Genomic DNA, 72,089 nt, shown 5'->3' with positions numbered 1-72,089 from the left:
AATAGTTAAAGTAGTAATTAAAATAAGAGATTTATATAGCTTATATCTCTTAGTTTAATTAAGTTAATATTTAGAATAATATACTATATAGATTTATAAGCGCTTAAATAGATATTTAATAAAAATTATATAAGATAATTAATTATAATATCTATAGTAATCTTTATAATTAAATATATTATAAGCTTATTTAAATATCTCTTACTCTATAGAAGATAAAATATCGAGATATTATTTATTCTCGTTATTAATATAATAGATAAGATCTTCTCTTAGTATAAATAAAATTCTAGAAATACGCTTTATAGACTCTGTTTAGATAGTATAAGTTATTATTAAAGTAATAATAATATTCTCTATTAAAGGCTTTAGTATTTATAGAAGTCTTTTCTAATAAGAATTCTTAATATATTTTTAATTTAATCGCTATTTAAAATCGTCTAATATTTCTATAAGAATAGTATAGTAGACTATTATTAATTCGATAGGCGTAATACTTAAGGGCTTCGACTAGTATTTTATACTCTTATATAATATATTAAGTATTTTCTTAAATTTTATAAATTACGTAATAAAAGTCTATAGTAGACGCGATAATACGTTAAGTATAGTATTAAATTTATCTATCTTATAGCGGAGCTTAAGATTAAATATCGAAAGATATTAGAATATACGAATTAGGCGGAGGTTGAGTTTATTAATACTAATAATATTAAATATAATTTACTTAGAAATAAAAATTATAGTTAAATAGTTAATATAAACTATTATAGATAACTTTAAACTAAATTTAATTAAATATATTTTTTTTTTTTACGATTTATATTATATTAATAACTTCTAACTTTATAAGCTAGTAGTTATACTTAATTATATTTAAATATTAACTTAAAAATATAATTAATTAAATATTTATATACGCTATTTTATTTTAAACTTTTAGAAATTTAATCTTATTTATAATAATATATTATTATAGTAAATCTAAAGCTTTTAAAAGCGTTTAGATTTATAAATAAGAGCTTTATAAAGTTATAATATATTAGAAAAGAGAGATTAGTAAAAGCTTATTAAAGCTTATAAAAGATTTTTACTTTTACTTTAATAGAGATATAGAATAATACTTTAATAGTAGATTATTTACGTAATAAACTCTTAGTATTAACTTCTAAGCTTTTAATAAGAATAATTTTTTATTTTTATAGCGGATTAGTAAGTTATATATAATAAGAAATCGAAGAATAAAGCTATCTCGTAAATTTAAGAAAGATTTCGAGATCGCGTAGTATTTCTAAAAATCGTAGATTAATAATTATATAAATCTTCTTTTAAGATATAAATATATTTAGTTTATTAACTCGTTAGTTTAGTAGAGTAATTAATAAATAATTAATAAATAATTTAATAGATAATAAGCTTACTCGCTTATTATAAAAGAGCTTAAAGATCTAATAAAGATAATTAAGATATTTTTATAACGTATATAAGAAGATAATAATATTATTTACGAATACTTTTATAAAGACTTTAAATAATTATAATATAGTATTCGTTTATCTTTAGATATATAATAGAAATTTCTTATACTTTATTAAGACGATAGTAGATTCTTACTATCTTCGATAATTAACTATTATAAACTTATAGCGATTATTACACGCTATAAGAAATTAATAAAATTAATTTATAACGTTTATAATTAATAGATACGCGTATTCTAGTAATAATATTATAATTTCTAACTATAGCGATAGTAAATAAGAATCTATTTTTATTATCTTATTAAGCTCGCGTATATCTATTATAATATATCTCTTATAATCGTTAAAAGTATTCTTTTAAACTATAAAAATTAAGTAGTTATATAATATAGATTATATAGATTATATTATTTTTCTTTAGTTATATAACTTATTAAACGTAATATTAATAACTTTCTTATTTTTTTATCTTATTAAGTATATCTTAATAAATTTAAATATTATATTAGACTTTAAGAGAATAAATATTTATTTCTTCTCTAATATATTTATCGTTTAATCTTAATCGATAAAAAGATTTTAGTATTTATTAAGTAAATAAATTAAAAGTTTCGCTACTTTAAACTTTCTATAGATTATTACTTCGTTTAATATAATATATTTTAAGAATAAATCGATAATAACGACTTTATTATTAAATAAAATATTTACGATAAGTTATTATAGATTAGCTTAAAGGTCGAGTACTATTATTATTATATCGCGTATTAATTTAATCTTCTAATTTCTTTATTCGATAATAATAAGATTAGTATAGTATACTTCGATAGAGAAATATTTATTTTATTTATATTTATCTAGTATATCTAGTTATATCTTATAAGAAATAACGATAAATAGATTAATATTATTTCTTATTTAAACTATTTAGAAAGATATATTTATTATATAGATATAGATTTCTTTAATATAGCTTAATAATATTAAGTATTACGATTTAAAGAATAAGTTTTTATCTATTAATAGCTCGTTAATATAAATTATTAATACTTATATCGTAGTATAAGAGAATAGAATTATTAGTATATATAAAAGAATAAGATAGAGCTAAGCTAGAAAATCTTAAATTTATATATATAGTTAATTATAAATTTAAAGTTATTACGCTCTTTAATTAAATCGACTAGATTAGCTCGCTAATTCTTTCGAGCTTTCTTATTAAAAATTTATATATAAAAATTTTATAATTTAAAGTATTTAGCTTATAATATATATAATTATTTTATAATTTCTTAAATTATAAAGCTCGCTTTACGCTTTCTAATATTATAAAAATTATAAAGTTTAATTTACTATTAATAAAGTAAAGTAGTATTTAAATATAATTATATAAAACGCGTTTAAGATTAAATAATTCTTTTATTTATTTATATAATTATTATTCTTCTATCTCTTTATTAATTCTATTAATTCTATTAATATAAATATAATTATTCTCGATATCTCTCGCGAAAATATTATTAAACGCTTTAGATATATATATCTCTTTTACTCGCCTCTTAGAGTCTCTATTAACGCCCCTAGACTACTTCTTAATAAATTTACTATTATTAATAATTAAGACTATAAGCGATTTATTATTACTTATAAACGCGTTAAAAAACTCTTAAAAAGAGCTTAAACGAATATATTCTTCTCTATAGATTTCTTTTAAATTAGCGATAATACCTTCTTACTTAATAATACTATCTTTTAAAACGCGTTTTCCTCTTTAATTTATTTTTTATTATTTTATTTTAAAGCCTCTTAACGCGTATTAGATTTTAAATATTATTAAAAAGAAGTTTTTAAATAAGAGAAAGACGCTATCGAAGACTCTCTATTATAAGATTTATTATTAGATTTCTTTAATAATAACTCTTTTAATAATCTATAATCTTTTAACTTATCTTTTAATTCTTATTTAAATTCTATTTAATCTCTAATAAGACTTACTAGCTATATCGCGTATTATTTATATATTATAAAGTTTATATAATATAATTTAAATTCTATAGATTAGATTTATAATAGCTATAATATAATATTATAAAAAGATAAAATTATCGAATAATACTACGATAGTAAAAAGATTAAAGTTAATATATTTAAAATAGATATTAATTAAGAAGTAGATAATATAGAATAAAATTATAAGAGTATTAAAATAAGTATAAATAATTCGATTAATCTTAGCGAGTATACTATTAATTAAATTCTTTATTCTTTAATATTAGAAATCTTAAATTTTATTAATAATTATAAAGAATTTCGTCGCTATAGCGTTTAATATAATAATATAATCTCTATAATCTTATAGTAGATTATTATTAATTATTTAATTACTTTATATATATATAAAATCTAGAAAGTAATTATTACTTATATATCTATTTTAGCGTTTTTAGAGAGCGAAAAATTAATTTTTAATTAAATCTATATTATAAATAATATCTAAGATTAATTTATAATACGATATAATTTTCTCTCGATCGCGTTTTTTATATTAACTTTACTAGATATAACTATTATAATTATATTAATTAGATACTTTATTATAAAATAGCTATAATTCTTAAAAGTATTAATTTCTATATTAATACTCTTAAATTAATATTTAAAAGACTAAAGATCGATTTAAATATATAAAATTATAAGTTACTTTATAAGAACTTATAATATTATAATCTATATATCTATAATTATTCTATTTTAGATAAGATTACTATCGTTTAGAAAAGTAATATTAATAACTTATTAAATATATTTAAGATTAGAGATATATTAATAAAGTTTAAAAGTAATAAGAGATTTAATATTTTATATTAATATCTAATCTATATATCTTTATACTTATTATATTCTCGATATAGCGTAAGAACTATCGCTTTCTTTTCTTTCTTTAAGAAATCTTACTAGCGTAACTTAGTATATTACTTTCTTTTCTTTCTTCGAGAACGTTTATAGCTTTAAAAGAATCGATTAATCAATTACAATCAGAATTAAGAATTACCTTTCCCTTCTTTATAAAACTTCTTTCTAAAAGTATATATATACTTCTTATATAGTATTTCTAATAATTAATAATAATATATAGCTTTTCTATATTCTTTAACTATTATTCTTATTATTTTTTATATTAGAGATACTATTTTTATATTAAAAAGAAAGAATTAATCGTAGTCCGACTATTCGCTCCGCTTATAGTAGTCCTCAACTCAAAGACGTACTAGTCTCAAAGACGCGAAAATCCATTATTCCTTCCTAATTCTATATAGATCTCGTTCTATAACTCGAATTCTAATAAATACATTTTAATATATATATACTAGCTTCTATAAACTATAATTCAGCTTTCGAATATAAGCCTTAATAATCTTATCGGCTTTTTCTTACTAAATTTCCTTAGCCCGAGTAGCTCGCTTTAGAGCCTTCTTCGTCTTTTCTATAACTATTTCTTTTATTATAATTAGAGATTTACGTATTTAATCTACTAATATTTATTCTTCTTTTAAGATAATTATCTTTAAAAATATCTTATATATCCGCTTAACTACGGCCTCTTTATAAATAGTTTTAATATCTCGCTTAGTAATTTATCTCGAGTAATTATTAATAATAGATCCTTTTATAAACTAGATTAATAGTTATCGTATATTCTTTAGAATAATAAAAGTCTAAATAGTAAGTAATTCTTTAAATTATTAATTATATTTAATAACGTTTTTAGCTTTATAAAAAGTTCTAGTAAGTATAAGAGATATAAACTTATCTAAAATTATAGCGCGAAGTATTAGATTTCTAATTTTTTTAAGTATTACTTTAGAGTTATAAAGTATAAAATTAGTTTTTTAAAAGATTAAATATATAGTACTAGGCGTAAAGATTTAGATTCTTATTTAATTAAATATTATAAGAAAATTAAGTTTATTAAAGTCGCTATTTTTAAGATATATAGCTAAATCTATAACCTTCGTATAATAATATTTAAATAATTAAAAGTATTCTATATCTAATAATTATATAATATATATAGAATATAAAAAAAGTATAAATAAGTCGATCTTTAATTGCTAGATAAATATATGAAATTCGTAGATATAATAAGATTCGAAGCCGTTTAGAATTAAGATTCTTTATTCTTTCACTTAATGATAATAAGAAAATATATTAAAATGTAGTAGCCAGTCGTATATTAGTCGGTTATTTAAATATTTAATAGATGAAACGACTAATATAGTATTCGAAGATAAGTCGTTTTTACTTCATTTATATAGAATATAAGTATCTTTTAGAATTATAAATAAAGATATACTTTAGTCTACGGCGCTAATATATTTCACGAATATAATATAATTACGATTATCTAGATCTACGAATTATAGAGACTTACTTTTATTTAAAGTAATAATATAATAAATAATTCTATAGTTAATTCGAAAGCTAGTTTTATTTATATTTCAAATATTCTAATATTATATATTCTTCTCTTTATAGCCTCGTCGAAATTTCTTATATATTACGCGTATACTCTTAATATCGTACGTATTCTTATATTTAGCACTAAGAGATTTTTACTTTCATTTATAATATTTAAAATATCGTTTTATAAATTATATAGCTTAATTTTTACCGAGTAATTTAGAGAGATAATACGAATTTAAAGCGATTTTTAAGATATACTTAGTAGTATTCTAAATATAATTTAATCGAAGTAAATACTCGATATTATTTAGACGATTAATATAGTTATATAGTAATTATTCTTAAGTCGTAATAAGATATATATAGATAAGTATTCGAGTACTCCTAGAAGCTTATCCCCGAAGTCGTCTTTATACTTATTACAATTTAAGACTATAATACTCTACGACCGCTATAGCGCTACGAAAATAATCGTCTTTATATTTATTAATAGTCTTCTAAACGAGTTTCTCTTACTTAGAATAAGATAAAGATATAATATAATAAAATAATAGTGGATTATAATATAGGATATCAAATCGCGAAAAAACGCGTCTTTAAGACTAGTACGTCTTTAAGTTGCGAACTACTATAAGCGGAGCGAATAGTCGGACTACGATTACTATAAAAGCTATTTAATTCCTTTATCTTTTTAAATAACTTTTCTTCTCTTAAAGAAAACTTATCTCTTATTTTTAATATTTTTCTTTCTTCTTAATAAATCTTTCTTTTTATATTCTCTCTATATCTTTTTATAATAAAGTATAACTATTTATAATCGATAAAGTTAAAAAATCTATTCTATTAAACTTAACGATTTTATTTATCTTTTAATTTTAAGCTTTTTTAATAAAAAATCCTAAACTCTATAAGTAAGTTCTTAATAAGAATTATTATTAAATTATTAAATCGATTATATAGATTTATAATCTATCTATTAATATTCTACGTAGTTAAGATTTATATATTTAATAAGATTAATCTTAAAGTATTAACTCGATTTCTCTTTCGAAGATTACTTAATTAGAGAAATCTCTTATCTACTCTCTTTTTTAGAATTATAATTTTAGATCTATAAGTACTCTAATAGAAGTAATTATTATCTTTATATATAAAGTTCGTTATTATATAAATAGTAATTATTTTCTTATCTAATAAGTTAAAATAACTTAACTTAAATTTAAGAATACCTCTATTCTTAAAAATTTAAGTCTTAACTCGAGAGGTTATATAGACGTCTTTTTAGAGTTATTATCTTCTTCTTTTCTTAAAATAATCTAATCTTCTCGCCTTAAAAATAGAACTTCTTTTTCTAAGCTCGATAAAAATAAAGAAAGAAGACTTACTAGTTTTTTTTATTATTACTTATAACTCTTATATAAAAACCTTAATCGCTTTATTAATCTCAGTTTTCATCTTTCTTTTTATTACTTTTAAATTTTATATTAAAAATAAATTAAACTTTAAAAAAGCTAAATATATTAAATTCTCGAGATTTTCTATATAGCTATAAACTTAATAAATAAAATTCTCTTTTTATTAAGTTAATCTATATTTAATAAGATATTAAGAAATAATAATAAAAAATATTAAAAAAAATTAAATATAGGATTTTTTAATAATAGATTTAATAAATTAACTTTTAATTAGCTAAAAGCTTTCAATTTAGAAAATATCGCTTTAAAATCTAATTCTAGCGAAAATTAGTTTTTATAAAATTAAGAGAGTTCTTAATAAATATCGTTTTTATTTATAAAAGTAGATTTAATAATATAATAAATTATATTATAAGCTATATAAATAATTTTAAAAAATTTATAATTTTTTCTAATATTATAGATTTAATAAGTTTATAAAATCTTTTAAAATCTTCTAGATAAGCTACTTTAAGAGAATCTAATAGTAATTTTTATATTTTTAATCTAGAATTCTTTTAATTAGTTCTAAAAGAATTATATAATATTAATAATATTATTTTTAATAATAAAGAAATTATATATTAAGAATTTTTTTTTTATTAATATATAGAAAATTACGCTATAATTAAAAAAGAGGATATTATATATATAAATCTCTTAATTTATTTTTAAAAAGCTATCTTATTTTAATAGCTAAATACTTTATTCTAAAATAAAAAAAATATAATAATATAACTTTAAATAGAATTAAGAAGAACGCTTATTCGACTATAAGATCGTTTTAAAATATTTATATTTTTAGCTCTAGATTAATTTATAAGATAAGTTTATATTCTTAATAATATTAATAGTAGATATAATTTCGTAAGCTATATATAGAGCGTTTTTAAATATATTATATAAATAGAAATCTCTAAAAAATACGCTTAAACTACTTAAATATAAAATTACTTAAAAATCAAATTATAAATTACTATATCGCCTTTAACTTCTTAAATTATACTTTATAAATTTATAAAGAAGCTTAATAATAGAAAAAAGCTATAGTATTATCTTAATTAGTAAAAAAAATTATAATATAAAAATATATAAAAAAAGTTTAAGATTAAGATCGAGAGAGAGATTAATATTAAGATTATAAATAACGATTTAATAAGAATAAATCTTTATCTAGAGAATAATAAGATGGATTTTAAAAAGCTTAAAAGTGACTATTTCTTTCTTCTCGCCCTTTTATAATAGATTTATAAATTTATAATATTTATTCTTATTAGCTAAGACTATTATACTTAGATTATAAGTATTAATAGTAATCAAATTTCTCTATATATCCCTTTTATACTTTTTAAACTTATACGCTTTATTAATAGAATTAAGGCGGTTAGTATCTTCTTATATATAATTACTTAAATAATAATTTCCATAGACTTCGTCTTAAGCTTAAGCTTAAACTTTAATTATAACTTTAAGAAATTAAGCTCTAAGAAACGCTCTATTAATTTTTAAGTAATTACTTATAATTATAGCTAAAAACGTCTAATTAAATTAGTTATAATATTTAAATTAAATAAATTACTAGAATTATAATAGATATTTATTTTATTTAATTAGATAATATAATAATAACTAAGGATATAATAATTAAGAATTTATAAAAATATTTATATCTTAATTCTTATAGAAAGTATACTTTTACGATCTTAAGAATAAGAGCTTTATTTCTAAAAGCTATTATAAAGACTATAATCTTATATACTTATAGAATTCTTCGATATATTATATAAATAATAATAATTATTTTTATAATATATACGAGAATAAGATTTTAAAAGATAAGAAATTCGATTATAAAGATAAGGAAGTTGATATTAGATTTATTTTAATTATTTATTATATTATTATAAGTAAGATAAAAGATTTATTAGTTTATCGAAAATATTAAAAGAAGTTTTTATCTAATAATTAGTTATATATTTATCTTAAAAAAAAATCTTATTATCGAATAGCCCTTTTAAAGAATATTAAAAAGATTTTTAAAAAGAAGAATTTTATATTTAACTTATCACTAAAGAAGTTAATAAAGATCTTTAAAAAAATACTACTAAAAAAGATATTTATTTCTAAGAAACTCGAGTTAATTAAATTTATAATACTCGTAAATTCGAATAATAAAATAATCTTTTAATTATAGTATTATCTTATTAAGCTATTTAATCTTTCTTTAAAAGCTTTTTTAAAATTAAGATATCTAAATATCGAATATCTAATAAATATAGAAAATCAAGTTTTCTTAAAGAGATTAATATTTTTATTCTCTATTAAAAAGTATATAGCTTTAATTATCTTACGTGAAATTAATTTAAATTAATATTTTACTAATAAATAAATAAATCTTTCTTTCTTTATAAAAGATAAAACTTTAAAAAAAAAGTCTATTATAATTAAGTTTACTCGAGATATATATATTATAAATAATTTTAAGATAAATCTTCTAATAGAAATAAATATATTTAATTTAGAAGAAGTAATAATCGATCTTTTATAAAAGAAAGTAATTTTTATTAAATATAAAAATATCGCTATATCGATATAAGCTACTATTAAAAATAATATAAGAATTTAATAAATTATAAGATCGAAACGATATTAAGTTATTTCTTCGAAATTCACTAGATTTATTACTATATCTTTACGAGACAAGAATTTATTTTCTAATTAAGACTTCTTTTTTAAATCGAAGATAAACGAAGTTTATATATATCTTATAAACGTAAATTTTAACTTTATCTTTATTTAAAATAATAATATTACTTCGCTTATAATACCTCGCTATTATAAGATTAACTTCGTAATTAAATACGAAGCTAAAGAAGATTACTTAATTTAAGTAAAGAATTATTCTTTAATAGTTAAGATAGCTAAAAATAAGAGACTTATACTCGAGAAATTTATTAATCTTATTATATTAAAGTTAACTATTAAGAAAATAATTATAAATCTTACTTTAAAACTCGACTATTTAATAGAATTACTATTTATAAAAAATAAAAATATATTAATATAATATAAAGTATTTTAGAAAAAAACTTTTATATCTAGAAAGATTTTAATAATATTATTAATCTTTTTAAAGCGAAGTAACTATAAATATTAATTATTATAAATTAATAATCTTTTATAGCGAAGTTAGAGAATAAGATTTATCTTCTAACTTTAAAAGATTATAAATTTATCGATAAAAAGTTTAATAAGATATATATCTAAGATAAGATAAGCTAATCTAAAAAACTAACTTCTTTTACTTTCTCTATTTTTATAATTTATAAAATAATCTATATTAGATCTAAGAAAATACTTAAATAAAAGAGAAAAATTATTATTAATATTAGAGATCTTAATAAAATTATAATTTTTAATAATTACTCTCTTTCTCTATAGAATAATATTATTATAATAATTTAAGAATATACTTTTATTAATATAATTAATTATAATAAATAATTTTATCTTTTCTTAATAAAGAAAGATTATTAGTAATAATTTACTATAATATCTTATTAAGAATTAAAGTACTTTAATATAGTAGTAATAAATTTTAAGAATTTAATATTTTATATTTAGAGAAAAATAAATAACTTTTTTTATTTATATTATTATTTTATTAGATACTATATAAATAATATTATTATCTTTTTTTAAAGCGTAAAAAATCATTTTAAACACTTAAGAACGATCTTTCGCCTCTTCGCGAAATTTAAAATTACTCTTAAATCTAAGAAATTCTATTTTAGATATTTATTAATTATACTTCTAGAATAGAAGGTAGATAGATTTAATCTTATTATTATTAAAAAAAGAATTATAACGATTAAGAAAATATAATTTTTTACTATTTTAAAAATACTCGAAATTTATATAGAAATAATAAATTAGCTATAAAGAAATATTAGATATTTTATTTAGATTTCTAAATTATTATAATATTTAAAGATAAAACTTTTAAAGTAATCTTTAATCTTAAATAATTATTTTTATAGAATTTTTTTAAAAATTATAAAAATTACTTCTATCGAAGAGAAAGTAAAGATTTTTTATATTTTATAATAAATATTAATTATAAAAATTTATTTATATTATTATAATATTAATTATTAACTTTATATTAATTTCGATAAATTTAAAAAGTATAATTTCGAAGTTATAATATATTATATAATAAATAATTCTTAAAAAAGTTCTTTTTTTAAGATAAATATTTAATCTATTATATTTTTATTTAAGCTCTTAAACGTTATAAAGTTATATTATTAATTAATAAAATTAAAAATAATTATCTTAATTTAAATTTTAAAGAAGATTTCTTATATACTAAATTAAAGAATAAGAAAGAAGATTATCATTTTTATTAATTACTCTATTACTATTAATATTATTTATTAAATTATACTTTCTTCTTTATTCTCTAATTAAATAAATTTATAATTTATATATATTTTATAATACGTCTCTTAATTTAATATAGATATATAATAAAAACTCGATAAGTAAAATATAATCTCCGACGCTTTATTTAAATTACTTTATAAATAAATAAAAAAATTCGATATCTAAAATCTAGAAATTCTTAATAAAATTCTTATATATAACTTAATACTTATAAAAATATCTAAAAAAATTTATATTAAACTTATACTTAGCTATTAAGAAAATAAAAAATAATTAAAGATTCTTAATACTCTTATTACTCGAAAGATATAGCTTCTTAAGAAATAAGAATTTATAAAATACCTTAAACTCTTAAATATATAATTTCTATTTTAAGATAAATTTATCTACTATTAAAATAAATTTAATAAAGAAAAATAATTTTATATTTTAAAGAAGATAAAATAAAAGATTTTTAAGCTTACTTATAATAATTATAATTATATTAATTTTTATAAATTATATAAAAAAATTATAGAGATTTACTATATAAGATATTTAACTCGATATTTAAAGCGTTATATTATTTATTATTTAAAATATTAACTAAATTAAATTATAAGATATATCTTATATAAAAATCTTAAATCTATTATAATTTTTACTTTAATTTTCTATATAATTACTATTAATTTTATTTTAATATTATTATTTCTAAAAAATAGATTTAACGTAATAATAACTATTATTAATAAGTTTTTTAAAAGAAATATATTTATATCGAGAAAAGATATATAAAATACTATTAAATAAGTAGAAGCCTTACTTTTTACTCTCGTTAATTAAGAAATCTCTAAAGCCATTATTTTAGATAGAGATTTAAAATTTCTTTTAAATCTTTAAAAAGCTATTTTTAAAATTTTAGAAATAGAGCTTTTTATATCTATTATTTATTACTTATAAACGAATAATTAATCTAAATAAATAAACTAGATAATAAAAATTATTTTAAAATTTTATATTTCTTATATTTCTAACGATTTTTAGAATAAATTCTTTATATACTTTAGAGATAGTCTTAATAATTCTATAAATATATCGATAAAAAAGGCTTTTAATAAGGTTATATATAATATAAAACTTAACGATAAATTCGATATAATAAATATTTTAACTTTCGCGATAATTAATACGAAATTTAGATATAATTCGAAATATAAAGCTTTAATTATAAAGAAAGAAGATAAAGCTTTTATTAAGCTCTATAGAGAATACTATCTTCTTAAATTTAAAAATATAAATTTTTTAAATTAAAGAGTTAAATCTTTTATTATTTTTAAGCGAGTTAAAAATTTAATCTATAAACTTAATCTCTTAATTATTTAAAAGATTTATTCCATTATCTTTATTATAATACTTAAGCCTACACCTAAGAGAAAAAATTCTTATTATCGACCTTATAAAAAAAAATAAGCTCCTATATTTAATTAAGAGAAGTTAATAATTAAAAATTACTATAAGATTTAAAGATTAGCGAATTAATATACTAATCGATCTCTAGATCGAGAAAATAAAGATAAAAAAGATATTATAGAATACCTAATAAAATAGAAGAATTAAAAAAAGGCCTATAATATATAATATAAGATAAAAGATTTAAAAAATATAAAGGATTTAATTTACGACTACGATTTAAAGTATAAAAAATACTTATAAAGAGAATATTAAAAGAGGAAATCTTAGAATTCTATATAAGCTAATAATATAAAAATTATTTTTTATACTATTAATATATTATTAAGCTAGATATTAAATAAAGTATAATTTTTAAATTTTATTAAACCGTTAAATTATAAATATAATTTATTTTATTAATTTATATTTTCTAATATATTATTATATAAAAACTCGAACTCGAAAATCTCGAGAATCTCAAAAATTTTAGAAATTTTAAAAGACTTTATAACTTATAATCGCGAAGTAAAATAACTTAATTAACCCTTTATTTCTTTTCTTTATCTTATTATATTTTCTTTTAATACTTTATAATCGAATATAATTCTACTTCTCGAGAAAAGATTTCTTATAATTTTAATAATTTAGAAGTTATCGCTAAAAAAGTAAAGCTCTAATAATCTTATTCGAGATTTAAAAAAGTAGAAATAGTGAATCTTAAGATCTTAAAACTAATTCTCTAAGATTAAATCGAATATATATTTAAATAATTTAAATTCTTTTAATCGAGTATTATAGATTTTTATAAAATAATTAATTATATTTAACTCGAAGTAAAAAAGATTTACTCTCGAAATAGTAGTATTACGATACTCTACTATAGTATATTCTCGACTATTCTTTTTAAATTTATCTAAATTACTTTTATAAATTTAAAAATAAACATAAATAAATAAATATATTTTACGATTAAGATCCTTATTATCTTTATTTATAGCGAGACTATTTTATATATATATTAAATCTTTATTATTAAATTTTAAATAACTTTCTTAATTTTATAACTTATTACTTAAAAATATCTCTTATTTTAAAATCTAAATTAATCTTATATTAAATTAAAAGCTTATTTAAGAATAAAGATTATTATTAAGATAAGACTATTTTTATCGAAGTAGTAATTAAAGATATTAATACTTTTTTTTATAATATAAATCTTTTAAATACTTAAATCGCTAAGATAGTAGAAACGCGAAGCTTTACTAAATTCTAGCGATATTAATATTAATCTTAAATCTTCGCGAGTAAAGATTTATATTAGAATTATATTATAAAAGACTAAATAGTAAAGATAGATATAAAAGACGATAAGAGAATTAAGTAATATTATAAAGTTATATTTAAGATCTAATAATTATATAAAGATAAAGAAAAAGAATATAATTACCCTCGAAATAAAGTTTATTATATATCTATATTCTTATTAGATTATATTCTAAAAATTAATTTTTTAATATTATTAAGATAGATATCGCTATTAATATTAAAATCTCTAATTAAAATTTATTTCTTAATCTCTATATAATTATTATTAGATATATACTTTATAAAAATTATAATTAATATATTATTAATAGAATAGATATTATTTTATCTTATTAAGACTTAGATAAAAATATATATAATAAGTAATTTTCGAAGAACTTTAGCGATTATATCGTCTTTAAATTAGACTTTAAATACTTTATATATTATTAATATAGATCTATTAAGATATTAGATAATAAATCTAAATAGAATTATTAGATAATATCTTATAATCTCTATTTATTAATTAAGTATAATACTTATATTAATATAAAGATTTACGCTAATATTAAAGTCTATAAATATATTTTTAAATATATTTATAAGAATAGTAATTAAGCTAATTTTTAAATAGAGTGTAAGAGTAATATAAATTAAAACGATATAGATCTAGATTAGATAAACGAGATTTAAGAGTATTAAGATATATAGTAAATAAAGTCTATAAAAGTCTATTAAAGAATTTTTAACTTTAAATTATATAATTATAATTCTTTTATTTAAATAATTATTTATTTATCTCTTAAATTAATATAACGTAATATTTAATAATAATAATAATTTAAATTAGATAATTAATATAATATATAAACGCAAAATTAAGTTAATAATCTTCTTTTAATTAAATTAATAACGTCGATAACGAAAATAAGTAAAAGACTTCTTTTATATCGATTTATCGAAGTAATATATTTAGAAAAAAATAAGTAAGATATATTTAAATAAAGTCTATATTAAAGGCGTAGAGATATTATTATAAGAATATATTATATTAATTTAAACGCTAGAAAGCTCTTTTATCTACGATATCTTCTTCTAAATATATTAAATTCTATATTCTTTAAAGACTTATATATAATAAATAATAATTTTTTTTTCTATTATAGTATTTATATAGTAAAAGACTTATTTTATAATAACGTTAAATAGAATTAAGTATTAAATAAAGTAGCGATTTAGTAGAGAGAATATTACTTATAGAATCTCTTTATAATAATTCTATTATAATATAAGCTTAATAATTCTCTAAATCTATAAAATAATTATAAATTAAGATATATAGATAATTTCTTCTTTATTAAATAGAAAAACTTTAAATATAATATAAATAGCTTATTACGCTAATAATAATATTAAAATATTATAACTTTTTTTAATATAATATTTCTTTTTTTATATGTTAAAACTTTTTATATTAGATATATTTTTTCTTAGTAATTTTTTTTATAAATTAAAATACTTTAAGCTATAAAATAAGAAGATTTTCGTATTAATAATAATTTTAAAATATTATAATTTTTTTTAATATAATATTCTTTTTTTAGCTATTAAAACTTTTCGCGTTAGATATATTTTTTCTTTTTTTATCTATAAATAGTTTAATTCTCCTCTTATACTTTACGTATATTTCTTAATTAATATATATTATTCTTTATTTAGATTATTTAATAATTTTATTTATATTCTCTAGACTTAATATTATATTCTTTCTTTATTAAATAATATATAATATAAATAAGTTATTATTAAAGACTTCTATCTTTATTTAATTTAAATTCGCTTAAAGAAAAATAATATTAACTCTATAAAGAATATTAATCTTATTATTAACTTTAATCTATTCGCGATTTAGCGAGATTATAAATAATATTATATTAATAATTAAAATTAATTTCTACGCGAAGTATATAGCTATTAAATTAATATCTAAAATTAAATATAAGCGAGTTTTAATAATAATTAAATTATTATAGCTAACGCTATTTAAAACGCGATCTCTTATTTTAATAATTAACTCTTCTTTCTTAATAATTATAAAGATATTAATAAAATTATACTTTAGAATATTATATTACGAAGAGTATAAAATAACTCTAAGATAGTTATTATTATAACTTTATCTAATATTATCTTTATTCTTTTTTAAGATAATTTTATTATTTATTCTTATTTTAAGATTTTTCTTAATATTATTACTTAGTTTAATTATAATATATTAATAAAATTTAATTTAGCTTAATTATTAAAGGCGATTAAACTTATTTTCTAAAACGAGATCTTTATATAAAATCGCTACGATATCGAGATCGTCGATTATATACTTTAAGATATTTAAAAGAATTCTATTTCTTTTAATAGTATAATTATATATTTCTATAATAACTTTTATTAAATTCTTTTAATTATTAAGAGAATTAAGTTAAATTATTTTACTTAAACTATATTAAAAGCGTCTTATCTTTAAAATTATATTTAAATTCTTAGATTAATAGAAAATATAAGGCTTTAAAACCTTAATTTTATTAATTAAGATTAAATTAATATAGAGAAATTCGCTTAAAGACTATTAGATATAGATAATAATATCTTAATAAGCTTCGAAGAATAAGAAGCGATTAATTAGTTTATCGAGTAATTATTAGATAACTTTATTACTTAACTAATTAATACTATTTATAATAATTTTAGTCTATATCGAATAGTTAATTTCTATATATTTAAGGCGATTCTTTATACTCTTAATAAGAATATTATTTAATTTAATAGTTAAGTTTTTAATAAGTTTTTTAAAATTAAGATTATTTATAATAATAGGAATTAAGTCGTTAATAAGAAAAATAGCTTTCTTCTATCTATTAAAATAATAAATATCTTTAAATTAATCTCGCTTTTATCTTATTATTTAAAATTAAAATAGAATTATATAATAATACTATTAAGAAATTTAAAATAGTATATAAGTCTATATAATAAAATACGTCTATAAGTTAAATATATTAGATTTAAAATACTTAATTATTATATTCTTAAAGATAAATATAATAATAAATAATATTATATATTATATATCCCTCTAGCTTCGTCTAATTTAAATAATCTATATACTTTCTTTCGATATATTTAATTTCTAATCTAATTAGTCTTAATATAATAATTAATAAATCTTAAAACTAGTTATTATAATAGATCGATTTATATCTATACTTCGAGATCTTTACTTATAATTAATTATATATAGCTTTAAGTTAAATTATTAATAAAGCTAGTCTATTAATTATAACTTTAGGCGATCTATTAAAAAGATAATTTACTTAATCGATAAGATATATTAAGAATAAGATTATTAAGTAGATATTTCTTTTTTAAATAAGAATATAATTAATTAGCGATCTATAGTAATAAAAGTAAACTATTTATTATATAGAAAGTAAATAGAGTTTAATTTAATTTAGAGTTAGAGCTTTTATCTTTTTTATTAATTTTATAATAATAAAAGTAGATTAAAAACGTATAGTAAGCGATTGAAGTTTAACTTAATTAGAGCTAAGACTAAAATTCTATTAAACTTAAAAAAATTCAACTTCATTTAACTTAGAAAAATAAAAAATTTAACTTTATAAATTTAATTTATAGATCTTTACTTATATAAGATAATAATTTTATAATTCGCTTAATAGACTTAGAGCGAGTATATAAATTTATAAGTATAGTTATATCTCGATAGCTATTTATCTTAATAAATTAAATAATAGAGTTAATAATTATTCGTTCTAACGTTAGAATATCGACTTCGATTAATATATTAACCTTAAAATTATTAATAATATAAATCTCTCGAGTAATTTAAGTAAAGATACGCGTACTATTTAAAAGTACGTTTTTTATATAGAAGATAAGAATCGCGTACTTATTAGAATAATAGATTTTAGATTTTAAATCTCAAATTAAAATCTTAATAGTTATTTTCTTAACTTTAATAGAAGTAAAAATAAAAGTTTAATTAGCTATAGTTATAATATAGCTAGCGTTAATATAAGACTTCTTCTTTTTATTTATTAGCTTTTAATTAATATAAATAATAGCGTAGTAATAATTTTAAAAGACGTATTCGATTTTTAATATAGATTTAAATATTAAGAAAATAATAAGAGGCTTTATAATAGGCTTTCTAGATTTAAAGATTAGAGTATTTATAATAAGATTCTTATTAATACTTATAGAAGACTTTTTCTAATACTCTTCTCGAAGATAATTAAAAAGCTTATTATAAGAGATAGTCTTATATCGATAGTACTTATACTAATAATCTATAGTAGATATTATCTTTAAGAAATAGTCTTCGATAAGATTTTTACGATTATCGTAAGTAATATTATTATATACTTCGTAATTATAATAGCTTTTAAAGTCTTCTATTAATATTATTTCGAGTATTTTAGATTAATATAAAGTATAGCTAATATAAGTATCTTAACTAATTTCGTAGTCTTATAGTAAATCTAACTTATTCTTATTATCTTTCTTAATCGCTATTTAATACGCTTATTATAAGTATAATTAAAATTTATTTTAATTTTAATTTTAATAGTTATCGCTATTTAAATAAAGCGATTAATAATTAAACGATTTTAAATCTAACGCGTTTTCTTCTACTATTAAAAACGCTATAATTTATAATTTTATTAATAGCGCTAATAGCGAGATATAAGCGTTTTCTTAAGTATTTTAATACGTTTATAAATATTACTAATTACTTTAATAGTCTTAATAAATCGAGAGACGTTAATTATTTTAATAAGTATTCTTATATATAGAAGACTTTTACATCTACAAATCTGAAAAGTTTCTATAAAATTTGAAATTGCTAATCGCGCGTTAATTGCGAAAATTATAAAATCCGTCGGATTAGTAAATCTAATTTAAATTCGCTTAAATTCCGCTTAATTAGTAACTATAATCTACTTTTCACACGCTATCCGTCGATTTAATAATTATTATTTACTATTAAAATACTATTTATCAATTTAGTAATTACTATATACTATTTAAATAATATTTATCGATTTAGTAATTACTATATACTATTTAAATAATATTTATTAGTTTAATAATTATTATATATTATTCGAATGATTTTTTTAAAAATAATAATCGCTTTATACTAATATTTTATTATTTCTATAGTTTACGATATTGATTTAACTTTATAAGCTAAGTTTAACTTAACTTAATTATATTATAAGCTTAATTTAATTCGACTTAATAATACTATCGCTAGATATTAAATTTATATATATAAATTTATATTACTATATTAAGTAATCTATCTTTTCTACTAAAGATAAGAGTATTATTATTTATAATATATCTTATAAGCGCTAATTATCTAAGAAGAAAAATCGTTATTAATACGCTTCTCTATCGCTATAATCGCGTTAAAGTTAATATAATATATATAAAAGTTAATAATATATATTTATATCTCTATTACCCGATCTTAACTCTATTAATCTCTTCTCTTAATATTTAAATTTCTTTAGAATTTATATATATTAATACTCGTTAAAATATTAAATATCTTTCTTATAAAATCGAAATTAACTTTTTTAAGTTAGAAATTTCAACTTTTAGATAATTATATATATAAGAATATAGCGAGTAATAATATATATAGATCTCCTCTTATAATATCTTATATTAAGGCTTTTTTCTAATTTATTATATTTTTAAAATAATATACTTTAATTCTAGTATTATTATATAGATTATTAATAACTTAAAAAATTTTTAAATAATAGCCCTTATTATAGGCGATAGCGTTTTTTAAGTTATAAGAAATCGCGAATTAGTTTAATAATAATCTTCGGCGTCGAAATACTTAGTTAGATACTTTTTAAAGCGTATTAATATCTCTCTAATTAGAGAAAAGCTCGCTCTCTCTTCTCTTTCTAATTATAATATTTACGTATATATTTTATAATTATAAAATCTCTCTTTACTCGATAAACTCTAAAGATAATTCGAAAATTATTTAAGTTAAAAAGATATTCGAGTTAAGAAGAGTATTCGAGTCGAGAAAGATATTCGAGTCGAGAAAGATATTCGAATCGAGAAGAGTAACTAAGATTAATTTTACTCGTTATATATTTAGTTTTATTTCTAATATTCTAAAATCTAAATTCTCGATATCTCTATTATCTTATAATATAGCGTATATTAATCTTCTTTATTACTCTATAGCTCTTATTTAAAAAATTCGAATTATAGATATTATTATATTAATTAAAGTCGATAAAGCTATTAATATAATAAAATTCTTTATCTTTTATCGACGCGGGTATAATATATATATTTCTCTTAATATTTATAAGGCTATAGAATCGTCGTTTTCTAAGAATTCTTAAATTCCGCGCTATTAATAACTACGCCTTTTCTACTTCCATTATATTATAATATTTCTAAATTTATTTATTATATCGATATTTAAATATCTTTATAAAAATATCTTATAGATAAGTTAATCTTTATTTGAAATCTCTACGAGCTAGATTTATTACTTTTATTATAACTAATACTTTCTCTATTAATTTCTTTAAAAAAACTCTATTAATATCGAAGGTTTATTAATTATATTTATAAATTTAAGCGTAATTTCTACGCTATCTTTTTCGAATAGATTAATCGATAAATCTATAAACGATAACATCTTTAAATAGATAAGCTATATTTAAAGAATCCTTCTCGAGAGTCTTTTAATATCGAATATTAAAATGGATATAGACCGGATATCGATATACTTATTTATAATCCGTCTTATATATATTAATATTATTATCTCTCTTAAATAAATAATATTCTCTTAATTTTATTTAATTTATTTAAATAAAGACGACTAAAGCTTCGAGAAAAGTATTTAACTTTAACTATTTAATAATAATTTCTATTAATTATTAATAACGACTATTATAATAATAAATCTATCTTATAATATTACGCTTCTTATTATTCATCTATTAATTCTAAATATAAAGATTTAAAGAAGTTCTTATCTTAATCTTCTTCTCTTTCTTTTATAATCTCTTAATTATAAATAATAATACTTCTATATCTTAATACTTAATAAGATTATATATTATAATTATCTTTTAATATATAATATTATAATATATAATCTATTTAATATAGTTATTATACTTATTTATTAATTTATAATACTTTTTAAAGAATTTAATATATATCTTTTCTCTTATTTAAATAATTAATTTATTAAGTAAATTAAATAATTATATTATTTTAGATAAGTAATTAATATTATAAAACTTTAGAAAGTTAAAGTAATCTTTATTTATCGTTTTATTTAGAGATCTATATACTCGAAAAACCTCTTTTAATAAATTAATTTAAGCTAAGATCGCGAGTAGATATTAAATAATATTATTATTATAAGAATAATATCTCGCTAATATAATAAGATTAAGAATAGCGTAATCTATATATAACGTATTCGAATTTAACTTAATTAAGATCGATATAAAGATAACTATTATTATTCTCTATAGAGTTCGATTATTCTCTTTTATTTACTATATCTTCTTACTTAAAGATTTAATACGTCTTAAATTAATATAATTAGAGATTATTTAAAAGCGGGTATTAAGAAGCTTATTTATCTTATTCTCTATCTTTATAATTTTAATATATTTAACTTATTATTTAAGTAGATAATTTATAAGTCTCTTAATTATTAAAGAGTATAGAATATTAAAGTATTATAGTTAATATATATTAATAGCGAAATAGTTATTAATAAAAGAATAGCGGTTATAAAGTATTATATCCCGTAAGTATTTCAATATCTTTTTAATATATCTTTTTTATAATCTTAGCTACTTAATTATATACTCGAATATTTATTTAGAATATAGAATTAAGAGATATAATCGCTTTCTCTCTATAGATAGAATCGTATATATAAAATAATATCTATTACTTAAGATTAAAGTAATTATTATTTATTTTTTATAATTTAGTATTATAGTAGCTAGTATTAAATAATATCTTCGAGTTAAACTATCTACGTATTATATATTAATATTATATTTAAAATATTCTTTAATTATTAAATATACTTTATTAATAGATAGTATACCGCGAGAGTATAAGAAGTTATTTTTAATTATTAAATCTAAGATATAGTAATAAATCTAGATCTTAACTTTTTTTCTATAATAATTAATATTATTTTTAAAATCGCTATATTTAATCTACTATACGCGCGTCGCGTATCTTATTAAAGATTTCTAATTATAATATAAATTAATTAAATATATTAATTTCTATATATTCGAGAGAGATAAGTTTTATTTAATATTAAAATAATAAGAATAATAATAGAGTTATTAAATAGTTTATTCTACGTTTCTTATTACTAATTCGTAATATATATCTCGCTATAAACTCTTACTTTATTAGTATTTTTTTAGCGTATAAATTAATAATATAGATTTATATTAAAAGATTTATATATTAGAAACGCTTTAATAATACTTATAATATCGAAGTAAATAATATAATATATCTTCGATTTTAATTCGAGTTTAAAGTTATAAATTTTAAAAGACTAGCTAGTCTAACCGCCGTCGATATTATCGCTATATATATTCTATATCTTATATCTTAATAATTTTATATTATTAAAACTATAGTTATCTTAGAATTACTATAAATAGATATTACGAAAGAATTTATCAATATTATTATTAAAGAGTCTCGATTTAAAGAATTATAGCGTTAGCGCATAATCTTCCCAGAATTTAAATAAATTTCAAAAATTATTCGTATTAGATATCGACTTAACGTCTAATCTAATTTAATAATTAAATATTAATTTTATTTAATTAAGAGGCTTTAATTTAAATTATAGTTTTATCGATCTTCTAATATCTCGCTTTTTTAGATATAGTTTTATAGAGTTAATTATTAAAGACGAAATTATAATATTATAACTTAAGCCTATTATAGAGATAAGGGATACTATTATCTTATTATTCAGATTTATTATTTATACCGCGTTTATCCTCTTTTTCTCTATTTTCTACTTATTTAATTATTATTATAATATTAAATTTATAATTATATTATCTTCGAGTAAATATATATCTTCTTCTTTTATAATAATTAGAGCTATTAAATTATTAATACTATTAATTATATTACGATTTATAATATCGAAAGACGTATATAAAAGAATTAGTTTTCGCTTTCTATAACCTCGTAGATATTTAATAAGTTTATTATTATTTTTATATTATTTTTTATAGAAGCGATATACTCGATATATATTCTCTTATCTATTATTAATTAATTATAAGATACGCGTTTTTTAGTAATCGATAATATATTAATATCTTAGCGAATATATATTACTACTTTAGCCTTACTTATCGCGAAATTCAATTTCAACTTTATATTCTTTATGATTATATTAAAGATATCTATAAATCTATATATAAAAAATATCTTATATTAATAGATATTTATAAAAAGAAAAAATCTATAACGAGCTATTTAGAAGAGAAATACTTTTATTACTTTTAAATATTTCTTTATATTTAATATATATATAATTAAAGCGCTTTTATATATATAAAATTATATTTATATATTTACTTTAAAATAGTAAAGCTATCTATAAAGTATATAATTTAAGAATATATATTTTATATAAAAAAAATTAATTTTACTTTAATTTAAACCGTTTAATTTAGATAATAATATCTCTAAAAATAATCTTAAATATTATAAAAGAAATATATTAAATATATTTATTATTATTTATAATATATAGCTATTTTATTATATTTAGCTAGCTAATATATCTTTATATTAAAATAAAAGTCTTTTAGATATAAACGATTAAAGTTAAACGAATTATTAAGAGTTATATATATTTAAAGAGAAGATAATTTAATTAATCGATTTTTATAGATATAAAAAAGAAAGAAGATTAATATATTTATTAAAAAAGAAATTTAATTATCTACTAATCGATTAAAGAGTAAATAAAAATTATATAAATATAGTATTTATTAGTCGCTATATCTTATTATTATCTCTTATATCGAAGAGTTAAAATAAGTATTAATTTTCGAAATATTAATTATCGAAGTAATTATTATCGCTTAAATTCTATTAAAGATTATTAATTCTAAAATTGCTAGTAGAGAATAGATCTTAGAAAATCTATATTATTATTAAATAAATTTATATCTTTAGTAGATATAGTAGCGAAATTTATACTTCTATTATTAATATATACGTTATTAATTTTAACGCTAGTCGAAACTTTTATTAAAGTTTTTATTAATAATTAATTAAAATTAATTAAAAATATAATATATTAATATTTAATTAAGGCTATTAAGATAGCTATTAATAAAGTTAGCGTTAATTAAAATTTACTTATAATTAATTAAAATTAATTAAAGATATAATATATATTTTAGAAAATAATATTAAATATTTAACTCGAACTCTATAATCTTATTTAAATTTCTTTTATCTTATATCTTACTTAATCTAATACGCGTTTTCTTATTATTATATTATATATATTATTATATTAATATCTATATTTTTTTTAAACGATATACTTATAATAGTAGCGTCTATCGAAATTAATTTTTATTTTAAAATCGATATCGTTAAGTTAGGTGTTACCGCGAATCGAGATAATATTTATAAAGAATTTCGATTTTTAGAGCCTATATTTAAAGTAATAAAAGAGAAGTTTTTATATTAATTAAGATATAAAGATCTTTAAAAAAAGTCTATAAAATAGTAGAAGAGAAAGATTAATATTATCGTAAGCGAGATTATTTAATTACTATTTATTTCTAATTATATAATCGCGTAAGACTTTAACTTTCTTCTTAAATTCTTATATAAATTAATTTTATTAATTAATAAAGCGTCTACGAAGTAAGAGAAGCGATTATTTAAAAGAGAATTAACGAAAATATAGAAAGACGAATATATGAAGACTTAGAAGCTCTTAATAATCGAGAGATTAATAAACTTCTACTAATTTAATAGATTATTAATCGAAAACTTCTCTAATATTAACTTTCTTTAACTTATTATTACTAATAATCTAAATAAGTATAAATTTATCTTTATTTAGAAGTTAATAAATAATTTAATAATAATCTCTTAATTTTAAGAGTAACTTAGTCTTAAAGCTTTTATTACTTATCTTTAATCGAAATAATTCTAAAATAATATTAACGAAAATTTTATAATATTATTTTATCTAATCTATAGAGTAAATAATATAAGCTCGATTATAAATAATAATAATAATTTATAAGAAATATATAAGTATTAAGAGCGAGTATATATATTCGAGTAGTAGATATTCTTATAACGCGTAATTAAAGATTTATTAATCTCGCTTTCTTATATTAATAATAAGTATTAATATTAATTTTAACTTTAATTAAGACGTTAGATATTAAAGTTAATATCTTCGAAACTTTATAAAATTTATTAATACGCTTATATTCTTAATTTTAATAATTTCTTATAATATTTAAGCGTTTAATTTTTTCTTCTATTAAATTAAAGTAAATCTTAAAGTTTTTAATTTCTTTTAACTTTTATAATACTTTATCTTAATCTAATTCTATTGAAATTTCGCTTTCTCTTTATTCTACTATCGCTTAATCTTTAATCTTATTATCTAATTTATTTAATATCTATAAAGAAAATAAGATAGATTTTCGATTTATTAATATTAGCTTAAACGAGAATAATCCTTAATTATAAATTCGTTATTATTTTTTATAAAAGAAGTTTATTAATAATTTAATAGATAACGTTATTATACTTAAAACTTATAAAAATAATAACGCGCTTTTATTATAGAAGAGAAAGCGTTTAATAATAGAAGATATTATATTAATAAAGCTCTTAATTAAATAAGATTATATCTTTTAATTAATTAATTTTTATAATATTAAAATTAATAAGATTATAAATTAAAGAAAGATATAAAATAATATAAAGATCGACGATAAAGATTTAATATTAGAGTATATATTCAAATATTATTAATTATTTATTCTTTATATTAATTAATATAATAGAAAAATAAAGCTTAATAAGAAAGAGAGGTCTTAATAATTTAATATAATTTAATAAATTATAAAATAAGTCTTATAGCTTAATTATAATAATATAAATATTAATAATATTTAAATATTTAGAGACTTAAGCTATGTCTTAGATCTATAAAGAATATTAATCTCTATTATTTTAAAGATTTATTAACTCTATAATTTAATATAATAATATTTTTAAGTAAATATCTATAAAGAAGCTATTAATATAAATAAGTCTAACTTTAATAAAGTAAATATATTTAATTTTTTTATTCGACTCGCTAATATAAATATTTTTTTAGACTTTAATACTATTAATAAGTTAAATATTTAAATAATAACTTAATCTACGATTTAATATCCTCAAAGAATATTAGAATATTATTATCGTCGAAGTCTTTAAAAAGTCTTCCTTCGCGGATAAATATCTTATATTATAATTTATTTAAAAGAATCGATAATTTTAATATTTTTCGATTAAAATATTTAATATTATTTATCTATATAGAGATAAAGTAAACTATATAATCTAAATAATATTTAAAATAAAATTCTTTCTTATTATTATTCTAATAAAGATTTTAATAAATTAATTTATAGAAATTACTAAGCTTATAGATCTCGATAATCGCGATATTATATAACTCCGCGTATTTTATATATATAAATTAACTCGATATTATAAAGTTAACGCTAAGCTCTTAATCTCTATAAATATTAAATTATTTAAATATATAATTAACGATTAAGCTTAATCTAGATAAGAGAGATTCTTAATTCTAATAATTCTCGAGTTATATAAGAATTATATAAAAGTTATAATTAAAGATAAAGAAAAATTCGAATATAACTTCGCTATTAATTAAATCTACGTTAATAAATTCTATAATATAAAATTAGATATCGCTTTAACTCTTATATTAATTAATATCTATAAAATAGAATAATTTAGAATTATAATCGATAATCTCGTAAATATATAAAAATTATATAAAAAGAGGCGAGTATATTATAATAGACTAGCGAAGAAGTATAAATACTATTTATTATTTATATATAGATACTTAGTTATATTATAAATTAAATTCTTTATAAATATAATAATAATAATTCTCTTAATAAAGTAGCTATAGTAAGATATAGATCTCGTTATATTAATAATAATAAAAAAAGTATATCGTGAGATTAAGAAGCGAATAGAGAATATAAAAGCTCGCTCGCGTAGTTTATCGAATAAGGAGTTAAAGAGAAATATTAATAAAATATAAATAATTCTAAATAAGCTAATAATTAAATAAATAGCGAAAATAAGAATTATTAATAGCGATATTTTACTTATTAAACTTTTATTATATAAAATAAGAAAGATTATTTATATATTAAGTGAGAATTAGAGAAAGATATTATAGAATATTAATTAAACTATTTAAAATTAGATTAAAATAAAGTATATTATATAATATAAGAAGACTATAATCTAAAGTTATAATATTTCTAATTTTATCTATAACTTATACTTTAATAAAGCTTATAAGCTTTAAATAATAATAGTAATTTCGAATATTCTTAACTTCTCTAAATAATATTAATTAAAATTAATTAATTCTAAGTATTAAAATAATAAAAACTATTATAAGATAAGATAATAATAATTAAACTTTATAAAGCTAGATAATAAGAAAGATAATTAGCTTTAGCATCTAGAATATAATATTTATAATCACTATCTAGACGAGCTAATATAAGATATCTTTAAACTTATCATCTTAAAATAGTTAATTAATACTCTTAAAGAGGATATATATAAATATATTAAAAAATTAATCGTTTTTATAAATTCTCTTATCGTTAGTCTTATTATTAATTTAGTATATTTTTCTTCTTTATCTAATTAATCTTAAGTAATATTAATAAGCTTATAATAATTTAAATAAGAATATTTAAACTACGAAACTCTCTAATACTTTTTAATAATTTTCTTTAAAAATTATAATAATATAGTAATACGGTCTTTCGAGAATAATAACGAATCTCGCTTTCTAATCTCTATTAAATATTTTATAAATATAAATATAATCTTAATAAGATTTTTTCGCTCTATAAACCTAGATATTAATTAAGAAAAATAATAAGATATCTAAATAGATAGTAGAGTAATACGACTATTATAGAAAAATAAAAAGATTTATAATTATTATTTAGTATTAGATAACTTAAATAACTTAAATAATAAGATATTAAATCGAAATATACGAAAAGAGATAATTCGATCTTAAATATATAATAATATTAGAGATAAGAATAATAATATTAAGAATATAAATAATATAAATATATAGATAGCTTAGATATCGCTTATTCGATTTTAATATTACTATTATATTTAATATCTAAATTAAATAAGCGATATATTTAAGTTAATTAATAGTAATAATAAATTTAATATTTAACTTTTATTAAATATCTATAATTCTTTTAATTATAATTCTTAATTATTAATATAATCTCTAATCTAGCTTCTAAATAATATAAATTATAATTAAATATTTAGATTAAATAAACGATTTAAATAGTTAATAGATTATTAAATTAAAGTTAAATAGTTAATTATCGCGTTAATTATTAACGCCTATAATATTATATTCTACTATTTTTTCTTTATAATTTATTATTTAATATTTATTTATTTATATTATTATCTATATTACGCTTTAATATCGATTACTATTAGCGAGTATATAATAATTAATTAATATTATCTAAGAAGTAATTACTTATCTATTTATAAGTGCTATTAAAAATTCGAGTTAAATATTACGCCTTTCTTCTATTTTTTATTTATTTATATCTTATTATAAATCTTAATTAAATTCTTATATACTATTTACTTTACTACGCGTTTTTTTATAATTATTTACTTATTTATTATTATATTATACTCTTTATAATTATTTTATCGATTATATTTAAAATAAATAAGAGTTATATTTATTAAATTTAATTTTTATATTAAATTTAATATCGCGAAGTTAGACGTTTTAGCGAATCGTAAAAATATTTATAAGAGACTTCGCTTTTTATCGCTTATATTTAAAGTTATAAAAGAGAAGTTTTTACGCTAATTATAATAGAATAGTCTTTAGAAAAAGTTTATAAAATAGTAGAAGGAAAAGATTAATATTATTATTAGCGAGATTGTTTAGTTACTATCTATTTCTAATTATATAATTATTTAAAATCTAAGTTTCTTTCTTAAAAATTTAAATAAATTATTTTTATTAATTAATAAGATATCTATTAAGTAAGAGAAGCGAGCGCTTAAAAGAGAATTTACGAAAATATTAAATATAGAATATATAAAGATTTAGAAGTTTTTAATAATCGAGAAAATAGTAAATTCTTATTAACTTAGTAAATTATTTATTAAAAAGTCTTTTAATATTTAATCTCTACGATTTATTATTATTAATAATCTAGATAAGTATAAGCTTATCTTTATTTAAAAGTTAATAAAAGATTTAGTAATAATCTTTTAATTATAAAAGTAAATTAGTTATAAAGCTCTTCTTACTTATTTTTACTTAAAATATTTTTAAAACGATATTAATGAAATTTCTAAGATATTATCTCGCTTAATCTATAAAGTTAATAATATAAGCTCGATTATTAATAATAATAATAATCTTTAAGAGATATATAAGTATTAGAAATAATTATGAGTATCTAAATAGCGAATATTCTTATAACGCGTAATTAAAGATTTATTTATCTCGCTTTTTTATATTAATAATAAATATTAATATTAATTCTAGCTTTAATTAAGATATTAAATATTAAAGCTAATATCTTCGAAATTACGCGAGATTTATTAATATATTTATATTTTTAATCTTAATAGCTTTTTATAATATTTAAATATCTAATCTTTTCTTTTATTAAGTTAAAGTAAGTCTTAAAGTTTTTAATCTCTCTTAATTTTTATAATACTCTATCTTAATTTAATTCTATCGAAATTCTATTTTCTCTTTATTCTACTATTACTCGATCTTTAATCTTATTATCTAATTTACTTAATATCTATAAAGAAAATAAGATAGATTCTTAATTTATTAATATTAGCTTAAATAAGAATAACTCTTAATTATAAATTCGTCGTTATTTCTTATAAAAGAAGTCTATTTACTTTATAAACTTTATACTATAAATAATATTTAATAAAATCTTTATTAAAGCTATTTTTAATTTTAATATCGAGTTTTATCTAATATAAATCTTTTATCTTAACTTTTAAGACTAGCTTTTAATTTAAATAAATCATTAATAATATATTATATTCTTCTTTTAAATTTTATTTATTATTAAAATAAATTATTAAATAAATCTCTATCTATAAAGAAGATTAAGTTATTTATTAAAGTATTTTAACTTTAACTCTAATTCTTAATATCCTTCTTTTTTATATCTTTTTTTACTATACTTCGTATAAAATAATTCTTAGAAAATCTTAAAGTTTTTAATCTCTTTTAGATTTACTAATATCTCGCCTTAACTTAAATTTATTAAAACTTTATTTTCTCTCTATTCTATTATTACTTCGCCTTTAATCTTATTATCTAATCTATTTAATATCTATAAAAAAAATAAAATAAATTCTCGACTTATTAATATTAGCTCGAATAAGAATAACTTTTAATTATAAATTTATTACTATTTTTTATAAAAGAAGTTTATTAATAATTTAATAGATAACGTTATTATACTTAAAACTTATAAGAATAATAACGCGCTCTTATTATAGAAGAAAAGATATTTAATAATAGAAGATATTATATTAATAAAGCTCTTAATTAAATAAGATTATATTTTTTAATTAATTAACTCTTATAATATTAAGATTAATAAAATTATAAATTAAAGAAAGATATAGAATAATATAAAGATTAATAATAAAGATCTAATATTAGAGTATATATTCGAATATTATTAATTATTTACTCTTTATATTAATTAATTTAATAAAAAAATTAAATTTAATAAAAAAGAAAGATTATAATAATTAAATTAGACTTAAAAAATTATAAAGTAAGTTTTATAACTTAATTATAGTAATAGAAATATTAAAAATACTCGTATTTTTAAAAGCTTAGAGTATATCTTAAATTCGTAAAAAATCTTAATATTTATTATTTTAAAAATTTATTAATTATATAATTTAATATAAAGATATCTTTAAATAAATCTCTATAGTAAAGTAATTAATATAAATAAGCTTAATTTTAATAAAATAAATATATTTAATTCTTTTATTCGATTCGCTAATATAAATATTTCTTTAGACTTTAATATTATTAATAAGTTCGATATTTAAGTAATAACTTACTTTATAATTTAATATTTTTAAAAAATATTAGAATATTACTATCGTCGAAGTCTTTAAAAAGTCTTCCTTCGCGGATAAATATCTTATATTATAATTTATTTAAAAGAATCGATAATTCTAATATTCTTCGATTAAGATATTTAATATTATATATCTATATAAAGATAAAGTTAACTACGTAACTCGAATAATATTTAAATTAAGATTCTTCTTAATAATCGTTTTAGCTAAAATTTTCGTAAATTAATTTATTAAAATTATTAAATTAATAAATCTCGAAGATTATAATATAATATAACTTCGCGTCTTTTATATATATAAATTAATTCGATATTATAATATTAGCTCGAAGTCTTTAATCTTTATAAATATTAAATTATTTAAATATATAATTAATAATAAAGCTTAATCTAGATAAGAGAGGTTTTTAATCTTAATAATATTTAAGTTTTATAAGAATTATATTTAAATTAAAATAAAGAGTTTATTTATATATAACTTCGCTATTAAGTAGATCTATATTAACGAGTACTATAATATAAAATTAAATATCTTTTTAATATTTATATTAATTATCGTCTATAAGATAGAGTAATCTAGAATTATTATTAAAGACTTCGCTTATATATAAAACTCGAATAAAAAGAAATAAGTATATTATAATAGAATAGCGAAGAAGTTTAAGTATTATCTATTATTTATTTATAAATATTTAATTATATTATAAATTATATTCTTTATTAATATAATAATAATAATTCTATTAATTAAATAGTTATAGTAGAAGATAAATATCGTTTTATCTAAGATAATAGAGAAGAAATATTATAATATTAAAAAGTATATAAAGAATATAAAGTCTTATTTACGCGCTCTATCGAATAAAAAGTTAAAGAGAAATATTAATAAAATATAAATAATCTTAGATAAGCTAATAATTAAATAAATAATAAAATTAAGAATTATTAATAGCGACGCTTTACTTATAAAGCTTTTATTTTATAAGATAAAAAAGATTATCTACTTATTAAGTAATAATTAGAAAAAAATTCTTTAAGATATTAATTAGATTATTTAAGATTAAATTAAAGTTAAATATTTTATATAATATAATAAGACTTAAAGTTAAAAATATAATTTATTTAAATTTATATATAAGTTATACTTTAATAAAGCTTATAAATTACGCGCTATAATTATTATTTTTAATATTCTTAAATTTTTTAAAGCGTATTAATTAAAGCTAATCGATATTAAGTATTATAATAATAAGAATTATTATAGATTTAAATAGTAGTAATTAATCTTTTAAGCTAGATAATATAAAGAAGAATTAACTATAATATTTATAAGATAATATATATAATTACTATCTATATAACTTAATAAAAAATACTTTTAAGCTTATCGTATTAAAATAGCTAATTAATACTCTTAATAAAGATATTTATAAATGTTCTAAAAAGCTAATAATATTTATAAGTTTCTTTATAATTAATCTAATTATCGCTTTAATATAATCTTCTTCTTTATTCTATTAATCTCGAATAATATTAATAAGCTTATAATAGCTTAAATAAGAGTATCTAGATAATAAAATTCTCTAATACTCTTTAATTATTTAATTTAAAAATCGCGATAGCTTAATAGTATAACCTTTTAAGAATAATAATAAATCTCGCTTTCTTATTTTAATTAAGCGTTTTATAGATATAGATATAACGCTAATAAAAGTTTTTCGCTTTATTAATCTAGATGCTAATTAGAAGAAGTAATAAGATATTTAAATAAATAAGAGAGTAATATAGCTATTATAGGAAAATAAAAAGATATATAATTACTACTTAGTATTAAATAATCTAAAGAGTTTTAATAATAAGATTTTAAATAGAAATATGCGAAGAGAGATAGTTCGTTCTTAAATATATAATAATACTATATTATCTTTTTAAATACGCTATTTATAAATATACTCGATTATCTTAAAGCTTCTATATTATTTTAATATATAATTATAATTTAATATTAAATAACTTATAAGATCTAGATAAGAAGATTTTAAATAAAAAGATTAAATAAAAGATATTTAATTTAAAGATTAATATTTATAATAGATATAAGAATAATAATATAAATAAAGAAGTAAAAGATAAGGTAATTTAGATATACGATAGATAGAGAAATTAAGAGAGATATATATTATTCTTAAATAGATATTTTAAATATCTAAATAATATATAGTATAATTCGATTTTATATTATATTATTTAACTTTAACTATTTAATTTAATTATTAATTAATTTTCTAAATAGATAGAATAAATAATATAGTAAGATTTATTAAATAAAGGTCGACTCGTAAGATTTATTTCTAAATTAAAATCTTTATTAATTCTATAATATTCTTTCTAATATATTCTTCTCTAGAATTATTCTATTTCTTTTAGAATTCCATAATTTAATTAATCTTAGATATAAAATATAAATCTTTATAAGTTAGCGTCGCGTTATCTTTATTTATCTTATCTAAATTATTTTATATTAATATTAATTTAAGAATTTAAATAATATTAATTATCTTATATAATTTAATAATAGAAGAGTTTAATTATAAAAAGATTCGCTTTTTTTTAAAGTAAGAGATAAGAAAGAGATATCTAATTAAGAGTATATTTAATATTCTCTATAATTAAATAAAGCTTAATAAGATCTTTAAATAATTAAAAAACGCTTTTTTAAGAGTCTTTACATCTAGTATTCTAAAAAAATAATTAAGTAATTACGAATTAGATATAGCTATAAAAATTAATTATATATATATATAGACTTATAAAAGTAAGCGATTAAACGAACGATTTATCTTTATTAATAATATCGATTTTATATTATAATTATATATCTTTAATCGAGCTAGTTTTTATATATATTTAAGAAGAATTATAATTAATACGCTAATATTATTCTTTAATATTATTAAGATCTAGATATTAATTTATATTATAATAAATAATATTAATTTTAATATATTTATAAATATATTAAAAGAAGATAAAGTATATAACGTTATAATAGATTAAATTATATATTATATTAATAATAAAGATATTAAAATTAATTATTCTTAAAAGTTTAAGATAGTTATATTATCGATATATAAGTAAAACTAGAATTCTATATTCTTTATAATTAAAGAATATTAGATAAATAAGTATTTATTTTTTATATATATCTATTATTATTAATACGCGAAAAGATCGTTTATTTTAAAAAAAGAAAAAGATAGTAAAGATATTAAGAGGAATATATAAAGCGATATAATAGCTTAAGTTGATTATTCTCGCTATTAGCGAAAGGATTTAGAGCTATAATATATATATATATAAAAAATAATTAGATATTTATATTATAATCGTTATATTCTCTAAAGCTTAATTAGTTTCGAGAAATTCTATAATATAAAAGATTTATCTTATTAAAATAATCTATAATCTTTACTTTCTCTAAATATCTTTTTATACTTTATATAATATAAGACCTCTATCTTTAATATAACTAATATCTTATATTATTTAATAATATTAAACTTAAATAACTTCTAAAAAATCTATTAATATAAGTTTTCTTTATAAATTATATTCTAATAGACTTTAATTAAAAGAAATACGCGATCTTTATTAAATAGAGAGAGATAATATAAAAAGCGTTAAAGCTAATATTTAATCTCTATATTCTATTAATAGAGATTATAAAAAGATAATATTAATTATAATAGAAATATACTATTATATATAAAATAGCTTCGAGTTATTAAAAAGAATTATATATTATTTTTAATAGTTATAAAGTTTATAATAGTATTATTATTAATAATTACGTAAATTATAGCTTTATATATAGCGCTATCTAGAGAATAAAATATATTATTAATATATCGAAATAATTATTATTAATAAGTATTTATATTAGAAGATCTATAATTATATATATTAAAATAGATATTATTTATAGAAAAATATTTAAGAATAGAGAAGTAAATAAAGAAGTATAATTAAAATAATAATATTTAATAATAAATAATAATTAACTTAGCGTTAATTATTAATAGAAAATTTATTTAATTTAAATAGAGATTATTAATAGAAATATTATTTAGTTTAAATAGAGTATTTAAGTTAAATAAATAATCGAATTTAAATAGGGATTCGACGCGCTTTAATTTAAATAAGTTAAAAACGCGTTAATTAATAACCCTCCTTTTTAAATTAATAACTTTCCTCTATCTTTTTATTTTTTTATCTATTTAAATATATTTACTTTTATATTTTATTTATTATCGTTTTTAATATTTAATATTAATTTTATTCTAACTTCTAATAACGATAAAAGATTTATAATACTTCGTATTCTATTAAGTAAATTTACTACGTTCGAATTATAGAGATTATAAAGACTTTAAAGTAGAACGCGAAAAAGAGAATAGCGATAAAGAGAGTTAAAAACGCTAGAAGGGAGAAGAAAATTAAGAAAATAGAAAATATAAATTATAACTTATTTATTCGCGAAGATATTATTAATTATATATTAATAGAAAGCGAGTAAAATAAAGAAGATTAATAAGAGAAAAAGATATATTAAAGAATATAAATAGATAGATTCTAAGTTATCTAAACGCTATAGAATATATAAGCTTAAGAAGAGTATATATATAATATCTAATTACGACGATAATAAATTCTTAAATAACTCTATTAATTTATAGAAGATAAAGAAATTATTAATAATTATAATTACTATATATAATAAAGCTTCTCTTAATATTAATAATATTCTCTTAGTTTTATATACTATTATAGATATTAAAAAAAATCCTCTTTTTAAAGTTAAAGATAAAGGCGAAGGTTATAAACTCGATATATTCTTATTTAATTTATATCTTTTATCGAGTTAATATCTTAATAGAAAACGATAAAAAAACTCTTATTTAAACCTCGATTAAGTATTAAAATTATTAAATCTAGAATAAAAAATAGTAATATTAATTACTAATTAATTAATTCTAGAATTAAGTAATATTAATATAAACTAGCTAATATAAATTATAGAATTTAAAATAATTCTTATTAATAATAAAGAATTAGAATTAATAAAGCGAAGTAAAAATATATTATATAATTAAATATCTAGATCGATAAATATATATTAAATTAGAATAAAAAATAATCTATTAAGAGAAATCGACTTTATAATAATAAAGCTAGAGTACTTTATATAGAGCTTTAATATAAGAATAAGTATATATTCTAAATATAATAAAATAATAACTAAATTACTATAAATAATTCGATATTAAAAAGTATTATGTCAAATAAAGTTATTAGGTATTATTATATCGAAGCTATATTATTAATATATAGCTTATTTAAGCCCCTCGTCAATACGTCTATTAAATAAAATAAAGAAATTTAAAGCTTTATTAGCGTTTCTAATAATATCGAATTATATATTATTAATAGATTAGAATAAAGAAAGATATATAAATTATACTTTATAAGATAATTTAAATAAAGATAATTATTAGATCGCGCTTTAAAATAATTTAATATAATAAGAAAGGCGTAATTATAATATTAAGAAAGAGTATCTTAATATATTTAAAGCGATAAGAGTTATTTTATTTATAATAATTATAATTAGCGAAAGCTTTAAATATCTAAATCTTTAAGAGTTAAATCTTTAATTAAAGTATTATATTAACGCGTTTAGTTAAGTAATAATTAAAATATAAAGAAATTAAAGATAATAATTCTATAAGAATACTCGATTTATATAAAGTATCGATAATTAATCTATAAGTTTCGAGGCGAGAAAGATATTAATATTCTTAACTAATTATTATTATTAATACTTTAAGCTCTTTCTAATAAGAATATAGCTTTTCGACTATATAAACGATTTTTATTCGACTTTAATAAAGAAAATCTAAGATATTATTTAATCTTATCTTAAGATCTATATAATATTATCGCTTAAAGATTTAAAGGCGATAATTAGCGACTTATTAATCGATCTTTAATTTATATATCGAGATCTATAAAATAGATAGAATATAATATATTTTATAAAATTTAGATTAACTAGCTTCTTTAGCTAATAGTCTTTATAATAAGAGATACTTCTTATTCTAATTAATAATTATATTATTATATAAAATTTTCTTTTATAGTAAGAGAGTATCTCTCGAATTTAGATAAAGAAGTAAGTATCTTTAATTATTCTTATTCGATAATACTATAATTCTTATAATAATTATCTTTTATTATAGTCTAAAGAACTATAATTCTAGATATTTTTATATTAAAAGATAAAATAGTAAGAAAGTTAAAGGTAAGCTCTTTATTATTATTCCACTACTTATATAATTATAATACTTTTTAGAAATATATAAGTATATTAAGAAGTTCTAAAGAGATATAAGATAATAGAAAAGGCTTATTATATACTATATATTATAATAGTATATTCTAAAGATATATCTTAGATTAATAAGAAAGATATAGAGATCTCTTAAATTAAATAATTCATATAAGAATTCGCTAAATAATATTATTGAGAAACTAGGCTTCGTAAGCGTTTTAAGGAAAGTTATACTAAGATTCGCTAATATTAAATTATTTAAGAGATTAGATTTAAGCTTATTTAAAGATAACGAGGAGATCTTATAAGCTATTAAAAAATAATCGATATATAAAATAACTAAATAGAAAGAAATCGGTTTAATAAATAATAATTAGGACTTAAATCTCTCTAAGCTCGAAGTATAAATACTTCGTATCTTAATAAGTAGAGAGGATGGGTAAAAAAGGCTAAACTTTAATATATCGTCTATAGCTTTACTATAGCGAATAAGAGAAGAGATAACTTATAAAGAGAATAAATATCTATAGATTAATAAAGTTATACTAAATAGAAAGGAAAAATATAAAGAATATATAGCGTAGTAGATAGAATAGGGAAGATTAGTCTCTTTATTTACTAGGCGAATTAAATAAGAACTAGTAAAGAATTAAGCATCGCTATAGCGCTTAAAATTTTAATTATTTAAGAACTTATATCTTAGAGATTATAAATATTATTAATATTACGATAAGATATTATAATAAACTTTAAATCGATAACTTTTATTAAGTATCTAGGGGTATCAAATTCAATTCGAATTAGATACTCTAGAGACGTCGTTATAATCGACGATATTATCTAATTTAAATACGCTATAAATACTAATATTATTAGCAAAACTAGCTAATCTAAAATTTTTATAGATATTATTATAATTAATAACACTATTTAACTTAGATAATTTCGAAAATCTCTTTAATATATATTTAATTAGTTAAATTAAATTTTTAATAGATATTATTATTACTAATAATATTATTCATCTTAAATAATCTAAAAAATCTATCTTATATATAGTCTTTTAAATTTTTAAATATATACTATTAAATTAATAGTTTATAGTCGCTTTAAAATCTAATCGATCTAAATAAATACTATCTTAGCTTATTAAACGCGAAGTTTATTATATTTAGTTATTAAATTAACGAAAAGAGTTGAATATAGATAAAGTTTACTTAATAGACTAAATTATACTAAATTGTACTTATAATATAGACCTGGCGGAAATCGTGCGGAAAGGAACTTTTTAGATTTATAGATGTATAAGTATAAGTATTATTAATTATTTTAATAAGCTTAAGATTAAGATTAATACTAAAATTAGAGTTATCGAGATAAATATCTATAAGAATCTATTCTTCTTTACTACTACTATTAAGAATATAAAGCTTATCGCGAATAGTGATTAGTATACTTCTATTATTAATACTTTCACTTATTAAGTAATTTTAAGAATTAATTATAATTAATAATAGCGTCTAACTTTAAAATATCTCGCTAAAATTTTATATTAAGTCTATTTTAGATAAGTAGTATATAATTCTTTATAATATTTATATTCGCGTTTTAAGTTACTCTTATAAGAGTTTAAGTATACTCTTATAGCTTTTAATAATAAGCGATATTTTATATCGAATACTTTTCTTATAATAGAATTATTATATCTTAAGAATACGGTGATTTTTAACGTGCTAGTAATAAGTAATATTATTTATTTATATTATAAATAATTAAGTATTTATTATTCTTAATTAGCTTAATAATAAATTTAATAATATAATTTCTCTTTAATAAATTTAAAGATTTTATTATAATAGTATATTATTCTTAACTCGAATTATATTCTTAACTTAATTAATAAAAATATATATATTTTAAAAGAAGATACTCTTATTAGAGTATTTTATTATCGAGGCGATATTAATAAATTTATTTTTATAAAATAAATTAAAAAAGCTAATATTATCTAGATTAAATCGATTAACTTTATTATTACTATTATCGCTATTTTTAACTAATTCTAATTTATTTAATAGTTTTAAATCTTCTAGAGATTCGAATAAATCTAATATAATATAAAATTCTATTATTATCGCCTATAGTTTAGTAAGTTATACTTTTATAAATTCTTATATTATAATAATAGATAATTAAGATTTAATTAATTAATTATAAATAGCTTTATTTATTAATATAATAGCGATTTCTACTCGCGTAATTAGCTTAATAAATAAGAAAATAGATTATAATAATATTAATATATTATTTATTAAGAGAGATTTATAATATTTAAAGAAGTACTAAAAAAATAATATAGCTCTAAGATTTATTATATAATTATTAAAGAGTTTAATAGAATATTAAAGTAATAAGAGATCGATATTTTAATATATAGAAAAGAGCTCTTCTAATACTTATTTAAATCTTATAATTACTAGTTTTAAATATATATAAATAATTATAATATAATAAATAATAATTACTATCTTATAAGAATTTTTTTAAATTTAATCGATATCTTCTATAAATATTTAAATTTAATATATAATACGAGTAAAGGTCTATAAATTAAATTCATAGTCATTTTTTTAATTAGAGCCTGGTGGGCTATCGAGTAAATAGATGAGCGATCTTTGATGAGCGAACTTTGATAAGCGATATTTGAATTCCTTGCGCTTTAATGATTATAAGACAAATTTTTAAAATTCTTAAAATTTCGAAAAGCTCAAATAGCGTTTTAAAATTCAAAAAAAAAAATTTAAAATTTTAATAGAAAATAAAAAAGTTATTACTATTATAAATAACGTATATCTATTATTTAATAAGAGAGGCGCGAGAGAGCGAGATTTTAATAGTTATAAATACTAATTTATTTACTCGCGATAACTTAGCGGATCTAATTAAAGAGCGTAGTCGTAGTTCGAATATTCGCTCCGCTTATAGTAGTTCTTAACTCAAAGATATACTAGTTTTAAAGACGCGAAAATCTATTATTCCTTTCTAATTCTATATAGATCTTATTCTATAACTTAAATTCTAATAAATATATCTTAATATATATATACTAGCTTCTATAGATTATAATTTAACTTTCAAATATAAGTCTTAATAGCTTTATTAATCTTTTCTTACTAAATTTTCTTAGTTTAAATAACTCGCTTTAGAGTCTTCTTCGCTTTTTCTATAATTATTTCTTTTATTATAATTAGAGATTTACGTATTTAATCTACTAATATCTATTCTTTTTTCTAAATAATTATTTTAGAAAATATCTTATATACTCGCTTAACTACGATCTCTTTATAAATAATCTTAATATCTCGCTTAATAATTTATCTCGAGTAGCTATTAATAATAGATTCTTTTATAAATTAAGCTAATAACTATTATATACTTTTTAAAATAATAAAAGTCTAAATAATAAGTAGTTCTTTAAATTATTAATTATATTTAATAACGTCTTTAGCTTTATAAGAGATTCTAGTAAATATAAGAGATATAGATTTATCTAGAGTTATAGCGCGAAGTATTAGATTTCTAATTTTTTTAAGTATTACTTTAGAATTATAGAGTATAAAATTAGTTTTTTAAAAGATCGAATATATAATACTAGGCGTAAAGATTTAAATTTTTATTTAATTAAATATTATAAGAAAGTTAAGTCTATTAAAATCGCTACTTTTAAAACGTATAATTAAATTTATAATCTTCGTATAATAATATTTAAATAATTAAAAGTATCTTATATCTAATAGCTATATAATATATATAGAATATAAAAAAAATATAAATAAATCGATCTTTAATTATTAGATAAATATATGAAATTTATAAATATAATAAGATTCGAAGCTATCTAGAGTTAAGATTCTTTATTCTCTCACTTAACGATAATAAGAAAATATATTAAAATATAGTAGCTAGTTATATATTAATCGATTATTTAAATATTTAATAAATAAAATAGTTAATATAGTATTCGAAGATAAGTCGTTTTTATCTCATTTATATAGAATATAAATATCTTTTAGAATTACGAATAAAGATATACTTTAATTTTCGACGCTAATATATTTTATAAATATAATATAATTACGATTATCTAAATCTACGAATTATAGAGACTTACTTTTATTTAAAGTAATAATATAATAAATAATTCTATAGTTAATTCGAAAGCTAGTTTTATTTATATTTCAAATATTCTAATATTATATATTCTTCTCTTTATAGCCTCGTCGAAATTTCTTATATATTACGCGTATACTCTTAATATTATATATATTCTTACACTCGATATTAAGAGATTTTTACTTTTATTTATAATATTTAGAGTATTATTTTATAAATTATATAGTCTAATCTTTATCGAGTAATTTAGAGAAATAATATAAATTAAAAGTAATTTTAAAAATATACTTAGTAATACTCTAAATATAATTTAATTAAAGTAAATATTTAATATTATTTAAATGATTAATATAGTTATATAGCGATTATAATTAAGTTATAATAAAACGTATATAAATAAGTATTCGAGTACTTCTAGAAGCTTATTTTCGAAGTCGTCTTTATATTTATCGTAATTTAAGACTATAATACTCTATAATCGCTATAGCGCTATAAAAATAATTATTCTTATACTTATTAATAATCTTCTAAACGAGTTTCTCTTACTTAGAATAAGATATAGATATAGTATAGTAGAATAATAGTAGATTATAATATAGGATATTAAATCGCGAAAAAACGCGTCTTTAAGACTAGTACGTCTTTGAGTTATAGACTACTATAAGCGAAGCGAATAGTCGAACTACGATTAATAACTCTAAATTAGTAATTAGCTATATATATAAATTTAAGATTTTCTAGTTTAACTCTATCTTATTCTTTTATATATATTAATATATAAGATTATTAATAGAATAAAGAGTAAATAAGAAATTTTTAAAAGCTAATATAATAGTAATTATAATATTTAAAAAGATAATAGAAGCTAGCTTAACGTAGTAGTTAATAATAATATAATCTAAATTAATCTAGAAAAAACGTTATTTAAAGAAAGAGATATAAGTTAATATTAATATTAATATTAATAAGATATTAAATTTACTTATAAATATAAACTATTAATACTTATAAGTAATTAAAATATTACTATTATATTATTATAAACTAAGTTATAATATAAAAAGAAGATATATTCTTACTATATAGAAATCTACTTTAGTAGAGAATACTTAAAGATACTAATATATATTTAATTTAAGCTCTTTAAATCTCTTAGATCTAGTAGAAACGGCTTTATTAAAGACTTCTATAAAAGGCTTTTATAATATTATATTAGTTAAGCGATTCTTAATAAGGATAAAATAAGACGTAGAATACGATATCGTAGTTTAAATTAAGGTGTAAGATATAGGTGCTTAGAAAGATAATTAAAAGAATATTATATAAGATATTATAAGGGCGTTACGAGAATAGTAGCTCTAAGTTAATTTAATTAATAGACGTTATAAGAGTAATAGCTTCGAGCTAATCTAATTAATAGACTTAACGAAGATAACGAAGATACTTCGTTATCTCGATAGAAAAACCCTATCTCAACCCGACCCGATCTCGTTAAAATCTCGTCTCGAAGCGAGATAATATTAGATATTTAAAATCTTATCTTATCTCGTTCTATTACGTAGCGTACTTAAATAAATAAATATAAAGTAATTCTTAATATATTATAAGATAAAATATATTTTCTATTCGATTAATATAGTTATAATAATAATAAAATATTAATAATAAATAAATTTTCTTTTCTATTAACTTCGTAGCTTCGATTACTATTAATATTATTATCTATAAGTAAAGATCTATAAATTTAATTTATAATTTTTTTTATAATTAGAGCTATCGAGTAAATTTTAGTAAGCGATCTTTAATAAGCGATATTTGAATTTCTTATCTTTAAATATCTATAAGACTAAATTTAGAAATTCTTTTCTATTTAAAAACTCATATTTCGTTCTATAATTTAAATGAAAAATCTTAGAATTTTAATAGAAAGTAAAAAGTTATTTTAAAATTAAATAATATACACTTATTTTTTAATTAGAACTATCGAGCGAACTTTAATAAGCGATATTTAAATTTCTTACGCTTTAATAATTATAGAATTAAATTTAGAAGTTCTTTCTTTATCTAAAAGACTAGAATTCGATTTATAATTTAAAAAAAAATCTTAAAAATTTAATAGAAAATAAAAAGGTTATTCTATTTATAAATAAAGTATATCTATTTTTTTAATAAGAGAGATATAAAAGAATAAGATTTTAATAATTACGAACGCTAATTTATTTATTCGCGATAATTTAATCGATTTAATTAAAGAGCGTAGTAACTCTAAATTAATAATTAGCTATATATATAAATTTAAGATTTTTAAGCTTAGCTCTATCTTATTCTATTATATATACTAATATCTCTATTTTATAACTCTATCGATACTTCTATAAGAAATAGAAGATAGATATCTTACGCTACGTAACGGGGCGAGATAAAGCGAGATTTTAAGTATCTAATACTATCTCGCTCTAAGTCGAGATTTTAACGGGGTAGAGTGAGATTAAAATAGAGTTTTTCTATCGAGATAACGAGGGTACTTCGTTATCTTACTAAGTCTATTAATTAAATTAGCTTAAAACTATTATCTTTATAATATCTCTATAATATTTCTCTAATATCTTATAAATATAATCTTATATATATTATAATTATCTTTTTAAATATCTATATCTTATACTCTAATTTAAATTACGATATTATATTCTATACTCTATTTTATCTTATTTCTATTATATAATATTAAAATTTAGAGAGATCGCTTAGGGGTCGCTTAGGGGTACTCAGATTTCACCGAGTCAACGGGGTATACCCCGAAACCTCGCTCCAGGTCGGGGCGGGGTCGGGGTTTTAAGGAAACTCGAAACTCCAACCCAAAACCTCACCTCGACCTCGACCCCCCCCGAAACCTCGTCGGAGTTCTCCGCCCCGTTACGCAACGTAGATATTTAGTACGAGCTATATAGTCATCTATTTTATATTTATTAATAGCTCTTTATTCGATTTCGTCTCTTTTAGAGCTATTATATACTTTTTATTTTATTTATTTACATCTATATATAGCTAGCTATTATTTTACTTTAAATCTATATTATAGATATAAGAGTTTTCTTACGCTAAGATATAAGAAATATATTTATTTAAATCTTTATTTAGATTTATTTAAAATAGTTATTCTCGACGTAAGACGATTTAACTATTATTTATACTCTATATAAACCTCTATATATATTAACGTATACTTTTTATAAATATAATAACTAAACGCTTTTTAACGCTTTAAGAATTCTTAAATTTAATCTTATAATTATTTAAAGATAAAAAAATTAAATATCGCTTATTAAAGTTTACTCGATAGTTTTAATTAAAAAAGAATATATATATATTATTTAAATTTAAAATAACTTTCTTTTTTTCTATTAAAATCTCTTAGATTTTTTTCTAAATTATAGAGCGTAGTTTACTTATTTTAAGAATATAATAACTATATAGTTTAGTCTTATAACTTTTTAAAGATAAGAACTTTAAATATCGCTTATTAAAAACTTATCTATTACTTTCTATAAATTTAATTATAGATTTAAACTTATAATATATACTTAATATATATAATAGCTCGAATAAAGTAGCTATAATTTATTCGACTTAGTCTAAGTTTATTTAGATGAAATAAATACGTTTAGCATATTCTATGAGTTTTTTAAGAGGTAAAAATTCGATATATACTAGCTTCACCCTTATCGAATATATTTCTTTTCTATACGTAGAGATCGAAAAGATATAATATATAATATGAAATTTGAGTAATTTTCGAGATTTATCTTAAAAGATATAGGATATTTCTAATTTTACTCGATATTTATATATAATTTATCGTATTTTAAAATCGTTTCATATAAAATAGATTAATCTTATTATAGAGCTTTAGAATTATAAGATTCTATAAATAGATTATAAAGATATAAACTTTTAAAGAAAAGAAGTAAAAGTTGAAAAATTCTAAGTCTAAAAAATCCTATACCTTTCCGGCCAGTATCCTGCTCAACTGTAACTCGGCAAAAGACTTTACATTGCCGCTCCCGTAAAGATTCGATTTCAGCCGTGCATCGTGATTCGTGCCGGTCACTCCTTTAGGAGCACCGGACTCGAGTGCATCTAACGTTGCTGACATGCATGCATTGCCCCTCATGATGTTACCATTGCACTCATCGTTCCTACTTTAAGCCTGTTCCCTCTCTTTCGTCCCTCCATGATGCCCACATGCATGTCATCATCTAGCTCTTACTTCCTATTGCTGGGTATGCCATGGAATCAATTCATGGGAACTTTGCGTACGTACACACCGCCCTCCCTTTCGTGCTACTAGCCAACCGAGGCCAGCTCCGGGTTCACCTGTACATGGTCCCTGGCTACGAACCCTCTGCCCTTAGCTCTCAGTGAGCGTGACTACGATCGATGATTACAACATCGATAGTCGTTTCGATTACGTTCTCAACGAACGAAATATCGAACAACAGAACGCGTCAGATCGAGCGTTAACTCGATAATAGCGAGAACGAAGGCGACCCCACCACTCTTACAGTTATCCGGTTCTTTTCGACAAATGCTACTGCTATCCCTTTAAGGTTGCGATAGACAATAGAGATCTAGAACAGCGAATGCATCTGATACAAGCAAGATTAGACACCGCTTCCCTCAAATCTACGCATTTATTTCAGGCACTTTGTACTTGACCAAACAAAGCCGAAAGGCCGAGTCCCCAATCTAGACCACATGGCTAGAGGGGCGCTCCCCCGCATAGGCACACACATACACGCATGCACACGCCCACGCCAACGGAGCGGGCTGACAATTGGAAAGCAATCCCCAAGAAAGATAAGCAATAGTCGGATGATATCACATCCTTCGCAATTCTTCGTCATGCGAGTTCACCCTGATTCTCCTCACCGCCCCATGTTTCACGCCTTAAATCGACCGTACCATCGGTCCTACTTACCACTACGAGAAGGCTTCTATCTCGGCTTCACATCCGGCCGGCCAGAACGTTGCATCTACAATGTAGCATGTAGACTACTGTCTGGCAATGTAGACTTTCCCTGACCGGCTGGTCAATCTCAACTGTGATCAGCTGTTTGTTCACGGTGGACGATGATCAGATGAGCTCTACTACATCTCGGGTCCGTAGATGGTGGACAGAAGAAGAGGACCAGGTACTCCGACAGGAAGCAGCATTTCAGAGTAAGTATATTGCCGGGGAGTTCATCTCTTGATGTCAGGGACTGATGGCGAGGTCTTTGCAGTGAGCCAGGGAAGCCTTAACGATTGGAATCGCATAGCAGCAAAGCTTCCTGGTCGAACAAACAAGGATTGCCGCAAGCGGTGGAGTAAAATACCCGGGCACATAAAGAAAGGCGTCTGGAGCAATGCCGAAGATCAAAAATTGAAAAGTGCTGTCAAGAAATTTGGATACCGGTAAGTCCTCATGAATGAAACGGTGTGACGTAGATATAGCTCACGATTAAATACACAGCTGGACACACGTTGCTCAGAGCGTAGAGACTCGCAATGCAGACCGTAGGTATTTCTCTGGATAGAACATCAAGCACTTTCACCAACAATCGACTTAGAATGTGCAAAGCGGTGGAATCATTCTTTAGATCCAACCCTCAATCATAGCGAGTGGGTGTCCGAAGATGACAACCGGCTGTTTGCAGCTGTGGCGTCTTACGGACGCGTTTGGAAGACCATAGGCGAAAAGGAATTCCCTAGACGATCGGCCACTGAGTTAAAAAACAGGTCAGACGAGAAGACATACATCCTTGAAGTTATCTAACATTCGTACCTACAATACAGATTTGTCACCATAAACAGAAAACGTCAACAATCTGATCTCTCTACACCTCAAACGGCCTTTAATGATAGTACCGCGCCTGCCTCGTCTCCTTTCGAGGTCGACATGGAAAGCTCCGAATTCACAGACAGCCTCTCAGATGACAACGAAGCAGGTAATCAAGATGTAGATTTCGGCACCGACATCCCCTCGCGTTCGGCTCCTTCCCATACCACATCAGGATCTAATTTCCCCTCACACACAGCCTTATCACTCACCACACCAGGGTGTTACTTCTCTTCGCAGAACGTATCTCCCTCTGCCCCGTCAGGAATTTTCCGTTTTACAGAGAATGAATTCCCTGCAAACCTACCTAATCCCCCAGACGGCAACGACTTATTCAGCAGCACCCCGGGCACCTTCTTCAATCAGAACGACAACCCTCTGCAGTTGGACAATCAGACATTTGATCTGGGACCGCAATGGGATATGACACCGTTGCCTTCGCCCGCGCGGAAGAACGACGATGCGATGATGGGCGTGGAAGTGGAGCAGGAAAAACATGGCAGCACGTTGATTCTCGAAGATGTGCAGCCGCAGATGGTGACGAACATCATCAAGATGCTCTTTGAGTCAAAGTCGGCTGTTAACATGAAGATTGTGCGCCAGGAATAGAGGCTAGGCGCGTTGTTGTCAACACAGCACAACTCAACGATAAAGCGATCTACCAGAAAAAGCCACTTTAAACATCGCAATCCCTCTTCTTAAGCAGATCTGAAAATTTGTAGCACAAAGTGAGATCGTAAACAACATCTTCATGTTCTGCCGAGACGATCAATCTACTACCATTATTGCCAAGATATGAGATCCCGCTCCCTAACGTGGGATGTAGGAATAATGCCAGAGTCAGAGCAGGTTTCATTATCGCAATCCAGGTGCCAAACACAGACCTTTTTTTCTTCTCAATCGCAAAAGTCGCGTTCTTAAAACGAGTCTCTTCTCACACAGTCGGGTCATTGGCCTTTTGCAAAGAAAGAGGAAGGGGGGAAGTATTGGATTTGGGGGGTTAGGGGCGGGGGTACGGCGGACGACGGCTGACACTACGACAAAACTAAAAAAAATTCTCTTTTCGTTTTTTTCTTCGCGATTTCTAGTAACTCTCTTCAAAATATTCTTTTTAGAATATTCTTAACTCTTCGAGAGGTACTTTTTAAGGCACTCTTTAGGGGCTACTCTCCGGAATACTCTCCGGGTACTCTCCGGGGTATTCTTCCGGGTACTCTCCGGGGTACTCTTCCGGGTACTCTCCGGGGTACTCTTCCGGGTACTCTCCAGGGTACTCTTCAGGATACTCTCTGGGGTACTCTTCCGGGTACTCTTTCGAGTATTCTCCCGGGTATTTACGACGGATAACAACTAATACTACGATCGAATATTTTATAAAGTTCTTCGTAAAAAAAAAAAAACAATTCTACGGGACTTTCCGCGGAACTTCCCGCGAATTCTTTTAAGAAAACTTCTTTTCGCACTTCGAATATTTTCTCGAGTGATTTCTCGAGTAAATCTTTAAGAAACCCCTCGAGTAACCCTCTAAGTGCTCTCTAAAGTACCCTCAAAAGTATATCCTCGAATAATCTCTTAAATCCCCCTTATATACCCTCTAAAGGATCCTCTAAAGTATCTCTCTAAAATATTTCTTAAAGAAATCTCTTCAAATATTTTTTCAAAGTCGCGGGAAGAAAAAAAAAATTAAAGAAAAAAATTGGGTTTGGTTTTGTCGTAGTGTCAGCCCTCGTCCGCCGTAGGGGGGCGTTTATGATTGGAGAGGAAAGAAAAAGGCTTCAAGGCGGATGGATCGAGTCGATTCAACGGGCCACTATTTGTTAGAGCGTAAATCAACAAGACTACTCAGGCATGCTATTTTGTGACTTGCTACGCTGCAGTGGTGCTCTGTGGTGGTGGTGGTAAGGCTCGCAAAGGTTGGGGCGGACCATCCATTGAGCTAAGTTAACGCTCGGGCACCAGGACCAGGTTTACACGGGTCACGGAGTAGAAGCCGGCGGCGTCAAGGCGCTTGCTGTTGAGTTCTAAATTAAAGTATGACGGTATCGAGTTCAGCTCTTACTTTAGGACCATAGGTATACACTCGCAATCGCTCATCTGCCAAACCTTGCACATCGGGCTTCTGCTCCTCCATAGCAAATCACGCCTACTCTTGCTTGCCCTTCCATCGCACCTCACACATAAGGCTTTGTCTCTCTCTCGCACCAGTTCCAAAATTGATCCGCTGTCCCCGTACCTCCCTCCGCGCGTGGCTTGAGTCCCTCTTCGATGTGGTCGGGGATGTCTCCGAAGCGGCCCCATGGAACAACAAAGCCGCCGTTGTGCTCGGCCTTGACTTCGGGCGAGAGGGCCGCGAAGAGCTCGCTGTAGGCTCCGAAGAGGGGAGGTTTGAAGAGGATGCCCTGAAGAGGAGATGAGTTAGTGGGAAAGGTGCGGGAGAGGTGTGACAGAAAGCAGAAAAATCTGGGGTATGATAGGTGTTTGGCATAACCTGGGTAGGAGGAGAAGACATACCATGATGATGCTTTGCACCCTGGGCATATGGCGCTGCAGCTCGGTCTTCATTAGGCCTGGGTTTACGCTCTGTCCAAATTTAGCAATCGCGTCCGTACACAGGATCAGAGAGGAAAGAGGGTCAACCAACCATGCTGATGACACCGTCGCCACCCAAACGCTTCGCAGCCTCTGACGCAAGGAACACGTTACCGACCTTGCTCTGCATGTAGTTATGCATCGTGTTCGCCAGGACCTTAGGACTCCCGCTCTTCTCATCGAATTGAATACCACCAGGTGGCACGAAAGCTGCTATCATTGAGGAAACCCAGACGACTCGCACGTTGTCGGGAGTTGACTCTGCGTGCGCGGTGCGGGTCAAGATTGGCTCCAGGAGATGGTTCAAGATGAAGGGGCCCATGCAGTTGGTCGCCATCTCGAGATCGTAGCCCTATTCGGTGCCGAACGTTAGCGCTCGAGTTCGCCAAAAATCATTGCAAGGGCACTCACTAGCTTGCTCTTGCTGCCAGCCGGCGGGGTCATCAAGCCGGCATTATGAACCAAGACATCTAAGCGATTCTCTTTCTGGAGAAATCCGTCGACCGCGTTCTTGATAGTGGGAAAGTCGGCCAGGTCAAGGATCAAGGGCGCCAGATGGCCTTTGCTAGAAGGCACACTGGCCTTGATGCTCTCGATGGCGCGATTGACCTTCTCCGATGAGCGGGCGGCGATGTAGATGTTGCCGCCTTGACCATAGAGTAGCTTGGCGAGCTCGTATCCCACTCCTGATGCTGAACCAGTGACGATGATGACCTGCGAGGGAGGTTAACGACGTTCTAGCTTGAACGCCAGGAGCAATGCCTACCTTGCCCTTGAGGCTGCCGACATCCTTCTCAGTGAAGGTTGGCGCTGGAGGAAATGCCTGGCTGAATGCCGAAGGCATGTTGTCTTTGTTTTTCTTATCGTGGGGGGGGGATGGTGGTATGTATGAATGTGAGTGAAGGTCAGGGAGAATGTCGCAGCAGAGAAACAGCCAGAGTTTCTGCTCAATGGATATGCTTGTGTATTTGTCGAAAGTTGTGTTCAACTAAAGTCTGCTTGCAAGCAGTGGAAGAATATTCGGCCCGGCTGACCTTTGTTTCAGACCATTTTCTGACCTTTTTTCTGGATGGTTTTCTGACCTCGGACCATTTTCCAAGAGTGTTTCCGTGGAGTTTCCCGACTCTTTGTTTTAACTGTTTTCTGACCACTCTTTCTGACACCATTTTCTGACCACTCTTTCCGACCATTTTCTGACCATTTTCTGCCGCACCTGGTCAGAAATTGGTCTGCTACGCGGCTTTACCGGGTGACGGGCCTCATCGCTAACTTTACCAGTTACCTTTTACTACCTTACTTTACCTGAATCATTTGGAATAATTTCTATCAATACCTTACTCTGTACATACTTCAAAGTACCTCACGTTCACAAATTAAATAATTGCGGTTAAAGTTACTATTTACTGCGATTTTCTCTTAATCAGCGAGTTAGTCGTATAGATTCTTGATAGGACCTGTCGTCGTTGGAAGTTGTGGTAGTAGTGGCTGATCGAAGAATGCAGATTTTGGGTGTGCAGCCTCACTTTTCTGTCACCCGCGAGCCGAACGGATTTACTGGAGGGACCCGAGTACTCCGTAACTTGCCCTCTCTACCATCGTGGCCATGCCAATCCGCTCGACACAGTCATCTGCACTCTCGCTATCGCACCTTCCTTGCTTATCTTTGTTGCTCGCGCCACAACAGGGCGGATCAAAATATCCCTGGTCCAACGGCAGGATCGTTGCATCGTTCGTTTTCTTTGGCATCTTGATCATATCCTTTGTCGCTATCCACATTTGGAAAGGGGCCCTGGATGCCACAGTGTCCCCTCGGATCTTGATGCAACGTAGCATCATGGCCGGCACGTGCTTTGGAATCTCCTCGGGCGGCGCCGTCTTCCTCTTCGTCTACTACATCCTACTGCATCCCCAAATGGTTTCAGGCCATCGGAGGAGCCTCTGCTACCGGCTCGGGAATCAGATGTCTGCCTCTCATCCTCAGCCAGATCCTTGGCCTCGGCGTTTCTGCTGGACGTACCACTCAATATGGCTACTACACTCCAGTCATCTTTCTCTTTGCCGTTCTGATGGCCGTAGGGTCCGGTCTGCTCACCACCCTAAAGATCGGTACCAATACAGGGACATGGGTAAGCTACCAGCTCGTTCTCAGGCTTGGTTCAGGTGCTGGCTTCAATCAGCCCGTATTGGCCGCTCAAACGGTCTTCGGCTCGGCTACATGAATACTATCCTCCGTCCACTCGTCATACCTGTCGCACTGTCATGACATACTCTCTAGACGCTCTAGCCTTTGTCGCAACAAAATGCGGCTACGATGGGCTTTGAAAGTCAATTGCTCAAATTTGCACGCCGGAATTCTCAATCAGTATGGCAATGTTTGGTTAATAAGCTGTGTATGTACTCCGAACGACCCTTACAGATTCTGCTCTAATCTCGGCGCATGAATCCAGCACAGACCGTTTCGTTTTGCGTAGCTTACATCAGAGGGGGCGTGCACCATATATCAACCAAACGTACAGCCTTTCGGCGATCTGGTATTAACAAGGTTTCAGAACTTGATATCGTGATGTCTTGTTATCGAATCTCGCCTCATTGATGGGAAATCCCAGTGAAAAAAGGGGAAGTTAGTCCAGCTGCCTATACACCGCCTCGATCAATGATACTGAACTTTTTTCCGGAGTCCGGGCCCCGATGAAGCGATATCTCGGATCGACACTAGCAAAAAGATTCTCCCAATCGCTCGCCGTACGTTCTAACGAATTCCAACCAGTTGCTCCGATCATGTCAAGATTCCTAAGGAGCATTGTCAGAGTAGCCTTAACAGTCCGCCCAGAAAGCAGCTTGAAAGAGAAAGCTCACCGGCCCTGCTTCTGTGACCAAGCAGTATTCGCCATCTCAGAGATGAGGAATTCATATATCACCACTTTCGAGCCATCTTTCATAGCAGGTAGCAGATTCTTCAAGATTTTAGTGCAGTAGCTATCTGACCAATTGTGCAATATGAAACGGAAGAAGTAGACATCTGCGCCTTTGACAGGCTGCTCTGTGAAAAAGTCGTGCGGCATGAACTTGACGCGCCCTTTCAGATTCTCTGGCAGCAGGCTTTCTCCCTCTTTGACTGTACCTGGAAGATCCTGCACAATGAGCTGCAGTTTAACAGTCGAGGTGGCCAGTGCCCGACTGACGCCACCATGGCCACCTCCGATGTCGACGACGAGTCCATCTGCTTTGTCCAAAGCGGCCCAGTCGTAGCCGTTGATCAGGTGGCCAATGTCGTACAGAGATCCACGGGTCATGAACCGCATTCCTCCACCAAAGCGTCGGGATCGCTCCGGTGTTTTGGCCAGTTCGAGATAGAACGGATCGCCGGTGTCATTCTCAATATTAAAGCCAGTTTCGTTGGGCTCGCCAGATCCTGGCCACTTCTCAAATGCCTCGAGAACCTTTGTCGACGCGGGAGCTAGGTCTTCGAGAAGAAATCCAACCGCGTCCATGGCCTCGGGGTCTTCCTTGAGGAGTCTGGAGATGGCTGTGTGTTGCACGTAATTGATTTGAGGCTCGGAGAAGACTCTGTTTACCATTGCGGCTTGGATGAAGCGCCGAAGAAGGGCTTCGTCCAGCTTACTGGCGCGCGCTATGTCGGCGTAGGATATCGAGCCATCTGCAGGGACGTATTGTGGGATGTTGTAGTGGTAGATAAATCGCAGGCTTAGGAGGTCATTGAACTTTCAGGCTTGTCAGATCGACTTTTCCTCACCAGCAGCATGACAAAAATGGATGAACCTTCTTGATCGCAAACTTACCAAAAATAGCGTTTCTAGCAGCAACCCTACTGGTCCATGCGCAAGCTGCTTCAACTCCTGTGTCGAGTCGACCAGAGACTTGCGGCAATCTTCAAAATCATCGGGAAGGTTACTCAAGGTGTCTTTCTCGAAGGTCGAGTATCTCAGCCCCTTAGACGCCGTATACTCGTCAAGCCGTTTGGCGTTAGCCAGTATGCCTTCCGCGATTTCTGTCAGCGACGCCATCAGTGCTGAAGGGTATGACTTGTTCCTGTTGGGAGCTATTGTTCAGCCCGGCAGTTGGTCATCCTGAAATACTTATTATTCGGGAGCTGGATGCTTAGTGAGGCTGTTGGCTGAGACCCACTTCTGGGTTCCGCCTTGCACGGACCTGAGTGTAAGCACAGAGTAACGTAACCTGAGTACAAGCACAGGGTGCACCATTCAGCACCTTGCCTAAAGTAGCTTTTCGAATCTCGGTAAGATGCGAGTAGAGTCGAGGGATATTTCCGAGCCTTGCTTGCCATGCCATGTGACCGATATCTATTATCATTGAATCGTATCATTTATCTTATGCAGGTACCACGGGAGCCACGTGCCGAGGATCTTGGGCTGCATGAATGGTCGCATTAGCGTCAACATGAATTTTGATGAAGAAATCGCTAATGGAAGACTTGGTCAATGTTTTGTCTGTCCATTTGCGAACTCTCAGCGACGCACAGTAGTGGTGATGATAGAAAGCATATAGATTTAGTGGTAGGGCTATCAGCTATTATATAGCTGACGAAGATAAAGCACGGCTATCTATGGCTAACTGTATAAAAGGAATAATAATGAAATATATATGGAAGGATATAGGAAGGACGCATGCATAGAAGGAACTAGACACGCTGACACGAACATGAAGGCCACTTGCTTTCGCTGCTCAATTGAGATGGGGGATTTTGCTACTCAGCGGCAGACAGGTAGTGGTCTAGAGCCAGCCACCGAAGGGGAGGTCGCCACGCCGGTGACGCCGCAATCCAAGTCAGTAAGACCCTAACTACCACCACACACCAGGAGTTTCATTAATGTTCAGTTACAGCGGTGGGTTCCCATAATTTTAATTTTCCAAATATAGATCCTTACCGAATCATACCCCTAATTACTGAATCATACCCCTACACCAAAATCCACCCAAATATAAAGTATAATTCGGTAATTTAACATTACTTACGGAGGTTGCCACCGAAAGTCCTAAACATTAGGGTTAGGGCTTTAAAACCCTTGGTATTCTTGATAAATATCTTAAATATCTTAAATATTAATACTTTGCATAGTAGCGACATTAATATTATATATATAGAGTATATATATATAAAGTATATAGTAGCGATATTACTATATATATACGGGGTATATAATTACGATATTACTATATATATAATAGCGATAGTAGCGTATATCTAGATATATTATCGAAGTTATTCGTTTATAAAACGATAACGAGTATTAAAAGAGTCGTAAAGAAGAAGATAAGTAACTTTATAATTTACCCAAAAAATTATATATAAATTATTAATATATACGTAATTTAAAATATTTTTTAGATTATAAAGCTATTTAAGAAATTTGCTAAAATGCTAGAAATGCGAAGAATATCAAGGGTTTTAGCGTATGTTTAGGACTTTCGATGGTAACCTCCGTAGGGTATAATTTGATAAATTTATCAAAGTAGCCTTAAACTACGAAGGAGACAATCCGCGATCTAGCATATCTAACCATAGAAGTAAGGGATTTTCTCCAACCGCTAAAAACATCAGATGAAAGTCGAATAGGGGCAATTTCGACCCCTCGAAGGCCACTACGCTTCAAGATTTACGAAATTCACTCCGAAGACGCTTCCGAGGCCCTCTTACCCTAAAAGATTTAAATACCCACTGGGCCCAGATTTACTCGAGTTACCAACAATGTGTTTACATTTCTACCGCTAGCTAAAAAGCCATACCCGAGGATATCCGCACTTCACGCTATAGACACCCCTATTCGGGTCCCGTAGGCCCCGTAGGAGCCCGTAGGGCCCCACGGGGGTGTCAGATCTCGTCGTACACCCCCGTGGGCCCCCGAACGAATAATTCCTAATAATACCACTACGCTGCCGAGGCTGCGTAACGAGGCGGTGTGGGGTAAGCTTCGGGGGTCAAACCCCGCCCCGTTGCGCAGCGTAAATACCACCGTCATCAATAATCAAGTCGACGACTACTGCCAGACGCTCAGTAAGCCTGCCGCTATCATTAACTTCATTCAACCCGCTTATATCAGAAAGCTATCATTTAAGACCCTCGTCAAATCATACCCCAAGCAATGATAAATTACCGAATCATACCCCATATTTGGGTGTGATTTGGTGTAGGGGTATGATTCGGTAAGGATTCGTACTTTCGGGGTATGATTCGGTAATTTGCCCCGCAAATTCCTTCCTGCGACCTGTTCATGCTATCGTCAGCGCCGCAAGCATGTGGACGAGCTGCCTTAGACCGCGATGACGGGCGAGAAACTCCCGAACGGTCGAGAGCGGCTGCAGCATGGAAGATGTGGCGGAAATTGTCCGAGCAGTCAGGTAAGGTTGCCTGGATCTGTACCTGCAGTGGTATGGTGCAAAGCAGCTTATCCCGAGTGTTCCGGCATCTCGTGTGTCACTCGTATCACGGTACCGTGCCATAATACAGATGGCTGTTGGATCGCCCGAATGAACAGTGATTGAAACCAACAGCCTTCTTTCAACCGTCTCCAGAAGATGGTGGACTGACGTGAGCATCCCGCCATCCTTCAAAGGGTCTCAAGTGAAAGTCTTACGCTCATCCTTGTAGGCTGCCACACTCTCATGGTCTCATCGTCTTAGACCGGATTCGGAGGAAGCGATGTTGACGCTCCATCGATCAAATGGACTCAGCCTGGGCCATCAGCTTTTTGTATAAGAAGTGTGCCCCCGAATGTCCACAGCGTTTTCATTGCTCTCTTACATTCCCTTTCTCCTCAACCTATTCAGTCAAAACTCCCTACCACATCATGCGATCAATGGCATACCACAGATCTTTTATCACCCTCCTGAAATGGCATCTGTACGCAAGTTGCTTGAGCAGCATCGTCCTAGTCTTCGGGAGCCCTCACGTGAGCCCACGGGATCTTGTGGGGAGAGATGTCAACACGACTCATGCGTCAAACACCTTTGACTATGTGGTTGTTGGAGGCGGCACCGCTGGCCTCGTCGTTGCAAACCGTCTTTCTGCAAACCCTTCGGTGCGAGTAGCGGTTATCGAAGCGGGTACCTTCTACGAGATTGCGACAGGGAATGCAAGTCAGATTCCTATAGACGACACACTCTACAATGGCAAAAATCCAAGTGATACTGGCCCTATAGATTGGGACTTCACAACGACCCCTCAGGCAGTAAGTTTGACTCCTGAGAGTCGACCAGGACAACCATGACTAACTCAGCCGCAGGGTATGAACAACCAAGTCGTGCATTTTGCACGTGGAAAGACAGTATGGATCTTGTGATAGGCTATCTTACTTTCATCCACTGATATTAGTCTAGCTTGGCGGCTGCAGTGCTCTGAATTACATGGCTTACGCGCGAACCACGGTAGGCGCATTCGAGAAATGGGCAGACGATGTTGGCGACACCTCGTGGACCTATGAGAATGTTTCCGACTTCTACTACAAAAGCACAAATTTTACGCCGCCGGACCAAAGCAAAAGGATCGCAAACTCGACTCCAGAGTATGACACTTCTACCCTTGGGACTGGGGGTCCACTTAAAGTTACCTTTGCAAACTATGCCCAAGGCTGGAGTACATGGATCGCCAAAGCCATGCCGCAAGTCGGCATTCCGTCGGTCAATGGATTTACCAGCGGCAAACTCATGGGCTCATCCTGGCTCGTGTCCACAATCAATCACACGACAGGGGATAGGGATTCTTCCGAAACGGCCTTTTTACGACCTTTTCTAGGTCGGACGAATTTAGTCGTGTACACCGACACTCTTGCCGAGAGGATCTTGTTCGATGGCCAAACGGCAAAGGGCGTTCAAGTCTCAAGTGGAAACAACTCGTACACCATTTCCGCGACAAAAGAGGTCGTACTGTCCGCTGGCACATTTCAGTCTCCGCAGCTCTTGCAAGTGTCCGGAGTTGGGCCTGCAGCTCTGCTCAAAGAACATGGCATTGACATTGTTGCTGACCGCCCAGGAGTTGGCCAGGGCATGAACGACCACATCTCCTTCGGCATTTCCTACCGCGTCAACGTCCAGACAGACTCAGCTCTCCTGTATGGCCACGCAATGCAAGAGGCAATTGAGGAGTTTGACAACGAACAGAATGGACTTTTGTCAAGTCCAGGTGGGGACTTTGGGGGCTATGAAAAACTGCCACTCGATATACGTTCCAACTTCTCCAAGCAAGCTCTTCAACGTATGTCTCACCTTTTCGAACCCTTTCCCGTTGTCTTTGCTTTGGGAATCTGGTCTGACAATCGAGCGTTTTCCTCTTTCTAGAACTTTCTACATTCCCGGCAGATTGGCCCGAGATAGAATGGTTCACACTCCCGGATTACGCAGGGAACGCCCAGGCTCCAGGCGCAGCGACTCCGCAAGATGGGTTTCAATATGCAACACTATTAGCAATCGGCGTTGCGCCATTGTCGCGTGGAAACATCTCGATATCCTCACCCAGCATGCACGACCAACCTCTGATTAACCCGAATTGGCTGACCGCGGAAACTGATATCGAGACCGCTATTGGTGGGTTCAAGCGTACCCGACAGATTCTGGCGGCGCCCGTCATGAAGGGCGTCCTTATTGGCCCGGAATATGTCCCGGGTCCAAATGTTACGACCGATGATCAGATTCTTCAGTACATCAGATCGGTTTTCAACACTCTTTACCATCCTAGTTCGACTTGCAAGATGGGTAAGCGGGATGATAAGCTGGCTGTAGTCGATTCGAGGGCCCGCGTGTATGGAACCAAAAACCGTGAGTGGCTGCAGCAGAGTCCAACAACGACAAGATGTTTCGGAGCTTACCTTTGCATTTAGTGCGAGTGGTCGATGCTTCTGCTTTTCCGTTCCTTCCTCCAGGTAAGCATGGTCCACGGCCAGATTGCTATGAGTTTAAAGTCTAACGCCGGCATTAGGACTCCCGCAGGCTGCAGTTTGTAAGCCACTTACCCTCATTTCTTGAAGCTATATTTTGCTACTCCCTTCACCTACTGCATAGCACGAGGTACTAATCATTGAATGCATTCTGTACAGACATGCTCGCGGAAAAGATCTCGGCCTACATCATCAACGGCGATTAATGGACAACGGCTCCCTTGGAAAGACACAAGAGGCGGCAACGCAATGTATCCAATACTACACTTGCAAGCTTTGAAAGGTGTCGAGATCCCAGGGCAAAAATGGTGGAAAGAGGAGAGTAAATTGAGGCTTTTGGGCGGGCATGGCGGGGATCTTTGATTCCTTTCCGGTGTGTTCTCAACCATATCCACTCATTCATCAGTCATCAACCAAATGTAGAAGCATCCCTGTATTTCATTCATGGAGTTTGTATGGAGGGAAAGGCGGTTCAAGAAGCGGACAGGAAGGGTCAGGCATGATTTATACAAGAAGAGACCTTTTGATCGAGTTTGTAACTTTCATGTAGGTTGATAGTTCTGAAGAACCGAGCTTGTTTTCTACGTAATGCTATCGTATGCTTGCTGGGGTTTGCTGGTTCTTGAGTTTGCTACGAATCGTGATGGTTTTTTGGAAACTCAAAATACGAGAAAGCCGTACAATTTAGCTCTTCAAAGCGAAAATCTCTTCCAAGAAGACTCGTAGTTGTGAAGTCGATCTTTTGAATCGATGCAAGTTGCATGACAGGGTCCTCGGTAATACTTAAACAGGCTACACCTACTAGAGAGGTTTAGCAATGTAATTTAAAAGAATAATTCAAAATGAAAAGGGTAATAATTTAATAGGCTAATTATATAGAGTAGTTATTAGCCTCGTCGATTATCTATAAATTAAATTACTATTTTATATAAAAAAGTAATTTAATTATAAAGTTACTCTATACGACGTTAACGTAACTACTTATTTAGATATATAAAATTAAAAGAATATTATAAAGATAATTAGTAGTAGTAGTAATATAATAGCTTTACTCTCTACAATCTTATATTAATTTACTTAATTAGCTTACTTAGCTAGTTACTTAATCTAATATTTTATAAAAAAAGAAATAATATATTACTACGAAGAGAATTACAAAGATAATTAGTAGTAGTAATAATATAATAAATCTACTCTCTACGATCTTATATTAGCTTAATACTTAGTAAGAGAAGAAATTATTATAGTAGATAAATGCGAAGAATATTACGAAGATAGTTAGTAGTAGTAGTAATATAATAGATCTACTCTCTATTACGATCTTATATTAATCTATTTAATTAACTACTTAGTTAGTTACTTAGTTAGCTACTTAGCTAAAGTACTTAATTAAATAAGAGAAGAAAAAATTATAATTATAAGAGCGTAGTTTACTAACGATTAGTTAGCGAGTATAGGCTATAAAAGACGTAGTATCGTTATAAGATTTAATAGTATATTTAATAGTAGAATTAATCTTCTAAAAATATTAAAACTTCGAGATATACGAAGTAAATCTATATTCGCTAAGCCTTTAAATATACGAGATATATTATTAAAATTAAATTCTAAAAGAAACTCTAACGTAGAATATATAATATCGGCGTCTTAGTATAAATAACGCTAAGGCCTATAATATATTAAATTTAATAATTATCTCTTCTTCTAGATTTTAATCTCTAAGCGCTTAAATAAAAATAAAACGCTTATTAAAAAACTTTTAAATCTTAATAAGAAAATAAGAGAAAAGAGTCGATTTATTACGATATCGTTTTAATAAAATAATAAAACTAACTATTACGCGTTATAAACGCGTTATTAATATATTATATAATAATATTAATATTATTTTTAAGAATAATATTACTTCTATAATATTAATTAATAATAATTTATAATAAGTTAATACGCTTAATATTAATATTTTTATAATATTAATTAATAATCTCTATAATAAATAATATTAGATTTAAGAATTTATAATAAAATCTTAAAAAATTTAATAGATAAATAAAAAAAGAAGAGTTTTTTTATAGATAACGTTATTTTTATAATATATTATATCTATAGCGAAATAACGTAATAATAATCTTTATTATAGAAATTCGAAGAGAGTAATTAATAAAGCGACGCGTTCGCGATAATACTCTTAATTATTAATTAATAATAATAATAGAAATAATAATAATAGCTAGATAACGCGGCTCTATAAATAATAGCGAAATATTATTATATCGCTATTATTTATATTATTAAATATTATTCGCTAATAATAATACTACGATAGAGAATATAAAAACTCTCTTTAAATTATTTATTTTTATTCTTTATAACTTCTAACGTCTCTCTTATAAGTATTTATTTTAATATTATAATATTAATATTAATACTAATATAAATATAATATATCTTATTATACTAATAATCTATTTCTCTTTATTATAAATATCTTATTATTATTAATTATATTAATACGTAGATTAATAATTTTATAATACTCTTTTTTAATAATAATAATAACTTTAATAATAAGTATATAGTCGCCTTATAAACGCGATTACTAATTCTTAATTATTTTTATTACTATCGCTTTATATATATATCTACTAATAAATTCTAATATCTAATTTATTATATAAAACTTATTTTTATTAAGATAATAATTTATATATTTAAGATAAGTCTTCTCTTTATAATAATTATAAAATCGAAAAGCGCGATATTAATCGCTATATTAAAATTTCTTTATATTTTTAAATATAAATAAAAAAATTAATATAACGCTATCGTCGCGTTAAATAGTTTTAAAAGTTATTTCGCTAACGAGTTAAGCTTAATAAAAAGATTACTTAATAATATAAGTTATAGAAATATATAATAGCGATAACTTCGATTATTTCTATTATAATTATAAATTTTTAAGATTAATTTATAATAGTAAATAAGTATATAATAAAGTTAGAGGAAATAAATAAGTTACTAAAGAAGAAGCTTAAGAGTTTTTATCGATATATAATAAACGTCGATAAATATTAACTCGAAGACTATACTTTAATTATCTCCTCGTTAAAAAATTAAATTAATAAATTTAATTCGAGATTTAATATTAAGATAGTAAAGAATATTTAAATAGCGATCTTTTTTTAATAATAGCGCTAATATAAGATTCTTAGATAGTTCTTTAATAGCTATTTTAGATAAAAATATATCTATATTAATAGTATATATTTTAATATAATAAATTCTTTTTATAGTAGAGTTTAATAGATAGTTAAATAATATAATTATTTTATTAACTTATATCTTAATAATAGTAAATATAAAGAAATACGCGTATAATATAAGTATTATTTAAGAATATATCTAATCTAATTAATAATTATATCTTATTTTATCGCTTTCGCTTATTCGCTATTAATTTATATAATTAATTAAGCTCTTTAATAATAAGAGATTTATTATTTATTATTTAATACTTTCATTTATTACTCGCTTATTTATAAACTTAAATTAATTTATTAATATTAATAAGTTTATTATCTAATAGTTATTAATTATACTCTTTATTTTAATTAATTAATTTAATTTTATATTAAACGTCTTTTTTATACTTAATCTTATTAATAATTTTTTTAATCTTTTAAAGCTTATCGTTATTAATAAGCTTAAGAATCTATATAAAAATATTCGCTATATTATTATAATCGCGATTATAATAAAATTTAAATAATAATATATAAAAGATATTATAAATTCTATATATTAAGAGTAAAAGTAAGCGATATATCTACGCTTTTATCTTATTTATAATTTAAAATAATTTTATAAATTTATAAAATAATTTTTTATTTAAATATTTTTACTTTAAATTCTTAATCGCTAATATTATTAAATTATTTATCTTATAGCTTTAAAATTAATATATTTTATTATAATACTTAAATTAAGTTATAATAACGTTATAAAAGTACTTTACTATCTTATTTCTTAATATTTATAACTTCTTTACTCTATTATTTATAGCGAATATCTTCTTCTTAATAAAGTCGTTTTTAATCTTCTAATAAATTTTAAAATAATATTTATATATTAGAAAGAACGATATCGTTTTAATAAAGAAATATTAATTATTTATATAAGCGAACTTTATTATTAATAATTATTTTATTTAAACGTTTTACTTATTATTAATAAATACGCGTAAGAAATATTTTAATATCTAATTTTAATATTTAGTTTATTTATTAATTTACGAGTAAAAGATAATACTTAAATATCGCTTAATTTTAGAATAAAAGTAAATAATAAATTAGAAGTTATTAATAAATATAGAGTCTCTATTATTAATAATATTATTTAATATATTATAGCGATATACTATTTTAAAATAAAATACTTTTATTAGTTAAATAATATCGATTATAATAGATATAGAAATATATCTTATTATTTTTATAAATCGATTTATTATAATTAGAATAATATTATAAATAATATCTTTATATTTACTCGCTAATAAATTAATAATAAAGTTTATAATTTTTTTTTTTATAACTTAATAATAATAAGAAGTGAACTTAATTCGCTATATAGACGATATCGCGAAGTTTTAATTCGCTAATAAATATTATATATCTTAATATAGTTAATAACTTACTTTAAGCTTTTATCTTAATAATATTTATAAATAAATAATTTATATATTTTTATAGCGTTAAAGTATTTAAATAATAAATTATTATAATATTTATTAATAAGCTCTTCTTTTAAGGTTTTATCTCTAGAGATATAAAGATAATTATTATATCTTAATAATTTCTTAAAATCTAAGATTTATATTTAACTATATACGCGATATTTAATTATTAACTTATTAATATTAATTCGAAAAGAGTTTACTTAATTATTATAAACTTATAAATCTTAAATTAATATTTTTATTAATTTTTAAAATATATTATAAGTAATCTCTTATACGATTTTAGATTTTCTTTTAGAAATAATTATTTAAATATCGATAATATAGAATATAAGCGCTATCGCTATTATAATCTCTTTATTTCTTTATAATTATTTATTACTAATTTAAAATATAAATTTATTTTATAATATTAATAAAAATTTAATATTTAATAATAATATTTTTTTATAATTAAAGCGTCGCGATAGCGAGTTAATAGAGTTTAATTTATTTATTTAATAAAAAATCTTAAAGTTATAAATAGCTAACTTTAATATCTAATAAGCTTATTTAAAATTTAATTTCTTTTATTTTATAAAGTTTTTAAGATTATTATAATTTATTAAAATTTTAATATAAAACGTATTATCTTTTAGATAGTAATATTATTATTTTATAAACGCTATAATAGCGAGTAGCTCTTAATTATAAGTCTTATAATTTTACTTTATAGAAATTATTTTTTTAGATTAGAATATTATTAATTATTAATAATTATTTTTATTCGATTATAAAAGTATAATTTTTATATCGAAGTTAAAAGTATTAATTTTAAGATATAATTTTAAATTTAGATTATAGTAGTATAGAAATAACGCGATTATAAAAGTGCTTTAAAGCTATTAAAACGCTAGTTTAGCGTTATCTATTTACTCTAATAATCTAAATTTCTTATTATTTTTATTTTCTTTAAGTAAGTTAATAAGTAATACTACTATATTAAAATAATTATAAATAAATTATTAATAAAAATTAATAAAGTCTAAAAAGATTTATATATTTTAATAACTTTTTAATTTTAATTACTTCTTAATAATAGCGATATATTTTTAATTTATTATAATATCTTTAGTAGATATAATAAATTCTAAAAACTTAACTCGCTTAATATAGAATTAATATTTCTTTAAATTAGTATATAATTAGAATTAATATAAATACTTAAGTATTTACTTAATATAGCGCTAATACTTTACTAAATTAATACTATAAATTAAAATATTATTTAAATATATTATATATATTATATTTATTAAATTTATAAAAGCTCTATTAATATATATTTAAAAAGTTATTAATATATTAATAAGTTTAAAAGATATAATTAAATATTCGAAGTAATTATAGCGATTACGAAACGCTATTTTTTATTTATTACCTTCTTTAATATAAATTTAATAATAGATATTCTTAAGATCTAGCTTTATAAAGACTTTAACGCTATATAAATAATTTAAAGTCTTAATAATTAAAGATAATAAGTATTAATTTTTAATAATTATTATATTTAGACTTCGATAATTAATATAAAGATAAAGCTCTCTATTCTTTTTAAAAATAAAAAGAATTAATATTTTAGCTAAGAATATCGAGTAGTAAATTTAATTTTTCTAAAATAAGTTTTTTAAATAGCGTTATAGCTTTATTAACTTCATTTAAAATAAATTATATAAAAAATTATATAGCGATTTTTTATTACTTTTAATCTTAATAATATAATCTCTCTACTTAAGCGTAAATAAGATTTTTACTTTTTTATTAAAAAAAATATTATTAAACTCTAATAACTTTTAAGAAAGCTTTAGATTATATCTATTTTCTAATTCGCTATATATTATTATAATATATATAATTATAAATATATTTAACTTCTATTTAATAGTTTAGATAAATTTAATTAATTTTTTAATTTATAATTTATTAGCGTTAATTTTAAACTACTATTACTTTATTACTAAATTTAATAATATTTATAATTAATTTAATTTAAATATATTTAATATAATATTAAGATTTTTTTAATTAATAATATAAAAGAGTATATTATACTTTCTACTTTAACTTTAATTATTTACTAATTAATAATCTAGCTAATACGCGTTATAATAATATATACTTTAATTACTTAGCGCTTTTAATTACGATAAAATAATATTATAAGATTTTAAATTTTATTAAACTACGAATTTTTATAAAATTAAATTAATATATACGCTTTAATATCGAGTAAAGTAATAAATTATCTCTATTTATCTTAAAGCTTTATTTACTTCTTTATAAGAATAAAAGAAATTATCTCTATTAATTATTATTCTTACCTCGCTTTTAAAATAATTATAAGATTTAATCTTTTTTTATTAATATTATATTAATATTAATAATAAATAATTTATTAAAATCTAAATATTTAGATATTTAATAATTCTATTTATTATAATAAAAATAATTATTCTTTTTATAATTAAAGTTAAAGAATTTAATTTTATACTTTATATTATTATTATAAATACGCGCTACGTTAACGCTATTATTCGAAATTAATTTAAATTTCGAAATTCGATTCTCTAAAGACTTATTCTTAATAAATTTTTTTAAAGATTTCGAATAAGAATCGCTATTAAAGTATATATATTTTAAAATCTTTTTCTATATAATAGCTTAAATAAGAATTTCTTCTTATTATTTCGATATACTATTAATACTTAAAATCTTATTTTTAAACTTTAATTTAAATTTAATTAAGAAGAAATTAATTTAATATTTTTTAGAAAATAAAGATAAATAAGCCTCTAACTTCTTTAGATAAATTTTAAAAATAAATATCTTCTAATTAAAGCGTTATTTAGTTTTTTTTTACTTTTTATAAATAAGAAAATAATAATTTATTAAATTCGCTATTAAATTAAGTAGAAACTATTTAAAGAATTTAAAAATTATATTTCTTAGATTATAGATTTAATAGTATCTATATTATTAAGTATTAAAATTATTTTTTAAAAATTATATATAATAAATAATTCTTACTTAATTAATAGTAAAATATTTAGAATTTATAAAAAACTTAATTTCGACTTCGCGGAATTAGCGTAGATACTCTTTCTTATTAATACTCTTATAAGAATATATTCTTTTAAAACGAAGTATTTTTATCTTAATTAATATATTCGTTAGAGATATAATAGTAATCGATATAAGTAAATTCTCGTTAATTATAAATAATAAGTTAACGTTATAAAGCTCGCGATTATAAACCTCTAATATAATTAATTCTTATTCTTATTTTAAATAATAATTTTCGATCTTAATAATTATAAAACGTTATTTTATAGTAAGATCTTTTATTAATAAGAAATTTTTAAACTTATTATCGACGCTATAGCGGCTCTCGATATTATCTTTATTTTTTACTATACGATTTAAAGATAAACTCGATATTATAATAATAATAGATCTTTTTCTTTAAAAGATAGAGAGATTAGAATTATAAGAGTATAGTTTATTAATAATTAATTAGCGGATATAAATTATAAAAGACGTAGTATTATTATAAGATTTAATAATATATTTAATAATAGAATTAATCTCTAAAAAATATTAAAACTTCGAGGTATATAAAGTAAATCTATATTCGTTAAGCCTCTAAGTATACGGGGTATATTATTAAAATTGAACTCTAAAAGAGACTCTAACATAATATATACGATGTCGGCGCCTTAGTGTAAGTAGCGTCAAGGCCTATAATAGTATTAGATCTGATAATAATAGATAAATAAGAAGAATACTTCGAAGAAATTAAGTGATAATAAGGCTACTATTATTAAAAATATCGCTTAGCTCTTTATAATTCTACGTTAAGTTATTATATATCTAGATAATATTATATTATAATATATTACTATAATAAGTATATAAGAGAAGAATCTACTACGTCGATTATAGTTAATTAAGTCTCTATAAAAGAATATAAGACGATATATATTTAAACGAATTAAAATCGTTCGATATCTTATTTTAACAGTTATTTTATTATTCGAAAGCTTTTATTACGATAGAGAAACTCGTAAAATTTATATTATTAATTAGTTTAATATCTTTATTTCTTTCTAGTATTTCGAAAACTTATTTATATATATATACTTCTTACTATAAGAATATAATATTTCTCTATTTTTTATAAGTAATTATCTATTTATAATATAATATATTAACGATTATAGCTTAATAGTCTAGTAATATAACTATAAAGATTATTATAATAAAGATCTTATTATTAAAGAAGTTTATAATATATATATATAGTAAAAGAAAAAAAATAAATAAAATTTAAAGAGATTTATAACTCTTCGATAAAGATTTTATCGAAGTTTATAATATTATCTAATCGAGTTAGCGGTAGAAGGGTAGGGCTGTTTCTATTTTAAATCATTTCCTTTAAAAAAATTGCTAAACCTCCCTACTGGATCAAATGAGGAGCAGATGCGCCTCATTTCTTCATTCTGTATTGCATCGCACTCCATTATTTAATCCACCTTTTCGTTGCGACTCCCTCAACGAGTGCAAGAGCCCAGTCTTTCCATGAGCAAAAGGTATGCGCCCCCCCCTCATTCTCTTCCTTGTATTTGCCAAACCTATCATTTATCACTGAATCAATCACTGAACCCGCATTATTATTCATTTGTGACATGTACGACAGGAAGTCTTCTGTCCCTTGTGGGTCTGGGCTGAAATGAAGATTTGGAACTCGGGTCCGCCCTCGGATGCTTGGGGCCCGAGGACATGGTGATTGGGGAGACAAGCACAGCTGGGTCTGTACGAATCACTGCAGATAGATCATTTCCGTCGCACGTTCCTTTGGTTGTATCCTTCTGTCTACCATCGTCCGTCATTCATGAATGTCTGCTGTCATTAAGCAGATGGCTGCAGGCATTGCTCTTCATAGAGTTTTCGACGCGTTCCCATCCAATGTCCTCTTTATCCCTGTTCTCAGCCTCTTCATTGTCTCTCTCTGGTCTTTCTATTCTTACATCCTCCTCCAGCAAATCCCAGGGCCCTTCCTCGCCGCGTTTTCGAATCTTCCTCGCGTATCATGGGTTCTGTCTAACCGAGCGCACGACATACACATCGATCTGCATCGAAAGTATGGAAAATTGGTACGCTTCGGACCGAACATGGTCTCGGTTGGCGACCCGGCCGAGATCCCAACTCTATATAGCTTCACTGGAAAGTTCACCAAGGTAAGGACGGCGCCAATCCAACACCAGGGTAGACGAAGTGGTCTCTCTGATTATCACCTTTAGTCTGACTTCTACCATGTCATCGTATTCTACGCCAAAGGCAAACCAGTACAAACCATCTTCACGACACAGGATGAGAATATGCACCGAATGCTCAAAAGACCAATTGCGGGCATCTACACGATGAGCAATCTCATGTCCTTTGAGCCCTACGTTGACACGACCATTTCCTTCTTCTTCGCCCAGCTAGACAAGCGTTTCGCGCAGACTGGAGACATTTGTAACTTAGGCACCTGGTTGCAGATGTTTGCATTCGACGTCATGGGCGAGCTTACCTTCTCCAAGCGCTTGGGCTTCCTGGAGAGAGCGGAAGATGTCGATGGGATCATGGAATCGATTTGGCATTACTTCCAAAAGACGACTCCCGTGAGTCTTCGCTCTGCGATCGCTTCAAGACCTGTGTACTGACAAGGTGGTAGGTCACGCAGATCCCCTGGGTTGACCGCCTCTGGGCAAAGAACCCCATATTCCAACGCCTAAAGGCCGTCCGCATGAACCCCATCGCCGGATTTGGGCTCGCGCGCATTGCAGAACGTAAAAGCGCGCCGGACACCTCTGACGACAAGGAGTCCTCGACCAACTCTCGGGATTTCCTCTCGCGCTTCCTCGAAGCCCAAGCCAAAGACAAGTCCATCCCGCCCTGGTATCTCGTTATCCACATCCACCCCTCAACCTAACTATGGGTGCCCCAACCCCCCAAAGGACTGAATCTAATTACTCCACCTAGGGCCCTCACAGCGTGGACAACCTCCAACATAGCCGCCGGCAGCGACACAACCGCCATCCTCCTCCGCACCACGATTACCCTTACAACGAATTAGCTTAGAGCTATTACCCCTATAACGAGCTTTAAATATAGAGCTATTACCCCCATAACAGGTTTTAAATATAATCTATTATATCTTTCTAAGCATCTTTCTAAATATTTATATTTTACACTCTATTTTACCCTATTTTTAATATATAATATTAAAATTTAAGGGGGTTACTTAGGGGTACTTCGGGGTACTTAGGGTCCACCGAAGTAGCCGAGGTATACCCCGAAACCCCGCCTTCGGGTCAGGGCGGGGTCGGGGTTTCAAGGTGGACTCGAAACCCCGACCCGAAACCCTCCCCCACCCCGACCCCCCAAAACCCCGTCGGGGTCCCCCGCCCCGTTACGCAGCGTATAATATATTAAAGCTTTACTTCTATCGAATTTTTTCTTACCTCTATCGAGTTATAATTTAAAGTAAAGTAAGTATAGATTATAGCTTAATAGAGATAAAAAAAGTTTTATAGAGATAAAGCTTCGATATATACTTACTTTATCTCGAATAAACTTATAGTATATATTAAATATATTCGTTTTATTTTAAATAAACTTAAATTAAATTTAAAATAATATTTATACTTTAGACTATAGTAGTCGAAAAGATATAAAAAAATTAAACTTAGAATTTTTTAACTTTTACTTCTTTTCTTTAAAAATTTTATATCTTTATAATCTATTTATAGAATCTTATAATTCTTAAAGTTCTATAACGAGGCTAGTTTATTTTATACGAGACGATTTTAAAATACGATAATTTATTATTACGATTTTAATAATCTTACGATCTTACTTATATTATAGCCTAATTAGGCTTAGCGTACTAAGACCTTTTAACCTTTCTATCTTATTATAAAGTCTATACTTATAATAATTCTATATAAATAATATTCTCTTTATACTATAATATAGAGTTATTATATATATTATTAAGTTCTTAATATAATACTATCTATCTTTCTTTTAGAGCGATAATAATTTATTTACTAGTTATATTAAATATATAGTTAAAAAGAAAATATATTATAAAAAAGTTAATAGCTATAG

At 24.0% G+C, this 72,089-nt stretch overlaps 6 protein-coding genes across 6 annotated transcripts; 4 read left to right on the top strand and 2 right to left on the bottom strand.

Moving 5' to 3' along the window:
* Positions 1-47,919: 47,919 nt before the first annotated feature.
* Positions 47,920-49,268, top strand: HO173_000837 (uncharacterized protein; the record flags this gene model as incomplete). The annotated part of the gene is made up of 5 exons (XM_037302784.1): positions 47,920-48,001; positions 48,064-48,235; positions 48,294-48,337; positions 48,391-48,559; positions 48,617-49,268. 5 exons carry the CDS (start codon positions 47,920-47,922, stop codon positions 49,266-49,268), a joined length of 1,119 nt encoding a protein of 372 aa, XP_037170291.1.
* Positions 49,269-50,830: 1,562 nt separating this feature from the next.
* Positions 50,831-52,595, bottom strand: HO173_000836 (uncharacterized protein; the record flags this gene model as incomplete). The annotated part of the gene is made up of 5 exons (XM_037302783.1): positions 50,831-51,058; positions 51,171-51,239; positions 51,301-51,600; positions 51,660-51,962; positions 52,587-52,595. 5 exons carry the CDS (start codon positions 52,593-52,595, stop codon positions 50,831-50,833), a joined length of 909 nt encoding a protein of 302 aa, XP_037170290.1.
* A 256-nt stretch (positions 52,596-52,851) lies between these two features.
* HO173_000835 (uncharacterized protein) lies at positions 52,852-53,467 on the top strand (the record flags this gene model as incomplete). Its single annotated transcript, XM_037302782.1, has 2 exons — positions 52,852-53,163; positions 53,234-53,467. The coding sequence occupies 2 exons, from the start codon at positions 52,852-52,854 to the stop codon at positions 53,465-53,467; spliced, it is 546 nt and encodes a 181-aa protein (XP_037170289.1).
* A 402-nt stretch (positions 53,468-53,869) lies between these two features.
* HO173_000834 (uncharacterized protein) lies at positions 53,870-55,273 on the bottom strand (the record flags this gene model as incomplete). The annotated part of the gene is made up of 3 exons (XM_037302781.1): positions 53,870-54,038; positions 54,105-54,970; positions 55,049-55,273. The coding sequence occupies 3 exons, from the start codon at positions 55,271-55,273 to the stop codon at positions 53,870-53,872; spliced, it is 1,260 nt and encodes a 419-aa protein (XP_037170288.1).
* A 2,802-nt stretch (positions 55,274-58,075) lies between these two features.
* On the top strand, positions 58,076-60,363 carry HO173_000833 (uncharacterized protein; the record flags this gene model as incomplete). The annotated part of the gene is made up of 7 exons (XM_037302780.1): positions 58,076-58,456; positions 58,511-58,552; positions 58,605-59,478; positions 59,562-60,038; positions 60,101-60,142; positions 60,199-60,219; positions 60,317-60,363. The coding sequence occupies 7 exons, from the start codon at positions 58,076-58,078 to the stop codon at positions 60,361-60,363; spliced, it is 1,884 nt and encodes a 627-aa protein (XP_037170287.1).
* Positions 60,364-69,829: 9,466 nt separating this feature from the next.
* Positions 69,830-71,052, top strand: HO173_000832 (uncharacterized protein; the record flags this gene model as incomplete). Its single annotated transcript, XM_037302779.1, has 4 exons — positions 69,830-70,171; positions 70,235-70,597; positions 70,651-70,874; positions 70,959-71,052. The coding sequence occupies 4 exons, from the start codon at positions 69,830-69,832 to the stop codon at positions 71,050-71,052; spliced, it is 1,023 nt and encodes a 340-aa protein (XP_037170286.1).
* Between the last annotated feature and the right edge of the window lie 1,037 nt (positions 71,053-72,089).

This window comes from Letharia columbiana (genome assembly GCF_014066305.1).
Source record: "Letharia columbiana isolate WasteWater2 chromosome Unknown Sc0000001_s0, whole genome shotgun sequence".
Classification (NCBI taxonomy): Eukaryota; Fungi; Ascomycota; class Lecanoromycetes; order Lecanorales; family Parmeliaceae; genus Letharia; species Letharia columbiana.
Note: the sequence above shows the minus strand (reverse complement) of the source record. Positions and strands in the feature narration are given on the sequence as shown.